The sequence below is a fragment of the Alosa pseudoharengus genome, unplaced genomic scaffold (assembly GCF_046254945.1).
Source record: "Alosa pseudoharengus isolate Yale_2024_CS ecotype anadromous, Long Island Sound unplaced genomic scaffold, YU_APseudo_1.1 YU_APseudo_1.1_scf_10, whole genome shotgun sequence".
Classification (NCBI taxonomy): domain Eukaryota; kingdom Metazoa; phylum Chordata; class Actinopteri; order Clupeiformes; family Clupeidae; genus Alosa; species Alosa pseudoharengus.
Genome location: NW_027468565.1, coordinates 4,896,780 through 4,968,868, shown reverse-complemented (window position 1 = coordinate 4,968,868; position 72,089 = coordinate 4,896,780). Strand labels below are relative to the sequence as shown.

The 72,089-nt window shown below is 41.3% G+C and overlaps 3 protein-coding genes, 2 long non-coding RNA genes and 1 pseudogene across 8 annotated transcripts; 3 read left to right on the top strand and 3 right to left on the bottom strand.

Moving 5' to 3' along the window:
- Positions 1-4,006, bottom strand: part of LOC143109728 (splicing factor 3B subunit 3-like) — a 44,484-nt pseudogene extending 40,478 nt beyond the window's left edge.
- Positions 4,007-20,453: 16,447 nt separating this feature from the next.
- Positions 20,454-29,269, top strand: LOC143139165 (uncharacterized). Of its 2 annotated transcripts, none has more exons than XR_012990345.1 (4): positions 20,454-20,540; positions 28,595-28,739; positions 28,885-29,012; positions 29,199-29,269. It is a non-coding gene; the product is annotated as an uncharacterized LOC143139165 (long non-coding RNA). The 2 variants fall into 2 exon arrangements; XR_012990351.1 differs by lacking the exon at positions 20,454-20,540 and adding an exon at positions 28,395-28,435.
- A 2,286-nt stretch (positions 29,270-31,555) lies between these two features.
- Positions 31,556-46,155, bottom strand: LOC143142620 (NACHT, LRR and PYD domains-containing protein 12-like). 3 transcript variants are annotated; one of them, XM_076303634.1, is made up of 20 exons: positions 46,120-46,155; positions 45,955-46,014; positions 45,385-45,486; positions 44,418-44,558; positions 43,875-44,015; positions 43,340-43,480; positions 41,359-43,125; positions 39,229-39,402; positions 37,899-38,075; positions 37,322-37,489; positions 37,017-37,190; positions 36,660-36,857; positions 35,224-35,397; positions 34,784-34,957; positions 34,319-34,480; positions 34,006-34,173; positions 33,606-33,779; positions 32,928-33,095; positions 32,328-32,501; positions 31,556-32,023 (listed from the first exon to the last, which is right to left on the bottom strand). In XM_076303634.1, the coding sequence occupies exons 3-20, from the start codon at positions 45,426-45,428 to the stop codon at positions 32,017-32,019; spliced, it is 4,326 nt and encodes a 1,441-aa protein (XP_076159749.1). In that variant the 5' UTR covers positions 45,429-45,486; positions 45,955-46,014; positions 46,120-46,155; the 3' UTR covers positions 31,556-32,016. The 3 variants fall into 3 exon arrangements, with proteins under 3 accessions (XP_076159749.1, XP_076159758.1, XP_076159767.1); XM_076303643.1 differs by lacking the exon at positions 46,120-46,155 and having other exon boundaries at positions 36,660-36,833; positions 45,955-46,113; XM_076303652.1 differs by lacking the exons at positions 45,385-45,486; positions 46,120-46,155 and having other exon boundaries at positions 45,955-46,113.
- A 5,156-nt stretch (positions 46,156-51,311) lies between these two features.
- On the top strand, positions 51,312-53,688 carry gcsha (glycine cleavage system protein H (aminomethyl carrier), a). Its single transcript, XM_076299765.1, has 5 exons — positions 51,312-51,465; positions 51,970-52,049; positions 52,197-52,260; positions 52,421-52,552; positions 52,865-53,688. Exons 1-5 carry the CDS (start codon positions 51,315-51,317, stop codon positions 52,960-52,962), a joined length of 525 nt encoding a protein of 174 aa, XP_076155880.1. The 5' UTR covers positions 51,312-51,314; the 3' UTR covers positions 52,963-53,688.
- Positions 53,689-54,323: 635 nt separating this feature from the next.
- On the bottom strand, positions 54,324-66,814 carry LOC143142605 (deoxyribodipyrimidine photo-lyase). The gene is made up of 9 exons (XM_076303615.1): positions 66,446-66,814; positions 65,255-66,125; positions 64,761-64,933; positions 64,156-64,240; positions 63,780-64,012; positions 63,136-63,330; positions 61,507-61,732; positions 60,915-61,068; positions 54,324-54,925 (listed from the first exon to the last, which is right to left on the bottom strand). The coding sequence occupies exons 1-9, from the start codon at positions 66,662-66,664 to the stop codon at positions 54,535-54,537; spliced, it is 2,547 nt and encodes an 848-aa protein (XP_076159730.1). The 5' UTR covers positions 66,665-66,814; the 3' UTR covers positions 54,324-54,534.
- Positions 55,851-57,683, top strand: LOC143142612 (uncharacterized). Its single transcript, XR_012990953.1, has 3 exons — positions 55,851-56,056; positions 56,710-56,822; positions 57,426-57,683. It is a non-coding gene; the product is annotated as an uncharacterized LOC143142612 (long non-coding RNA).
- Positions 66,815-72,089: the final 5,275 nt, after the last annotated feature.

Here is a 72,089-nt window from a genome sequence, read left to right as displayed (position 1 = left end):
GTAATTGTAGGTGACTAATTACTTAATATTAATCTTAGACTGGCGAACTTTAGGAAAACTCAGGAATCAGGTTTATTCTGTTACAAGCTGAGAGGGTACAAAAAAAGGTCTATGGTCTATGTAGGCCTATCCCAGGCCTGAAAGGCCTAGGTTGGCCTGTAGCCAACTCCTCTCTTCCGCTCTACATCCTTAGTCTGACAATCCAAAATCTGATCTGACAAACATTGCAGTTTAGTTACTTTTAAATGTTTTAAACAAAGAACAAAATGGCGCCAAGAACAATCCCACTTGGTTGGCTCTTCACTTGGTATCAGACACACCTACTCACACCCACTTCACACCTATATGAATAGCATGAGGAGAGATATCTTATATATCAGAAATATCACTTATAGAATGTTCCAAACATTCTCACAATCACATCATTACAATCCTTGTAATGAGACTATCAAAATGATACCAGACATGAATACATTTACATTTCATGATACATGGATACATTATATCAAGGAAGCATCCTTTGTCTTGTGTAAGTGATAGGCCTTAAACCAGCACATTAGCATTCCATTGGGGGAGGGGATAGTGTCTTTGTTTAAAACCAAGATGGGTTACATGGCTAACTAAAAGTAGTCTTGAAGTTAAATTATTATCCATTTTAACCATACATTTTATTGCTATCAACAGCCAGGCTCCAAAAACAGCCACAAAACAACTTGGGCAAACCTTGCCCATAAAAACATAACAAACTGTTCTAGCAAATCACTGACGAGATGTAGCGAGCTAGATTTCTGTTTTGTTTGAACTAGAGGTCTACATGGGACTGATTTTTCAGTCCCGCTCCCGCAATATTCTGTCCCGCTCCCGCATTAATGTGTCATTTTTAGTCCCGCTCCCGCCCGCATCTGTAACATGATGTCCAGCTCCCGCCCGCTAAAGCCCGCATGCAGGAGGGATAGCCTATTCAGTTTTTCTTTCTGTCTCACGAAAGGAGCACACACACCTGAGAAAGACTCCAGATGTCAGTTTCTTGGTTCTGAATGTAGGCCAACAACTGAAGTAGGCCTAGTCTGGTGCCCTCTTCCTCAGTCATGCTTTCGATTTTTGAGTTTTGACAATGAGCAGCAGGAACAAATTGAACCCACGTAAACGACAATATAGGCTATAGGCCTGCTATCCGTCAGTTATGCTTAAACCCCGAATTTTTAATGCTGCCTAACAGAACATCCAGCTGAACTATAGTTATGAACAGTACTTTAATCATTTCCATATTTAATTTCACGCACATATTTAATTTTCGGGAGTGCAGTGAATCATTGGTTTTCCCGCACCCGCGAACGCACCTCTCTCATCCCGCCCGCTCCCGCAAAGAGCTTTCAAAAGTTGTCCCGCGCCGCACTCTTTTGCGTCTAGACCCACGGGAGTGCAGACCTCTAGTTTGAACGTCAACAGAAGTGACTTTACCCAGCATCGCTTAGAGCGCCTTTAAACAAGTTCTCTGATGGACAAAACTACAATGAAAGTCCTCAGCACTGATGGACAATAGATCCATACCATACCCAAGATATCACTAATTAGAGGTGTCATGAAGTGATCTTAGCCTACAGATAGGAACAAAATGATTAATATCCCTGGCAAATATAGATTTAATGTTGGTTTTCTATATATGTATATATTCCAATATGTTTGACACTTCCACATGCCAAAAGGTTGTAAGACAATGTGGTAGAAACATGGAATCAGAAAAAGAAGCGTTTTCATTTTCTGCTAAAAAGGTATGGTCTACAATCATTGTGGAGACATGGAGAGGTTTGGTAGGTATTATAAGAACCATTTTGAAAGCTGTGATCATTTTAGACATGCAGTTTTTCATAAAAATTTTAACAAAGATGAAAACGCTTCTTTTTCTTATTTAACTCATTGAGTGCCAAAAACGTAATATTACGTTTTTAGCTTTTTTTTTTAAATTACGAAACTAGATACTCTAACACACCTTATATGTGATTTTGGGAACTCTGTGATGAATGGAAATGAAATATATGACGATCGAAAACTCATGAAAACGCACAATCTGGACATTTTATCTGGACATTTTATCATAACTCGGTTGCCGCTTTGGGTCGAATCAGTGACGCATGCACGTCAGGTAAAAACCAGGCCATTTTCGTGGGTCTATCACTAGGTGGCAGTCTCGCCAGGTCTCGCTGATCACTTCCCGGAAAGTTTACACAAGTAAGTAACAGGCAACACTTCATATTTCATGAAAGACGTTATATCTCCATTTCTAGAAAAAAACAGCGAATTTGGTGAAAAATAGCCACTGTTTAGCTTGGGATATCTCAGGAACAGAGGCGTGTAGAAATACACGGTTTGCACCCACCGAGAGCTTAAAGTCTCTTTTTGACTTTGTATTGAACAAAGTCTGTATTTGTTCATAGCTATAACACAGAATATGCTGTGGCTGTACAAAAATCATCAACAATGGTCTAGATTGCTGGCACTCTAGGACAAAGCTCCCAAAAACAGCTTGGCATTCAATGAGTTAAGAGAAAACCAACATTAAATCAATATTTGCCAGGGGTATGAATCATTTTGTTCCTAACTGTACCTGCCTGCAGTCTCATTTGCAGGGTAGATTGTCTATTAGACTCTGGACATGAATGAACACTCAATGAGTTACAGGTGCTAACCAGACTGACTAAAAAAAGTAATTGGTGTAGTGTACCTTCCACATGTCTGCGTACTGTCCACACAGCATTGGGGTTACCGGGCAGCTCTGATACAGCCATCTCCGACACCCAGAGGTGGGACCAAGTCACAAGTAAGTCCCAAGTCTTAGCAGTCAAGTCCAAGTCAAGTCCCAAGTAAAGACAGAGAAGGGCAAGTCGAGTCCAAGTCCAAGTCACATCAAAGCCAAGTCGAGTCCAAGTCCAAGTCCCAATCTTTTTCAAGTCCTGAACAAGTCATCAGGTACTCTTCACTTAATAATGCCATTATTAGACTATCGATCATAATTTTAGCACTTACATCTAATCCACAGTATTTTTTTTATAAATACAGATTAAAACATGTTCAATGTTTCTGTCTCCTAAATCTTTTACGACATGCGCATACCTGTGTAATATACACATGTGCATACCGGAGTAATCTGTACAAAACGTATAGCTACATGACACTCAGCACAGCTGCAAATATATATATTGTTTTTCCAAATTGCGGAGCCCACTGTAAGGATGAGTAATAATTTGACTGATGGCATTTCACTGCGCTATGCCACAGATTTGCCTGCAAACAATTATTATTATTATTATTATTATTATTATTATATTATTATTATCGGTATTATATTATTATTAGGCTGTCTGCCAGTGGCGACTCATAAGGGAAGCCAAGGTCAACACTTTTATATTATTTAAAAGATAATAATGAAAGTAATTTTGTTTTAAAGTATTAATTTCTTAAGAAATACTACACATTTGATGCTGTTTATCTCATTTGTAAATGGTGCACTGTCACTTTAAGCCCATTGTGCCACTGTCCACACGTTCTCATAATGATCTTTTTTTACCAGCTCCATTCAGCCTATGGCTAGTCCACAAACTCAAACATTGTTTGTGCCACATGTATAGCACAATATTAACAATGATAAGCATGATATTAAGTTGGCACAAACAGCTTTCATTCCTTTGGATGGCTTTCATGGCTTCATGGCTTTGGCAGAATTGGATCAGTGTAGGTTACATGGGTAAAAACTTAAGCGAGTGCAAGATAACTCCACGGATTTTGCAACAACACGCCAACATGCCAACACACACAGGTAGGCTATATGCAGTGGCTCTTCAAAATGACGTAAACAATGATGTGCAATAAGCGGACACTTCGAATAGCCCAGGCTACTTTGGACTGTCTTTAGACTTTGAATAAGCACATGACAATTCAAACTGCAAGGTCCTAAATTGAAACGAGCGATAATGGTCCCGAATCAAAGAACGTCCCAGAATGCCACACATGCAAAGCATAATCAGCGACAAGCAACGAGTGGCAGACAGAGTGTGATGCTATATGAATAGCCCAGGCTACTTTGGACTGTCTTTAGACTTTGAATAAGCAAACAACAGTTCCAACTGCAAGGTCCTAAATTGAAACGAGCGATAATGGTCCCGAATTAAATAACGTCTCAGAATGCCACACATGCAAAGCATAACCAGCGACAAGCAACGAGTGGCAGACAGAGTGTGATGTCACTTATAGGCCACCAGAGACTGTTTTTGAGTCACACCGTTGCAAATTCCATATGATGCATCATTCCACAAAATGGTTTGTTTCCTCTATCATCAAGTTATTCAATAGGCTAAGCATATAGCCTTGACTCAAAACAGCTGTTAGGATTATGTCATTTTGATTTGTAAAAAATGTCACATGCAGCCATGCTTAAATTCTGCTCACTTCACATTTATTATATTATCTGTAGGCCTATTCATTATTGAATGCTTACCTGGAATTATGTTTTTCCCGATCATCCTATTTTTAAAGCAGGCCTACCTGCAGGCATGTAATTGGGCTACAGGAATAGCATGTTTGAACGGGCACTGCACTAGTGTAAATAAATTATAGAATACTTCAAGACTCACCAGTTCCATTACACAAAGGCAAAGACAACTCTTCTTGTCCACTTTCCAAATCACAGCGAGTGCAGCTAGTATGTCATAGTGACCTGGATCTCATAGTTGATAACAGTAGGCTAGTGAGAACCGGATAAATTCGCAATCTCCTCTAATCTCATATTTGTTGCCTTCACGATTTCCTTTTATACGTTTCTTATATTTAAAAGAAAATATCAATTATCATCATCAACAATGACAAGCCAGCTGGAACCTACTCGTTTTCTCTCCCTCTCGTGCGTGCTTAGATGCGTTCTCAATTAAATGCAGTAAGCTAGCATAAGTTCAAGTTGGATCTTCATGGAGAGGTCTCGAAAAGTATCATCTTTATGTAACATTCTGTTGGTGCATTTTAACATTAAACGTTCTCTAACAAGAGTGCAAATCAGTTTGCAGTAAAGCTACTATTTATTGGCTAAATGTTGGTCCTTCCTCGGTCTCTTGGTGCCCTACACACAGTGCGTAACACGTGTGGGGGTAGCGGCAGCACTGAACTGTGCTCTGGCCGCTTGTCTCCGCTATTTTTATTTTTATTTATTTTTTTAGTCGCGGAGGGGAAGCGTCTCTGGGGTGACTGGTCCACGATCAGGAAATTTAGTTTTTGATTCGAGACATGTCAAGTCATCACAAGTCAAAGAGGCAAAGTCCGAGTCAAGTCTCGAGTGAATAGTATTCAAGTCCAAGTCGAGTCGCAAGTCATGCAGAATTTTATCAAGTCAAGTCTGAAGTCATTAAAATCATGACTCGAGTCTGACTCGAGTCCAAGTCATGTGACTCGAGTCCACATGTCTGCCGACACCTATCGAGATAGAACACACGAGAAGACTTCTAGAACACTAGCTTTTTAAAATACAACTTACATGGCCTTTATATTCCATTGCCCTCTTACTCATATCACACACACACACACACACACACACACACACACACTTGATTGCTAGATTGGTTGGTAAGATTAAAAAGAAATCCCTATTATGTAACTTATGCTCACTAAAACATTTCTAAATGGTAAGGTTTCTGTTTATCACCCCCCAAGAACTGAACTACATAAAATTGTATCTAGGAGGGCTAGATTAGTGTTGCAGATTCAATGGGCAGAATTATCATTAACATTTCAGCTATAGTACAATAAAGCTAAAAGTAACTCTGCACATGTTCTTTGAACTTGAAGTCAGTAAATTTTGCACAACTTGCTTTTTTGATTAGCATGGGAGTACATGCTTATACCCCTTCCATCAGAAATCCATGTCTTATCACACTGGCTATGTGTGCTATAGGGCAGTGGTTCTCAAATAGGGGTACGTGAGATTTTAAAACATAAATATATTTAAAAAGTAGAATCCATGCAAAAATACTTTAAAAACAATTATTAAATAAATATTTCAGGATAATATAAGTTCATAAAATGAATTTTATATTCCAGTAGGCTATTCAATTTCATTATCCTAAAAACCCAGAGTCCCCCCCCCATACCAGGATGGTTCGACCCAACCTGTCACATGCCACCCGTCGTCACCTGTCAATCACTGTCAAAACTAAAACGATGGAGTCGTGGTTGAAGCGTAGCGGTAATTATTGTGAAAACACGGAGGGACAAGTGGCAAAGAAGGCCAAACCAGAGCCAGCAAAATTCTGTGCTGTTTTAAGTCTTTTTTTCTCAACTAAAAATGCTTTGCGCTGGTTAGGGGGTACTTGGCTGAAAAAATATTTCACAGGGGGTACATCACTGAAAAAAGGTTGAGAACCACTGCTATAGGGCATTGACAAATAGTCTACTGGAAAGCCAATAGGACAAATATTTTTTGTCAACTGGGGAACTGCTGATCTGCATGATTCACAAGGGTCACATTTTTAGGTTGGAAAATCCAGAATTCAGATTAATCCGGAAGAATCACATCCCTGATTACATCTGTAGAAATGTGAAAAAGGTATGGTACACACACACACACACACACACACACATCTGTGAAAACGTACCTCCAATCCATGTCTCAACACTCTTAATGTTGATCTGGGGCCTCGTCCACAGGCCACGTACAACTGGGGAGTGTCCTCATTAGCCAGATCAGCAATCTACACACAGACACACACACACACACGGAGAAAGGTCAGTGGCAGCATCGACTTGTAGCATGTAGGGTTTACTGTCCAGGGCAAATGGACTCTGAGATCAGAATGAAGTAGCTCTCTCCAGTGCTCAGTTAGAGAAGAGACATGAAAGATTCATCAGCAGAGTAGAAAAGAGTCCATTAAAAGAGGAAATACAAACAGACTCTCGGTCACTGAAGTAGGCATGCAAAAAGTATATAAAAATAATTTGTGTAACTAATAAAATGACCAACTTTTCTGGCCTCTGTATAGTACACGTGTGCGCACACACACACACACACAAAGATACATTAACAAGCATAAAAAAGTGCTAAATCTACTGTGTGACAGCAGCTGGTTTTGTGATGGTGAAGAACTTGAGAGCTACTTAAGAAAGGTTAAAATGAAGGGTGTGGCACCAGTTTGCATGGAGTGTTAATAATAGACAAGATGGTGTGAAGCTTATAAATAGAATGCAGAGGACAAAATACTCAGAAAATTGGAACAAGAACTGGTGGGCTACGCAAAAGGAAACTACCTAATTGTAACCAAAGAATGCCCTTTTTTGGCCAATACCGCAGAATCGAAGCTGAAGCTTGAAAAACAAGGCGCTTCTATATCTGACTGCATGAAAGTCAAATTTATTTTCCTGCTAATCGCAATGATCATAAGTAATGCAACTAACCTGCCCTAAAGAAAAGACAAACAAGAAACTCCATCCTCAGGGCATAATGCAACATTTAAAAAAGCATAAGTGGTGGTGTGTGTGTGTGTATCAAATAAGGAAAAACAGAAAACAAGGCTCTAATGATTATAAACACATTTCACTGCATTAAATATTTAGAGGACAGTTTGCACTACAGTATAAAGGTAGGGGCAGCGTGGCCTACTGGTTGGGGCAACATGGCCTATTGGTTAGGGCATCGGGCCTGTAACTGAAGGGTTGCCGGTTCGATCCCCGACCAGTAGGGGAAAAAGTTAGCCTAGAAATCTAGACGCACCTTAGCGGCTAGTCTAGCAACTCTCCGTTGGCTTGTGAGCTCGAAAAATGAAACTTCTATCAGGCCAATCAAATCGTGTATAGAGTTGTTAGGCGGGCTTAACATAATGATTGATGGCAGAGTTGCAACGGTTTTGCTTGAATTCCCTGCTACTTGAAAACAAATAAGATAATGTTGCTGTTGGCGAACAGTGTGACACAAGTTAACCTTTTATTAAGTTGCCAAAAGTTTGAACTAGCCAACTAGCTCCGCTGGTGGGAAACCATGGGACTCATAGCACTGTCCTATTGCATGCAGAGGAAATTTGAAAGACAACCACACAATCCACATTGTTCTGCCGAACTTATGCTAACAGTTTCGCTAGCTTGTAAACAAATCCATGTACTTTATCGTTACCTTTTTCCACAGTTTGAAATAGCATAATGCACAATTTCTCCAGCAGAGGGGGAAATATAGCTAATCCTGCCAAGTTTCCCTTTAATTGTGGCTTATAGGCCCAATGATGTTATGAGGTTTCTGCATCAGGTACCATCGTTCTGTTCATCATCTCTCCTATACTCTCTACTCCTTCCTCACCCCTCTTTCTTTCCTCTCCTCTCTCGTTCTCTCTCTTCTTTGGCAGGCGGATAAGTTCGACATGTGTGCTGCTGACTGTGTTAAGACCCTGCACTACTTTACCTCAGGTAGGCTACTACTGAAGAATTGGTCAGTCATTGGCAACATAGCTTGTTTGTGAAGTATATAGAATCTTTGATATAGCCTAGTGGGCTAAAGGTAAATTATCACCTTAGTTTTCCTGTAGGCACTTTCTTTGAATTTACACTTATTATGTATTTAATAGGTTTCTACACAATTATGAAATATAACCGTGTTTGGACTGAAAAGGTAATACTATGTCAGATTCAGAGCCGGTTCTAGCCTAGTGTATTAAGGTGCACTGGTCGAAATATTGTGTGGGCAACATAGTAGACATGAAACTGCAGTCAAATTGGATCAAAATTGACATTGATACAGATATGGAGACTCAGGCATATGATGGAGACTCAGGCATATGCGTGTCCCTCATTTAAGTTGACAACAGTCAAGATGATAGAACACTAACCAATGTCATTTAATTACTAATCATGGTCTTACAAATTAGTCCACATCTGTCCTCTTTCTTCAAATCACCCCATGGCTCTGTTATTATAGTGAGTTTGTGCTATGGACATACTGAATAAATGACCAACTATTCCAAGACTAGGACCTAGGACCTGCTCAAGTCATTAACTATTTTTTATTATTATTATTTTCAAAGGGCAAATGGCAGTGTTGTATGGGTTTGTAATGTATATTTGTAGTATGAGCACACGGTAGTAGTGTTGTCACGATACCAAAATTATGACTTCGATACGATACCTGCCATAAATATCACGATGCTCGATACTAAAACGATACTACGGCGAAATCCTAAGATATCTGGAGAAGAAAGGACTCATACCTCCTCCAAGTGTATTGAGTCATTTGTGTTGAATTTGGTGCACTTTTGTAGTGTGTAGGTCAATTCTGGGTTCTAAACTTCCTACATAATTATTATTTTTTTATAGTCAGTAAAATAGTAGGCCTACTTTGTGTGATTAAGTCCTTTATTGTTTGTTATAGTTCATTTACATTGTGTTGTGGCAATAAAGTAGCTTTAAATAGCCAAACTAGGCTAGATCAAGGTCAGTGTTAAAATTACTGCATGCAAATCACTGAATGCTATGCAGAGGGGCCTAATCTTTAGGCCATCTGATGTACAGTATAGGCTACCCTAGGCCTTCCCGTGTTCATGGGATTTCTTTGACAGTTGCAAAGGGGAAAATGTGAGGATAGTCTTCTTTGTGCCCAGTGTACAAGTACGACGTTCCAACCACTCAGGTCTTCGTCAGATAGGCCTACACCATTACCTGTTGCAATATATCTGTGTGCATTCCTACATTACGTCTATTTCTTTGATAACATGATTTGCTACCACATACTGTAACAATAAGCCGCTATTATTATTAGGACTCAACACGCTTTGGTGGTGTTATGCTGTGGGCTTTAATTAGCGCATTTCAGGTAGCCTATCCTACATCTGGGCAATAATTATTGAACAAATTGCAGTCTACATGCCATGACAAATATTACCAGTAGTAGGCTGCTACTGACCGAACATGAAATAGATCGTTTACAAGTTATGGTAATGTTATTCTGGCGTGAACATTGCTTTCATCGCGTTAGCACCCTTGATTACAGCTCGTTATGTCTCGTCAAAATGATTACAGCTCTGTCTCGTCAAAATTCATTGATGAAGGAAGGTTAATCCCAGAGAACCATACTCGTTTCACTTAGGCTAGACTAAAACATAAGAGAAGAACTTGGCACTAACCATGTAGTCGTGTTTTCTATAGCATATTCGTTAACCTGTCGTTCTTTGAACTCTTTAAAAATGTTGGGATATATCTGCGAGGTGTTTAGCCAAGTTCCATGCGTAGCCTACTGCTTTTAAATGACTTTGTGTACCTGATGGCTTGCCTTCACGCGATGTATCCGAAATAGAAATAGCACACCTTTTGTTTTATCCACAAGGCCTAGAACTGTCGGCAAAGAACTATGTTGACGTTGGCTGCGCACTCACTCACTCAGAGCTGCCTGCTTGACACGCCCACTTGACTAGATGCTTGCAAGGAGCAGTGGGAGCAGCAGTTGACACAGACACAGAACGTTATTATTTTAATAAAGTATCGATTCTAAAAACGTCTGAAATCGTATCGTTTTTTGCATGAAGGCATCGCGATACCTTTTTAGTATCGATACACCGTGCAACACTACACGGTAGATAGATAGATAGATAGATAAACTATTTACACCATTGGATTGTTAGCACTGCCAGGCGCAAGTGGCCTACCCAGACGCCAGAAGCAACCCTGCAAGACGCAAAGTTGTAGTGGATAGTGTTGCACGGTGTATCGATACTAAAAAGGTATCACGATGCCTTCACACAAAAAACTATACGATTTCCGACATTTTTAGAATCGATACTTTATTAAAATAATAAGGTTCTGCGTCTGTGTGAACTGCTGCTCTCATTGCTCCTTGCACGCATTTAGGCAAGTGGGCGTGTCAAGCAGGCATCTCTGAGTGAGTGAGTGCGCAGCTAACGTCAACATAGTTCTTTGCCGACAGTACTCTGCCTTGTGGATAAAACAAAAGGTGAAGTGAAATCTGGAACTATATGGGATACATCGGGAATAGTGAAGGCAAGCCATCAGGGGGAATAGTGAAGGCAAGCCATCAGGTACACAGAGGCCCGTTTGTAAAATATGTTTCAAAGTCATTTATAAGCAGTAGCCTAGGCTACGCATGGCTAAACACCTCGCAGACATATCCCAGCATTTTTAGAGAAGGTTAACGAATATGCTATAGAAAACACGACTACCGTATTTTCCGGACTATAAGTCGCACTTTTTTTTCATAGTTTGGCTGGTCCTGCGACTTATAGTCAGGTGCGACTTGTATTTGAAAAAATATATATAATTAAAAATGTTTTTAAATGTTAATTTATATTAACTGACATGAACCCTACATGAAACATTATCGTCTACAGCCTTGAGAGAGCGCTCTCAAATGCACAAGTCGTGAAACACACTTGCATACTTAAATCCTCAAATTACTGCCGGGATTCTATTTATAGCTGGGCCTCAGATTTGGACAAATAAAAGCCAGTATAATTTTGTTTCAATTTAACTCATAAAATAGCTCTTCTTAATAATTTATTAATTTGGTTTAATATTGTTGCCAACGAAGTCATTGTCCTACACCATGAGTCTCCAACACATTGCTCTCAAGCTACCAGTAGCACGCAGCCCCAGGTTAACCTACATTTAAACACAATTGTTGCTGCCAGGCATCAGCCTACGAATTTTATGAAAAAGTAAATCATGCATAATTTAAAAAATAACTACATTTAGGCTATCTTAGACCTCTTTGGCTATACGGAATAAGGTTTCCCTTGCAGCACAGCACACGTTCCATGAATGAATGAATGAATGAAAGAGGATGCCTTATCTCGCAATAAGCGGATGGACATCCCGACACTCTTTCATACATGAAACTTAATAGTGACCCAATGCCATTGATAGCCTACCGGTATGCTGCTCCAAACGAAAAGTATAGGCCTATGTCTCACAGTAAAACGCAAGAAATGAAGGCCTATAGCTGACTCGAATAGGCTACAAGCCATGGTCCAAATAAAGGTGCTGTGCTTTGCCCAGCCATAAATTCAGGATTCACGATAGTCTGTCCCCTAAACATTCCTCACCCGTTATCTGGACATGCATGAAAACATTTGAAAACAAAACTCACTGACATATTCAACATAAACTCACTGAAATATTTGATCGCTGTTTTGCTACTAATTATCTTTCACGTGAATACGCACAGAAAGTGAAAGTAGGCCTACTATGCGCTCCGTGTCTGTAGCTCCTCAAATGGAGAACACATCCATGTTCTCTCGCGTTATATTATAGGCGGTCATGTTTCTGTGTTTGCGGTTCCTGATCGCTAAACGTTTGTTTTCCTTTCCTGTCGATAGCGGTTGATGTAGAAGCACGTAATAGGCTATAATAATTTGACTTTAGCGGTGACAAATCCTGCTGAGAGAGAGAGAGAGCAAAGAGAGAGAGGCACCCCCAAAGTGGTCCTGCGCGCGCGTGTGTGTGTCTCTGCATGGGGTTCAATTGAAGTCAGAGTTGGTCCGCTTTCAGGCCACTCCATTATTAGATTAACGTCAGACAGCGCTGTAAAATGTGTGGGAATTTCTCGCATTATGATGGCTAGCGTTGCGGGACTTTTATTAGTATGCTCAATACTTAGTAATAATTTATGCGCAATCCTGCGCTGAAATTTAGGCCCTGGTTTTAAATGCGCATCTTTTTTTCTCTCGCTCTCTCGGCGAGCATTTGTTCTGCTTCCAGCTTGTGCCAAGACGCTATATCGTCCAAAATGCTTGATTGCATTGCATTCTCCACATTTTTAGCTAAAATTTCATTTTTGTTCAGTGAATCTTTTGTAAATTGCTTTACAATAGCGTCAGGCACTTGTCAGCAGCCTTCGGCTTGCCTCATGCCACTATTCACTTCTTCATCTTCAAGATTCCCTGTAGAATTCTCAATATTTTTGGCCTCAATGTGTTCAGTTACATAGTCTGTCTGTTCTTAGTCTTGGATTTTGTGAAATAAATGTCTAAATATCACCTGCTTGCTGCAGCTTCAGTCTGCACGTCCTTTTAAAACCGCATATTTTTCTCTCTCGAGCATTTAATCTGCTGCCAAAATTTTCATGTATCATATCAGCATTTTTGTTCAGTGAATCTTTTGTAAATTGCTTTACAATTACCGTCGGGCCTATAGGCCTATCGCCTGGCTTGCTTCAGTCACGTCTAAAACTGCATCTTTTTCTCTCTTGTGAGCATTTAATCTGCTGCCAGCCTGTGAGTCCACATCGCCCAAAATGCTTGATTGCATTGTATTCTCCACATTTTAGATACATTTTGGTGTACCACATGGTATTTTCTTTCAGTGAATCTTTTGCTTTGCAATGACCTTCCTGCCCTCCTCTTGGCTGCCTTCACTCCTTCGTCTTCATTAACATTAATCTTTTTGGCCTCAATAATCCAGTTACATAGTCTCTGTTTTTGGTTTTGGATTTTGTGAAATACATTTCTAAATAAATGCGACTTATAGTCCGGTGCAACTTTTGTTTTTTTTCCTGTTCATGAAGCATTTTTTGACTAATGCGACTTATACTCAGGAGCGACTTATAGTCCGGAAAATACGGTACATGGTTAGTGCCAAGTTCTTCTCTTCTGCTTTAGTCTAGCCTAAGTGAAACGAGTATGGTTCTCTGGGATAAAGCGAACCTTCCTTCATCAATGAATTTTGACGAGACATAACGAGGTAATCATTTTGACGAGACATAACGAGCTGTAGCCTTATCATAGGGCATACCTGTCAACATATAGCTTTCCAAAAACGGGAGATTTTTTTTCGGTGGGGGGGGGGGCGGTGGTCAGTGTTTATACCGGATCTGTGTTTGCATATTTAATAGCCTACGTTTCATACACGTGTTTCAACACTGCATTTCGGTCGTTGCTTTTACCTTACCATTACCTTACGCATGCCAGTTATGTATCCACCAGCTGCCTGCCTGCAGCCTACTTCCAAAACTCCAAAGCTGTCAGATTCGGTTCCGAGGGCACAAGTTCAGTGTATCAACAACACTCAATAACAGTTTATGTGATGTGTTAATCAATTAAATTCCCAACACTTTCACAACAGCTAGTTCTGGAGTAGGCCATTCAACTAGCCCGCTTGCTTACGACGAGACTCAGGCTGTGCAGTCGGCACCCGCTTCCTTATTTGGGTTTTGGGTTGACAGGTTTTAGCCTATGACAAAACGGTTGAAATTGAAACTAAGTGATCGTGTATGTGTAGGGTGTATTTCTTACACAATCTAGCAACCTGAATGGATCATTGATTTTAATGAAGTTTGATGGCCATGCAAATTACGGGAGTTTTCCGGGAGAAATAACAAAACGGGAGGGTGCTGGGAAATACGGTCCTTGAAATACGGGAGAAACCCGGGAAAAACGGGAGTGTTGACAGGTATGTCATAGGGTGCTAACGTGATGAAAGCGCAATGTTCACGTCAGAATATCATTACCATAACTTGTAAACAATCTATTTCATGTTCGGTAAGTACTACTGGTAATATTTGTCATGGCATGTAGACTGCAATTTGTTCAATAATTATTGCCCAGATGTTGGATAGGCTACCCGAAATGCGCTAATTAAAGCCCACAGCATATTACCACCAAAGCGTGTTGAGTCCTGATAACAATAGCGGCTTATTGTTACGTGGTAGCAAATCATGTTATCAAAGAAATAGAAGTAATGTAGGAATGCACACAGATATATTGCAACAGGTAATGGTGTAGGCCTATCTGACGAAGACCTGAGTGGTTGGAACGTCGTACTTGTACACTGGGCGCAAAGAAGACTATCCTCCCATTTTTCCCTTTGCAACTGTCAAAGAAATCCCATGAACACGGGAAGGCCTAGGGTAGCCTATACTGTACATCAGATGGCCTAAAGATTAGGCCCCTCTGCATAGCATTCAGTGATTTGCATGCAGTAATTTCAACACTGACCTTGATCTAGCCTATTTTGGCTATTTAAAGCTACTTTATTGCCAAAACACAATGTAAATGAACTATAACGAACAATAAAGGACTTAATCACACAAAGTAGGCCTACTATTTTACTGACTATAAAAAAATAATTATTATGTAGGAAGTTTAGAATTTTAGAACCCAGAATTGACCTGCACACTACAAAAGTGCACTGAATTCAACACAAATGACCCAATACACTTGGAGGAGGTATGAGTCCTTTCTTTTCCAGATATCTTAGGATTTCACCGAAGTATCGTTTCAGTATCGAGCATAGTGATATTTATGGCAGGTATCGTATCGAAGTCATAATTTTGGTATATCGTGACAACACTAGTAGTGGAAGGATGGAAGTCACTCAAACTTGCCCGCCAGATGCAAAACTGGCTGAGTTGTAACCAAAAAAAAAAAATCCTGGCCCCTCTGTGTTTGGAAGGATTAGGACTGTGTCTCTGACTAAATGTGGTTGTAAAGACAACGGTGTGTCAGCCAAAACACAAATGACGAAGAGACAGGATTTTGGAGTTACGTTTCTTTTACCTCCGAATGCAATGTAGTCTGCAACACACAGAAACTAACCAAAAGGCATATTACAATCAGGGTATTCTCAAATACAAAGGCAATACAACATAAATTGGATGCACATTGTATACCAAACATAAAATTGGCATGGCAGACAGCCACTGACTTTACTAAGAGCACCCTCTACTGGTCGCTCAAACACAACCATGAAACAGTGTAATGGCTGCTATATATGCAGGCAGGGGCAAGTACTATCACATGTCTACTTAGAAATGACGGTTAAACTAGCAATTATACAGTTCCAAACTATACAATATATCTCTACAATTTCGCTAACACACTGCAAGAAAACCCGCGGCTTTATGCATTTAATCTCCGTCTGTTAATCACGCATTTCTTCCGAACCTCCGCGATTATAATTAAATTACTGCCTGCACATTTACCTCGCGGTTAATATCATCGATCACAATAGCACTTTAGAACATTCATTACTTACATTATGTCATGCACTAGCACTCGTGGCAACTTCAATATTACGAACAGGAAATGTCTCTGTGTAAAACTCATAGAGTAAAACTGACCACACTAACGTTCCTCTTCTTCTTCTCCACTGTCTGAACTATTTCGCGGGGAATTCTTCTTCTTCTTTTTTATATGGCGGTTGGCAACCAGCTTTTTGGTGCATTACCGCCACCATCTGGACTGGAGTGTGGATCAAATGGTCAACCTACACTTTCCTAAATTCTTTTCAATAACCCAGTTACCTTCAAAAAAGAAAACAAAAAAGAAAAACAAAATTCTCTTTGCAGTATATCATTCAAATGTAATGTCATCTGGATTTCACCAAGTTGTGAGATCAATCTGTCTGGCTTGATGGTACAATACATAATTACATGCTCTATATGGTCTCTTGACTATTGCAATAATTTACACATTCCATCAACATGCTTTTTCATGGTAAACAATGTTCTATTTAATCCTGTATGTCCTAGCCTCATTCTGGACACCACACCTTCTTCTTGCTTACTTATGCATGTATTCCTGCTCCTCCCCACCTTTCCTTGAATACTATGCAGGTGTCTCCCAGACTGTTCATTATCCCATACAAATTGCCATTTTTTTTTATTTTAGCTTTAATTATACTTTTGACTTCAGCTTTGCTGTATTTAATATTCATCTCTATATCAGACTTCCCTGCTGCTTTCTTCACACATTTATCTGCTAATTCATTACCTCCTACACCTATGAGCTGGTACCCATAAATGTAGTACCACTTAAGCAGATTGTTGGCTAATTGCATTATTTCATATACAATGTCCTGTCTAGACTCAGACTGAAAACGTTTAAGGCTTATCAAAGCCAAGCTAGAGTCTGACGCAATCACAGCTTGCTTAGATCTATTGCTCTCTACCCACAATAAAGCTATCCATATTCCTATCATTTCTGCTGTGTATACAGCTAAATCATCATTGATTCTTTTTGCTGATTCCATGTTTAATTGAGGGATAACATAAGCAACTCCCATTTTCTTATCAGTCTGCTTAGATGCATCAGTATATAAAATGATTTGCTCGCTATGTAACTCTGGACCCTGTAATGATCCACTTCAACATCCTTCTTTTCCTCTAATAAGCCCAAGTCTACTGGAACCCCTGACATCAGCCAAGGAGGAACAACAGGATATGCCACTGTAGGGCTTATTTCAAGAGCACTGATTCCTAGTTATTACCTTTTGTCTTATTGTCCAACCAAAACTTTTAATAAGGTAACTCTCTCTCTCTTGACACCGCCATAAAACTGATTGACTCATGTGTTTTTCACTATGACCCCTTAGATTTGTCCAAGAGACAGCTGGTCTCTTCTAAGATAGAGAGGCATCTCTCCCATCTCTACCTGGACTGCTGCCACTGGCATGGTCTTAATTGCCCCACAGTAGTTTCTTAAGTGATGTTTTAGCAGCAGTCCATACACTACACACCCATAATCAAATACAGATCTCATCAGCCCTGTATAAATGGCTTTTAAAGCAGGTCTACTTGCTTCCCATTCAACTCCACGCAGACACCTCATCACATTCAACATTCAACAGCATTTCTCAATAATTTTTTGGATATGCATTGTCCAAGTTAATCGTTTATCAAACCACATTCCCAAATATTTGAAGAATTCCACTCTTTCTAAATCTGCCCCAGATAATTTGATTTTAACATCTAAATGTATTTTCTTCCTAGAGAAGACTTAAGTCTTTGTTTTGTCTATTGAGATCCTAAACCCCCATCTTCTTTTTTCGTCCCCTTAGAATTATAGGGTTCTATCTACGTTCTGAGTAGTTCTGAGATATTGAGCTTCAAAGTCTTTGAATTCCATAGAGTTATACCAGAGACTTTCTAATGTGGAGACACAGCACTCAAAAAATACTCCATAGAAATACATGGGGCTAGTTTGTCACGCCAGCATTCTACGATGTTTCTCTTTATTTCTTTTATTCAGGTATTCGTCCTTCTTCCGACGGAAGGAGATATTTGTCATCCAGTAAGTCATCTTGTTTACTGTGTCTTGTGGAGAGTAGTGCTGTCTCTCCCCCATCCCAACTGTCATTTCTTCATGATGTAACTGACTCCAGTCTAGTACATTGATTATTGATGAGTTTGATCATAGATGTCACTCTCTCTCTATCTGGCTGGATAGAGCAATTAAAATCCTCAGTGTCACTCAGTAGGCCATATCCACAAGACCTCAAATGCCCGTTGGATCACTTTATGAGGTCCTGCCAGTATCTCTATTTATATTTTAAATCCTGTTAACATCTTCTTACATTGTCATTGACCATAAACTGGTGATGTGTTAGATAGACCAGACCTGTATGTGGAGCCTATATTACATATTGACATTCCAGATGTTTTTATTTAATTTAAATTGACCATGTTTGACTTCTTATGTTACCCTATATCTATACACATTTCAGGCTTCTCAGTTATAGAAAGTCTCTCAAGTAAGTGGTGTGTGTTTAGGTCTGTGTGTATTTATGTGTGTAGATTTAGGCCATTTCGTAGATTGATTAGCAGATTGCTGTAGATCCTATCATGTTTTTTTCTCTTTTTTGCATGTATTTATGTGTGTGTGTGTGTGTGTGTTTGTGTGTGTCTGAGAGCATGTTTACTGTAGCCTATAGCTTAAGCCTCATGTTTATTCCTGGTCATCATGAAGAGTGAAGTGTGCTTAGATGACCTCGATTGTTTCCACAGAAACATGATAGCCATTGTATAACCTCATATAGCCCCTCCACACACACACACATGCTCCTCACCCCCACCCCGATTTCTCTCTCAGGCCGGTCACCAAGAAGGGCTTCCTTCAGCACGTGGAGGACTTGTGTGCCAACGACAATGCCAAGTTCCAGGAGGAGTTCTCAGTAAGTGAGGAAGAGCTCTGATTGGCTCTCGGTTCTCCTGGTGTCCTCTGATTGGTCCCTTGTTTTATTGTGTTTTAAATGATGAGTGGTACCTGCTGCTTGTTGCCATCGGATAACAACACTGTTTTGTGCACTGTGATTGGTCAGGAGCTTCCCAAGCTGACTTGGCAACATCAGATGCCAATCTGTCCTGGAACCGTTCCAAGAACCGCTTCACCAATATCAAGCCCTGTATGTAACACACACATACGCATGCACACACACACACACACACACACACACACGTATAAACAACAATAACAGAGTGAAGCTGCTGTCTGAGCCTGGCATTCCTGGATCTGACTACATCAAAGCCAGCTTCATCTCGGTTAGTAGGTGGAAGGAATGAGTGTGTAATCCACAGGATGTGTTTCCTTCTCTGCAGGGCTTAAAGCAATGACGTTGCTGTGCCTGAAGCTATCAGACATTTATGAGGACGTCATATATAGTGTAGTCTAATTGCCTATTTTCAAATCTTAAGCCAATATGGAATGCAAAATATACCTCCACAAATACAAAACTCCGCATCTTCAACTCCAATGTTAAATCAGTTTTATTATATGGGGCAGAAACTTGGAGAACCACAAAAGCATCATCAAACAAGCTACAAACATTCATTAACAGATGCTTACGACACATCCTGAAGATTTACTGGCCTTATACTATCACAAATGAGGAACTCTGGCAAACCACACAACAAGAACAAATTGAAACCCAAATCCAGCTTCTTACTAAGACAAAGTACTGTAATCACATTACTCCTGTTTTAGCCTCACTGCACTGGCTCCCAGTAAGCTTTAGAATTGATTTTAAGATTCTTCTGATTACTTTTAAAGCTCTACATGGCCTGTCTCCCAACTACATATCTGACCTCCTAGTACCTTATACACCTGTGCGTACTTTAAGATCATCTGGTAGTGGTTTCCTAACTATTCCTAAGGTCAATCTCAAAACTAAAGGGGAGAGAGCATTTAGTGTCAGGGCACCTAGGCTCTGGAATGACCTGCCTGATGAAATCAGGTCAGCTAAGTCAGTATGCTCTTTTAAATCCCTCCTTAAAACTCATCTTTACAAGCAAGCCTTCCTTAGTTTTGTTTAAGTAATATACTCCATTTTGTGTTAAGTTTATTAAGTTTTATTTCAGTGTTTCATTTTCCTTTTTCAAATTTATGTTAAGTTCTAATTGAATTAGTATATATTATTTGATTGTTATATTATTATGTCTTATTTGCATTTTCATTTATGTTGATATTGTACAGCACTTTGTAACTTTGTTTTGAAAAGTGCTATATAAATAAAGATTATTATTATATTATTATATAAATCAAATGCAGGAAATGGGGCTGGATCGGGCACACCTTAAGAAAACCATCCTCTAACACGACCAGACAGGCCTTAACCTGGAACCCACAAGGGAAAAGAAAGCCAGGAAGACCAAGAAACAGCTGGAAAAGGACTGTTGAGGCAGAACTCAAGAAAGCAACATCATCTTGGAAGGAAGCAGAGAAGATCGCTCAACACCGAACCACCTGGAGGAAGTTCATGAATGACCTATGCTCCCCAAAGAGCAAAAGGGTTTAAGTCAAGTAAGTCACTTAGGGTTTCCACGGGTACCTGAAATCCTTGAAAGTTTGTGAATCTGAAAAAAGGCCCTGGAAAGTTTTTGAAAATAGATACAGGTCCTTGACAGTGCTTGAATTTATTTTGTGCAAGAAGTTTTTTGGAAAAATGTTTTCCATACGATTCCCTCCACTATGCATCTCCATTATTTCGCCACCACTTTCGTATGCATAGGTTGCCTGATTGACGTTGGTTACGCACGGTGGATTAGTGCGGATTTTTCCAGTACAGATATGTAGTGCGGATTTTTGAAGCGGCGGGGTGCTATTTTAATGACGTCATTGCAAGAAAACTGTCACACTTACACCTCCACATACAATGGTGTGTAAGGCCAAAACCAAATGTTACCAGCTTTCGTGAACGTGAAAATTCAGGAATCCACTCAGTAATTTGGATTATCTTCAAAATGTAATGTCTTCACCCATACTACACTTTTCCACCAAGAGGGGTATTGAACCTGAAAAGTCCTTGAAAGGTCCTTGAATTTGGAGTTACCCAAGGTGTAGGAACCCTGCCCACTGTTATTCAAACAGCTCAGAGACTATATGACAGGGCAACAACACCTAAGATGTACACACACACACACACTTCACTGTCTTTCATCTGTGCTGGGTTTGTTTGTTGCATGTCCACACAGCATGGAGACTACATGGTAGTGCATCACTTTAACTACACCTCGTGGCCTAGAGATGCGCGGATGGGCTATTATTTCAACCGTAACCGCATAGCAAAACGTATCATCCATCCGCCATCCATCCGCACCAACGTTTTTTGACCAATTTTCAAATCCGCACCCGCCCGCCATCCGCTGGTTGTTTTAATGTATATGGGTGATGCGGTGCTGCTGACGTGAGGCTAGAAAGCTCTTGCCTGTTCTAGAAAGACTGATCCAATGCAGCAAATATATTAAAAGGCTAAACTAGTCCTACATTGGCTATGTTGTAGCCTATCCCCAGAATATCAGCAGCAAACTCAGTCTCTGTCTCGCAAGTCTCCAAATAAAACGCAGCCTGTAGCCTACAATTGTATCATTGTAATAAAAAACGCAATTTAGCACATCATTTCAACATGCTGCTATTTAGCCTACTAATTAATGCCTATTGTACTTTATTTTTTGCATTTGTCATTCACATTATAGGCTACTTTACGCACTGTAACCCACCGCACAGCAGTGCAACGTGCATGTTTACATTTTTAGTAACAACTTGCTTGCCTTACACATCTTAGTTTTCCGACTATTTTTCTTAACTTCTTTTTTTCCGCTGTGGATGTTACTGAGCTTGTAGAAGTTTTAGCTCTTACGTTCTGAACATCTCGCACTGCCATTGCCCGATGTCAGTTCTGAGTCATATCACACCATAATCTGTCTCCCTTTTAAATGCCTATTCCCTGAATGGTAGGCTAAAATGACTATGTGTTTTATATATAATATCGAAACAAAATAACCCAGTCAGTCTCATCTACGAGATGTTTAGGCCTCCTCAAATACTGGCAGCTGGGCTCATAGGTTGCAGATTTGCTTAGTGGCCTACCAAGGCTCTGCAACGAGACGCGACATGGGAGATGAATCATCGGTCAACTTGCACTGTAGCCTATTCTACTTTCTTATTGCACACTGGAGAGAAAAACATGCTGGACGAAGCTGAAGTTGGCCGCACATTCAGAATGTGGTTTAGTCAAGTTTCCGTTCCACCTTAAATATTGCAATTTTCTACCGACAGGGGGCAGTGCTGACTGCAAATACGCGATGACACTGGCATTTGCCTAGTAGCAGACGAACATGTAGGCTACTCCTCACAGACGAATAAAAGCCTTTTTTTCTGGTGACTCCATTGTCGACCAATCTTTAAGTAAATGATACAACATGCTTTCTGTCAAATAAATCGGTTCATATTGCACTTGTTTTGGGGGGGCTTTTCTGTTTCTTCTTTACATGAGCTATATTTAATATTTTACAATGTATGCACTAGATTTGATACCCATTGCTCACACATGATTTGCCGTGAGATATTACACCACATCCCGATACTACAGTCTCTGAGCTTTCATTTGACACCATGTATGGCCAATTTCGTCGTGAAAATTCACCCTTTTATTACAATTGAAATTCCATGAGCTGTTTTTCATATTCCACAATGTATGCACTAGACTTGATACCTATTGCCCACACAACATTTGCCGTGAAATATTACACCACATCCCGATACTACCGTCTCACAGCGTTCATATGACACCCAGCATGCCAAACTTCGTCGTGGAAAATGGTCATTTTTCTTACATTTAAATTACATGAACTATATTTCATATTCCACAGTATATGCACTAGATTTGATACCTATGGTCCATACATAATTTGCCGTGAAATATTACACCACATCCCGAGACTACAGTCTCTGTGCTTTCATATGACACCTTGCATGCCAAATTCCATCGTGGAAAATGACCCTTTTTCTTACATTTAAATTACATGAACTATATTTCATATTCCACAGTATATGCACTAGATTTGATACCTATGGTCCATACATAATTTGCCGTGAAATATTACACCACATCCCGAGACTACAGTCTCTGTGCTTTCATATGACACCTTGCATGCCAAATTCCATCGTGGAAAATGACCCTTTTTCATAGATTTAATTTACATGAGCTATATTTCATATTCCACAATTTATGCACTAGATTTGATACCTATGGCCCATACATCATTTGCCGTGAAATATTACACCACATCCTGAAACTACAGTCTCTGAGCTTTCATATGACACCTTGCATGCCAAATTCCATCGTGGAAAATGGCCATTTTCCTTACATTTAAGTTACATGAGCTATATTTCATATTTTACAATTTATGCACTAGATTTGATACCTATTGCCCACACATCATTTGCCGTGAGATATTACACCAGATCCCGATACTACAGTCTCTGAGCTTTCATTTGACACCATGTATGGCCAATTTCGTGGTGGAAATTCACCCTTTTATTACAATTGAAATTACATGAGCTGTTTTTCATATTCCACAAATGTATGCACTAGATTTGATGCCTATTGCCCAAACATCATTTGCCGTAAAATATTACACCACATCCCGATACTACCGTCTCACAGCGTTCATATGACACCAAGCATGCCAAACTTCGTCGTGGAAAATGGCCATTTTTCTTACATTTAAATTACATGAACTATATTTCATATTCCACAGTATATGCACTAGATTTGATACCTATGGTCCATACATCATTTGCCGTGAAATATTACACCACATCCCGAAACTACAGTCTCTGTGCTTTCATATGACACCTTGCATGCCAAATTCCATCGTGGAAAATGACCATATTTTATAGATTTACTTTACATGAGCTATATTTCATATTTTACAATTTATGCACTAGATTTGATACCTATGGTCCATACATCATTTGCCGTGAAATATTACACCACATCCCGAGACTACAGTCTCTGTGCTTTCATATGACACCTTGCATGCCAAATTCCATCGTGGAAAATGGCCATTTTCCTTACATTTAAGTTACATGAGCTATATTTCATATTTTACAATTTATGCACTAGATTTGATACCTATTGCCCACACATCATTTGCCGTGAAATATTACACCACATCCCGATACTACAGTCTCTGAGCTTTCATTTGACACCATGCATGGCCAATTTTGTCGTGGAAATTTACCCTTTTATTACAATTGAAATTACATGAGCTGTTTTTCATATTCCACAATGTATGCACTGGACTTGATACCTATTGCCCACACAACATTTGCCGTAAAATATTACACCACATCCCGATACTACCGTCTCACAGCGTTCATATGACACCCTGCATGCCAAACTTCGTCGTGGAAAATGGCCATTTTTCTTAAATTTTAATTACATGAACTATATTTCATATTCCACAGTATATGCACTAGATTTGATACCTATGGTCCATACATCATTTGCCGTGAAATATTACACAACATCCCGAAACTACAGTCTCTGTGCTTTCATATGACACCTTGCATGCCAAATTCCATCGTGGAAAATGGCCCTTTTTCATAGATTTAATTTACATGAGCTATATTTCATATTTTACAATTTATGCACTAGATTTGATACCTATGGCCCATACATCATTTGCCGTGAAATATTACACCACATCCCGATACTACAGTCTCTGAGCTTTCATTTGACACCATGCATGGCCAATTTCGTCGTGGAAAATGGGCATATTTCATAGATTTAATTTACATGAGCTATATTTCATATTCCACAGTTTATGCACTAGATTTGATACCTATTGCCCACACATCATTTGCCGTGAAATATTACACCACATCCCGATACTACAGTCTCTGAGCTTTCATATGACACCCTGCATGCCAACTTTCGTTGTGGAAAATGGCCATATTTTATAGATTTACTTATTTCATATTTTACCATTTGTGCACTTGATTTGATGCCTATTGCCCAAACATCATTTGCCGTAAAATATTACGCCACATCCCGAAACTACAGTCTCTGAGCTTTCATATGACACCTTGCATGCCAAATTCCATCGTGGAAAATGGCCATTTTCCTTACATTTAAGTTACATGAGCTATATTTCAGAAAAAAAGAATAACTGCACAATGGATGTAATTACACGCTCCTCGTGATCATTGTCAGATTTCAACAGTTATGACTGACAGTAGAAGTGTGAAATAAGAGAGCAATTCTCATTTATGCTATACATGAGCACACATAGAATTTGTGAGATTTTTTAAGTAGTGCAAAGTCTGTTGTATCTGGATGTGCTGTATGTCACGCCAAATAGGGATCAAATCTGCATAAATCGTAAAACATGAAATATAGCTCATAGAATTTCAAATGTAATGAAATGGGGATTTTCCATGACAAAATTGGCCATGCATGGTGGCAAATGAAAGCTGAGAGACTGTAGTATCGGGATATGGTGTAATTGATGTATGGGCAATAGGTATCAAATCTAGTGAATAAATTGTAAAATATGAAATATAGCTCATATAAATTACATGTATGAAAAATGGCCATTTTCCACGATAGAATTTGGCATGCAGGGTGTCATATGAAAGCTCAAAGACTGTATCGGGATGAGGTGTAATATTTCAGGGCAAATGATGTGTGGGCAATAGGTATTAAGTATGGTAAAATATGAAATATAGCTCATGTAAATTAAATCTATGAAATATGTCCATTTTCCACAACGAAATTGGCCATGCATGGTGTCATATAAAAGCTCAGAGACTGCAGTATCGGGATGTGGTGTAATATTTCACGGCAAATTATGTTTGGGCCATAGGTATCAAATCTAGTGCATAAATTGTGGAATATGAAATATAGCTCATGTAAATTAAATCTATGAAAAAGGGCCATTTTCCACGATGGAATTTGGCATGCAGGGTGTCATAGGAACGCTGTGAGACATTTGTATCGGGATAGGGTGTAATGTTTCACGGCAAATGATGTGTGGGCAATAGGCATCAAATCTAGTGCATCATTTGTCAAATATGAAATATAGCTCATGTAACTTAAATGTTAGGAAAATGGCCATTTTCCACGATGGAATTTGGCATGCAAGGTGTCATATGAAAGCTCAGAGACTGTAGTTTCGGGATAGGGTGTAATATTTCACGGCAAATGATGTGTGGGCAATAGGCATCAAATCTAGTGCATAATTTGTCAAATATGAAATATAGCTCATGTAACTTAAATGTAAGGAAAATGGCCATTTTCCACGACGAAATTTGGCATGCAGGGTGTCATAGGAACGATGTGAGATGGTAGTATCGGGATGTGGTGTAATATTTTACGGCAAATGATGTTTGGGCAATAGGCATCAAATCTAGTGCATACATTTGTGGAATATGAAAAACAGCTCGTGTAATTTCAATTGTAATAAAAGGGTGAATTTCCACGACGAAATTGGCCACGCATGGTGTCAAATGAAAGCTCAGAGACTGTAGTTTCGGGATGTGGTGTAATATTTCACGGCAAATTATGTGTGGGCAATAGGTATCAAATCTAGTGCATAAATTGTAAAATATGAAATATAGCTCATTTAACTTAAATGTAAGGAAAATGGCCATTTTCCACGATGGAATTTGGCATGCAAGGTGTCATATGAAAGCTCAGAGACTGTAGTTTCGGGATGTGGTGTAATATTTCACGGCAAATGATGTATGGGCCATAGGTATCAAATGCATATACTGTGGAATGTGAAATATAGTTCATGTAATTAAAATGTAAGGAAAATGGCCATTTTCCACGACGAAATTTGGCATGCAGGGTGTCATATGAACGCTGTGAGACGGTAGTATCGGGATGTGGTGTAATATTTTACGGCAAATGTTGTGTGGGCAATAGGTATCAAGTCCAGTGCATACATTGTGGAATATGAAAAACAGCTCATGTAATTTCAATTGTAATAAAAGGGTGAATTTCCACGACGAAATTGGCCATGCATTGTGTCAAATGAAAGCTCAGAGACTGTAGTTTCGGGATGTGGTGTAATATTTCACGGCAAATGATGTGTGGGCAATAGGCATAAAATCAAGTGCACAAATGGTAATATATGAAATATAGCTCATGTAAAGTAAATCTATAAAATATGGCCATTTTCCACAACGAAATTTGGCATGCAGGGTGTCATATGAAAGCTCAGAGACTGCAGTATCGAGATGTGGTGTAATATTTCACGGCAAATGATGTATGGGCTATAGGTATCAAATCTAGTGCATAAATTGTGGAATATGAAATATAGCTCATGTAAATTAAATCTATGAAATATGCCCATTTTCCACGACGAAATTGGCCATGCATGGTGTCAAATGAAAGCACAGAGACTGTAGTTTCGGGATGTGGTGTAATATTTCACGGCAAATGATGTATGGACCATAGGTATCATATCTAGTGCATATACTGTGGAATATGAAATATAGTAATTTAAATGTAAAAAAATGGGCATTTTCCACGACGAAATTTGGCATGCTGGGTGTCATATGAACGCTGTGAGACGGTAGTATCGGGATGTGGTGTAATATCTCACGGCAAATCATGTGTGAGCAATGGGTATCAAATCTAGTGCATAAATTGTAAAATATGAAATATAGCTCATGTAAAGAAAGAACAAAAAAGCCCCCCCAAAACAAGTGCAATATGAACCGATTTATTTGACAGAAAGCATGTTGTATCATTTACTTAAAGATTGGTCGACAATGGAGTCACCAGAAAAAAGGCTTTTATTCGTCTGTGAGGAGTAGCCTACATGTTCGTCTGCTACTAGGCAAATGCCAGTGTCATCGCGTATTTGCAGTCAGCGCTGCCCCCTGTCGGTAGAAAATTGCAATATTTAAGGTGGAATCGAAACTTAACTACACCGCATTCTGAATGTGCGGCCAACTTCAGCTTCGTCGTGCGTGAGGGGTTGCTCAGTGAAACATCGGAATACACCAATTCCGCAACACCGTCTCTGATAGATAAACAAAGCAGCATGCATAGAAGCAACTATAGGCCAAACTGCCTGATGAAAATTTGACTATTTCAAAGTGTGCTCGTTTTTTTCGGATGTATAGGTAACACAATTTAACAATGTATAGGCTATAGTTTTTTCATTTGATTGGTTCAACCGCCACCCGCCCGAATTTAATTAAAATATTATATTTCTTCACGTCATCCGCCCGATCCGCGGTTTAACCGCGGAGTCCGCGGCTGTAACCGCGAACCGCGCATCTCTATCGTGGCCAGAGCACGGCGTACCAGAGTCCAGCACCACGCTCATCCAGTTTGTCAAGTCTATCCGCTCCAACCGCGGCCATGACAACACCACTATCATAGTGCACTGCAGGTCAGCCACCCATGCATGTGTGATTTTGTGTGTTAATCTTTACCAGTACAGATATGTGTGCATAATGTGTGAATGTTTGATGTACAGGCTATGTGTGTGGGTGTATATTTATGTGCGTGTGTATGTGTATTGATGTACTTGTGTGTGTGTTTCCTCCAGTGCTGGCGTGGGAAGAACTGGTGTGTTTATAGTTCTCGATCACCTGATCCAGCATGCGAGGGACCATGTGGATGTGGACTTTGTGGATATCTATGGCCTGGTGGCAGAGCTGCGCAGTGAGAGGATGTGCATGGTGCAGAACCTGGTGAGGACACACACAGAGCACATGCTTTCATGTTCTATGACTGTCATATACATAATACACACACACACATAAACACAAACATCAAACACACATGATGTGCACATACACAAGCACACTGTCTCACTTTCTTTTTTCTTTTGTGTAGGCCCAGTACATGTTTCTCCACCAGAGCACTTTGGATCTGCTGTCCAGCAAAACCAACAGTCAGTCCATCTGGTTTGTCAACTATTCCGCTCTGGAAAAGATGGACTCGCTGGATGCCATGCATGGAAGGTAAACACACAATGCACACACAGAAAGACTTCATGTAGGCCTACATCTACATTCTATTTTACATGCTGATATTTGATCATGAATGTAATGGTAATATTGATCATGATCAAAATATTCCACCAAACTTGGAATCACTCATTGTGGCCAACAGAACATGACAGTGGTTTAATTTCCTCTTCCTACCAGGTGATGTTGAGCTGAAGTGGGAGGAGACGACTATGTGATTGGCAGATTGGCGAAGAACTGCTTCTGAAGGGCTATCTTAAAGGGGTGGTTCAGGATTTTGGACATAGGACCTAATTTCCAAGTAAGCAAGTGTGATATCAGTGGACACCGTTTTCAACATGTTTCATCCAGTCCTTCTAATTGCAGAGTTTGCAGGTGCTAGGCTAGCGCAAGTCAACGGTATGTGTTAGCCTGCCACTAAAAACAGTCTTACCCACTCCAAAGTTAACCTGGCCGTAGCCAGATGAATGTCGTTCCGCTTAGCTCCGCCTAGCTTCACTCACATCCATCTGGAACTTCTTCCATTGAGAGTGATTTCTCCAACCAACTTTATGGTTTAGCCAATCAGGACGCAGGGCGGGAGTTTCATAGATGTGACATAGCGTAGAAGCGACTGTGAGACTGTTATCAGCGTCACGGGTTGGCTTCGATGTGAGTGGTTGAAGTAGCACGTCAATAGATGACGGACAAGTGGCTTATTCAATCATATGCAAGCATTTTTTGATTATGTCCAGCCTTCTGAAGCAACACTTCAATGGATCGGTTCCAGATGGATGAGTGGAGCTAGGCGGAGCGAAATTCATCTGGCTAGGGCCAGGTTACTCCAAAGTACCCCAGAGGCAAATAAATTATAACGCCAGACTATCGATGTAAATGTCTGTGTTGATAGTTTTATTTCTAACATTATTCTATCCTTCCATTTCAATGATCGCATTACATTTTGAGGGACTAGTTTCTTAGCAGCGGCGGAATTATACTTGCTCCGGTTAGTAGTACTGCGCCGAAAAGTTAACAGTAAAGCGCACTCCAATGGGGATACCTAGTAGTAGCCTTGGTAATATCAGTCCGCCGCTGAGTTGCTCAAATGACTACTACCAACTTCAGGGAACAAAGTATAACTATTGCAACGCGATGCGAGGGTAGTTGTATTTCTTACACTATTCTATCAACACAGACATTAACATCGATTGTCTGGAATTTGCCTCGGGTGTACTTTGGAGTGGGTAAGACTGTTTTTAGTGGCAGGCTAACACATACCGTTGACTTGCGCTAGCCTAACCTGGATGAAAGGACTGGATGAAACGTGTTGAAAACGGTCTCCACTGATAAATATCACACTTGCTTACTTGGAAATGAGGTCCTATGTCCAAAATCCTGAACCACCCCTTTAAAGCTGCAGTTGCCAAGATATTTTTGATCATATTCACTGAAACCAACACTATGCTACGACAGAACAACATAAATCAGCCGATTTTAGAAAAAAAAACCTGCACTTCTACCTCCACCTAAAGCCTGTTATTTGTTTTGCAAAAATCCACAGCTCCCGGTTCTTCTGGTCCAATCAGAGCAGGGCTGTGTGAGATCTGACTGTCAGTCACAGTCTGGTGCGCACTGACGAGCACAAACCCGATGAGAGGGTGCTCGGTGGTAGTGGGAGGGGCATGAGAGTTGCAAACATTCCAAATTTTGGCTAAGTCCCCTCAATCTGTCAGACTTGCCAACTGCAGCTTTAACTTAAATATGCCAGACGCCAAGTAAGTCTAAGGGGCATTCACTAACCAAAGGTAAAAGAGGCAAAGCATGGTCAGAATTAGGCTGGACACCTGAATCTACTGAGTAGACTGGATGTATGAATCAACGTGAGGACTTTCGGACACTGGGGGCAAATACAATGGAAACAAACACACACACACACACACGTACTCATTTAGGTTTGCACAAAGATACTGTCATACAAACAAACCCATACATTGTCTTATGCATGCATGCATGCACACACACACACATAGGTGACTGTTGGCATAAACACTCTGTGTTGCTGAGGTACATGACTGTGGGTGGAAAATTATGTGTGTGCAGTCAAAATAAATACTTCTTTTATGGGACCACCAGACCATTAAAACCAGTGGTGTCGGTGCACACACACACTCACACACACAGATCCTTCACATCATCATTTCTAAGATGGGGAACATGTAAAGATATCTCACGATCTGACTTTATGAATATCTGGACTCTCTCTCTCTCTGATGTCTACTTGTTTTATGTTTTTGTTTTGTAATATAACTTATTAAGCCAAATGACTGCTATATCCCACTGTATGGTGGTATCACAGATGTATTTTCCACTGTGTGTGTACATTTTCAGAAGAATCAGTGTTTGTGTTTTGGAAATTAAATCTGTTGCACTATCCCGTCTCGTGAGGTGATCTACTGGCCCAGTGTGTCGGGGGGAAGCTGATGCACAGCACGTACTATACAGATATGACACCACAAAGAGTGAGACAAGTTTACATTTGTACTAAGGTGCAACTCATAGACAATATAAATTGTTTATTAAAGAGTACATTTGAAGTACATTCTATAGGTTTATTAGTTGGTAATTGAAGGAACAGATATTGGGTTCTGCCCAAAGTCGAGCAACATAAAAATAACGTAAAAGTAACAAGTAACGTAAAAAGTTACTTTCCATAGAGGGTAACTAAGTAAAGTAACGGGTTACTTTTTTAAGAAGTAACGAGTTACGAGCAAACATTACTTTTTAAAAGTAACTTCTTTACAACAACGATGAGGATAGGCACCGTAGTCACATTAAGAAAAAGGCCAAATGATCAGTTGCGTAGAATGACCAGCAGTTTATGTCTGGCATCTTATTTTGTGTATCCTCTCCATGTATCTTCCTTGATGAGATGAGAGGTTGGGGTCTTCTGGAACCCACTTCTGTGGTTTAGTTAGGATGGACCATCTTTCTTCTCATTCCTTAGGGAAAAGATTGCCCTCTAGAGGCTGCCACAGGAGATGCAACACAGAAACAGTGTCATGCTAGTGCATTTAAAGGACTGTCTAGGTCCAGTCCAAGAGTCTAGCAAAAACTGTTGGCATTCGAGCTCACCGATCAATCGAACCAATCAAATTATTCTTAATATTCCTTCCGTTCTCCTTCAGTAATGTATTGATTGGCTGTAATCGTTTACAGTCTAGCCCACTATGTTTGCTTTCCATTTACACAATTAGCTAAATGTGACAAGAAGCATTTTGGTTTATAATCACAAATTACTCCTTTAATACATTTCACCTTTAATACACCCACCTGAGTTTGTCCAATCTACAGTCTGGATCCTGCTGCAGAGAGAGCAACAGCGCCCTGCCCTGGTCACCCAGAGCATTACCAGTCAAGTCCAGCTGCTGTAGGTGTCCAGGGTTTGACCTCAGAGCTGAGGCCAGACAAGCACATCCCTCATGTGTGACGCCACAGCTAGCCAGACTACAGGGAGAGAGGGGAGACTTGTGGAGACTTGTGGAGACTAGGGGACTTGTTCTGGTTTTACATCAGAAAGACTAGAAGAGCGCTTTGTCATGGGTGTCATGGCATTTGTATACAACAACACGTTTCACTAATATGAATGGGTTTGTCAATTTGTTACTTAAAATCGTTACCTTTTACATTGTTGTACACTAAAAACTTTACAGACATTACTGTCATACTGTGTCTACTCAGGTCTATCAGGTTGTGAGTTTGATTCTAATGGCTGCCACCATTGTGCCCCTGCACAAGGTATTTAACCTCATGCAACGGTTCTGGTGCCTTGCACAAGTTTGTATGCTAAAACATTGTCCCTGTATCTCAATGCTCAAAGTGAGATGCACTGGATTAGAGATTGTTAAGGTGATGTTAACTGAGAACGCTCACCTGAGAGCCTCCAGTGTGCAGATGGCATGCTGTAATTCCTCAGACAGAAGCTTCACTCCAGAGTCACCGAGGTTGTTATGACTCAGTGCCAGCTCTTTAAGATGGGAGCCCTTGAGAACAGAGGCCACAGCTGCACAACTGCTCTTCGTCAGGTTACACTCATTCAACCTCATGAGCAAAATAAACAGACAAAGGACAAATAATGAATTTTTGAAACTTGAGTACCGTATTTGCATGTGACTATTTGACTATTTGAAATTAGCATGTATTTGTTAATTTACAGTAGCATCAAATGAGCGTCATCATTTCTCCTGCTTGTCTCATAACAGAGTTAAGTGGAATGACTTCATATTTCATATTGAAAATCAATGATAAGTATGTAATTCTCATACGTATTTTCATATGATCTCATTGATCTCATATGAAAAAGCCTAAGTACGAAGTACCTCTGTGTGTGTGTGTGTGTGTGTGTGTGTGTGTGTGTGTGTGTGCGTGTGTGTGTGTGTGTGTGCGTGAACTCTGATCATAGTGATTTCATGTGACAGCCCCAGGGCCGGATTAACCATTAGGGCAACTGGGCACTTGCCCAGGGGCACAGGACCAGTAAGGGGCCCTGGGCCCGTGGTCACGGTAATCCGGCCATGCACAGCCCGACCTAGTTCTGTGTGTAATTCTCACTTGAGTGTGTGTAGTCGGCAGTGCTGTTCTCTGAGGGCAGAGGCGAGCAGCTCCACACCGTCGTCTCCAGGCTCATTTCCACTCAGGTCCAGCTCCAGCAGGTGCTGAGGATTCTCCCTCAGGGCGGACACCATGGCGACACAGCCAGCACTGCTGATCTTATTATTGTATAACCTGGGCGCACACACACACACACACACACACACACACACACACACACACACACACACACACACACACACACACACACAACCATAATATTAGCATGATGCTATCTTAAAGATTTAATATCCACTGTGGCAAGTCAAATTATCATTCAAATTGTGCATTTCCTTTGTACAGAATAGCAATTACAGATCCAGCATTCTGTTCATACATGGGAGAATTCCTGCTAGGTCACCTGAGGGTCTCCAGTCTGCAGTCAGGCGTCCTCATGGCCTCGGTGATGAGCTCTAGGCCTGAATCGTCCAGCTCCTTATGACTCAGGTCCAGCTCTCGCAGCTCCCCTCCTCTCAGGGCCACGGCCAGAGATCTGATGTCCTTATACTTACGGCTCCCCTCAGATAGCCTGGAGAGAGTACAGAAGATAGAGAATTAGCTTGATGGCTAATATTTGTCATTCCAATTACATACATTTAATGAGTAATTACATTGGATTCAATAGTATTAATTGATTGGTAATTAAATTCAATTAATCATGTATTAATTCTCACAAGAGAGACTTGAGTGTTGATCTGTGGGCTGAGAGGAGACGTACTCCCTCTTGCCGTAGATTGTTTCCGGTCATATCCAGTTTTTTGAGCTGGGACGTTCCAGAGCTCAGTGCTTCAGCCAGTGGAACGCAACCCTCTCCTGTGATACCACACTCCGACATGCTATCAGAAAAGAGCATTATTCTGATACTAAAAACCTTATACACGCTCAGTCATGCTGTTAGAAAAGATTATTGTAACATTGAAAACATCATGCATACTTTATTTTAAACAAATGCCAATTTATAAGAGAACTCAGTGTTACACATTGTTACTTTTCAATGTAGATTTTACTTCAGGAAAAACAATAGCACTTTACAATATTCAAAAACATTTTTTAATCAAGGCCAATAGCCAATCTACTATTATCTAATAACATCCCATAATATCCACTATACACACTGAACTATTAACATTAAAGTTTACCTTAAGCTCTTGAGTTCACACACTGGATTTCTCAGTGCAGTAGACAGAGGATACATGACGGCATCTCCCAGTCGGTTTTTGCTTAGGACCAGAGACCGCAGACGTGAACCATTTGACCCAAGGGCCAAGGCCAGAGATGTACCACCTTCTTCTCCGATCTCACAGCCAACCAGTCTACAACGACAAAAACAAAGATAGTTCTGGCTTAATACATTGTATTTTTGCACCATGGGACAGAAAGAAACAGTATTTCCATACTATGTATGTCCTGTGCATATAGCTGAATTGTCAATAAAGTTGACTTTGAAGATGTCCATATCCAACTTGTTGCTATTTATATATTTCAGTGATTACCATTGTATGAGTAAATATATAACTGTTGTATATGCAGTACTACACGTGTTGAATCATGACCACATTATTGTGTGCAGTGTGCTTACCTGAGCTTCTCCAGATGGCAGTGTGGATGAGCTAAAGCACCAGAGAGCTCTGTGGCTCCTGAATCTCCCAGCGGGTTGCGGCTCAAGTCCAGCTCTCTGAGAGCCGAGGAGTCGGAGGTGAGAGCAGAGGCCAGAGCGGAGCAGCTCTCCTCTGTCAGGTCACAATCTAACAGACTGAGAGACACACAACACAGCAATTAGTCAGAGATTTACTGTATGTAAATATACAATCACACAGGCTGAGAGACACACTAGGACATCTAAAAGTTTGGTATATACTGTAAACAAACACTCATACAGGCAGAGATGGATACAGGAGGAGGTCTCTTCTGTAAGTTTGTAAGCAACACATAAGCTGAGTGACAGAACACATATCATCACTAAGTTATGTATGACTTAAGTTATGAATATCTATATGTAAATATACACCCACACACACAGATGGAGCAACACAGACCATGTCCGTACATATAAATAAATCTACACTCACAGGCTGAGGGACACACACAATATCAAGATGTTATGTGTATATTAATCTGCACTCTATAAGAATACTGTTGGAATGGAATGAATGATCTGAGGTTCTGTGTAGACACAATAGGCATTAATTAACGATTTAATCCTTAAATTCATGGACATGTTTTGGCTTTATTTTTTTGGCAAAAAACGTCACTCTTAACAGCCGCCAGTCTTTGAGAAGACATGAAATATCCACTGGAATTTTGTTTCTTTCTATTACACCTTATTAGCTAGAAATGATGCCACACAAACATTCACATGCGTGAATATTTCTAGGGCAGCCGTGGCCTACTGGTTAGCACTTCGGACCTGTAACCGGAGGGTTGCCGGTTCGAACCCTGACCAGTAGGCACGGCTGAAGTGCCCTTGAGCAAGGCACCTAACCCCTCACTGCTCCCCGAGCGCCGCTGTTGATGCAGGCAGCTCACTGTGCCAGGATTAGTGTGTGCTTCACCTCACTGTGTGTACACTGTGTGCTGTGTGTGTTTCACTAATTCACGGATTGGGATAAATGCAGAGACCAAATTTCCCTCAAGGGATCAAAAGAGTATTTATACTTATACTTATATTACATGTCTACATTCAATGCTATATAAGCCACTTCAAAAGTTTGTTTAGATCCAGTGATTCTGCCGTCATGGAAACGGAACGTCACACTTTGGTACTAGAAAAGTTTAAGTCAAATTATGTCTCAAAAGATTGGCTCTGTATTCTTCAACCTAGGGTCTATTCTTAGATTAATTTTTGTTTGGGACCAAAACAAAGTAAATCAGAGAAGTTTAACTCAGAGTTAAACCAATCTTGCTCAAAACTGCACCTATTGACATCATTTTGGTCTCAAAACAAAAATATAACATACACATATGTACAAAACACATTTATGCCAGCTCCTTTGTAGAAACATAACTCTCTCTCACTTGAGTTTTGCCAGTCTGCATCCTGGCTCCTGTAGGAATAAGGAGAGCTTCTCCAGCCCTGTGTCTCCAGGATCATTATAACTGAGATCAAGGTCTCGCAGGTGACTTGGGTTTGATCTCAGAGCTGAGGCCAGAGCACAGATCCCCACTTCTGTGATGCCACAGTCTGAAAGGCTATGAGGCAGAAACACACTCAAGCTGAAAACATTCGGATGCAATTATTAATTATATTGTAAAATCATACAATATTCATAGAATCTGAGAACAACAAATTATATGTTAATGCTCATTGATTAATTCTGAAATCTATGTTGATGATGAGCAACAAATATAACCTTGTTGAAGTAATTGACTTACCACAGCAAACTCAGTTTGCACTGCAGAGTCATAACAGCAGAACACATCTGCTTTATGCCTGAATCCCCTAAATCGTTGCCCTTTAAGTCCAGCTCTGTCAGGCTACACATCTCTGAGGACAAGGCCATGGCCAGAGCCTCGCAGCTTCTCTCAGTCAGATCACAGTCCCTCAGTCTGACACACAAACAAAATATACAGTTACTCTGTTTATTAGACACATGATGGTGTATATTCTAACGGGTGAACCCCAAAACCCTAAAACAAAACAAAAAACAGACAATTATAAAACTGAGTGAAACTCTCACTTTAATGACTGGAGTTTGCTGTGCTGAAGGGCATCAGAGAGCAGCTTCACACCTGTGTCCTTTGGCTCATTCCGGCTCAGATCAAGCACTTTCAGTCGGGATGTGTCTGATCCCAGAACAGTGGCTAAACACATACAGTCCTTCTCTGTGACCGCACACTTAGCAATCCTGCACACAGAGTGGTGTATGAAGGGACATACATTAGATTTTGACTACTACCTGACAAAGGCTGGTTAGTTGAAATGCATCAGTTTTTAGTATCACTGCAGCCAAGTCTGATCTTTTCTCATATAGACATGTGGAGTCAAAATAAGACAGCAGCCAGCAGTAACAGGGTTAGACTTTAATTCAATGCAATGAAGAGTAGACAGGATCCTATCTGCACACATACCCACAAAAGCACACACCCAGACTAATTAATTCTAAAGAACTGATAATAAATATCAAAAATAAAGCCAAAACCAATGGCATAGCAGTAAAATGACTTACAATATGAGTTAATACTAAGCAGTATCATGATGTGATTAGTAAACTTTACATCACTGTGTGTTTGGTTTTTTTCTGCCCACATACTCACATCAGGATCTCCAGCACACACTGAAGTTCCTCTACCAACACAGAGCACAGCCGCTTGATTCCCGACTCTCCAGACTGATTCTCGCCAAGATCCAGCAGTCTCAGGTGGCAGGGGTTAGTACTCAGGGCCGAGGCCAAAAGAGAAAACGCTTCCTCTGTCAGTCCGCAACTCAACAACCTGCAGGCAGTCAGAGACCAGCCATGTGTTATGTGCATAGCGTGTTAAAAAAATAACACTAATTAATCGCATTTCGTAGTGACCCAATGCAGACAGGCTACAGTGACTGAAGGAGACAGACGAGAAAGCACACCTCTTGACGAATTAGCACACCTCTTGATGATGATAATAACGCTAGCCGACAGCTTTGTCATAGTTAACTTTGCAAAAGTATTGTTTACTTAGCCAACCCTATGACCGACTAACTAACTAACCAACAAACTCCCTTACTAAGTCGACTACATTTGTTGCACACTTGAAACAAAATGTCTTCACAAGTATTTTGGAGGTGGTTCAGATGCAAAAGCCTCTAAATGCCACCTATGTCAAAAATGAGATAAAGATGGTGAGGGGATGCTCTCCACACATAGTATACGCTAATCAAATAATTTAACTTCTAAACCCACTAAATACCACTCTCTTCCTGGTCTGAAATATCGATTTATAGGCAAAACCCTATAGAAGCCTGAATTTAAATGCTCATTTAAAAGAAAATTAGTCAGACGGATTTAGAGGGTTTTGCATCTGAACCCTTCATTTATTTCCATTGCAATAACTTAACACATTACATTTCCATTTGCACTTGTACGCTGCTTTTCTTTTTCTCATTTTTCCTATTGTTTCATCTTTTTCTACTCAACTACTTGAACTGCTCTATTTCTTATCCTGGACTGCCACTTACTGGATAGAAAAGGCAACAACATAGTAATTATGTGAATAAAAATCTACATGTTTGAATGGCCAAAAAAGGACAAATCATAGGGGGTATACCATCCATTACCTTGGTGTTCGGACAAAAAAAAATCTAACAGCAGGCAGGCACTATGCTGATGCCACCAAAGGGAAAATTATAGTTAAAGAGACATTGAACTTTAAAGTCTATAATGTTGGTTTGGCTAAATTAATTGCATGCATCCATTTTTGCTATGAACATATTTTAAAAACAATTTTGGCAGATGAGTGAATCAATGAAGATGAATGTTTTTAAAATTATGTTCATAGCAAAAATGGATGCATGCGATTAATTTAGATGAATTAATCACAGAGTATGTGATTTTTTTTAATCACTTGACAGCTGTAGTATTTAGCCTTGCCAGCAAAGATTAAAGATCACCTCAGTCTCTCCAGTTTACAGTGTGGGTCCTGCAGGCCAGAACAGAGCTGCTCCACTCCCAAGTCGTACAGCTTGTTGCCGCTCAAGTCCAGCCTTCTCAGACAGGAAGTGGTTGAACACAACACAGAGGCCAACGCTGGGCAACACTCTTCAGTCAGGTTGCATTTATTTAACCTGAGAGAAGACATTTATTTAAATTTGCAGTGAGTGGCTTTAGTTTCTGTGACTTAAAGTACATGAAGGCGTTATAAATGCATTGAATTGTACCACACATTATAAATCCTCATCTGTCTACTTTTGCGTCTTTCTTCTCCTTTCTTCTTTCTTCCCATCTCTATCTCTCTACATGGCTGACACCAATCAGATGCCTAGAGGTGTCTTCTATTCCTGCTAAAAGGGATATGGGAGGAGATATAGAAGCCTCAGTGCACGCTCCACCAGACTAGCAAACCAGGCTGTCAGAAAACTGAGACCCCCCCCCCCCAAAAAAAAAAAAAAAAACTCTGGACTCTTGCTTCTGTTTTTTTGTAGCATCTATTTTGCACAAAACTCTGGACTCTGAAGTTGCTGCTGTTTTTTGTATATAGCATTTTCTTGCACTCCGACATCACATCTTTTGCATTATTGCATTTTTGCACATCTTTCTGCTCTACCACAACACATCAACACATCATTGACAGGTCTTTTCTGCAGCTTAACACCTCTAAAACCAAGGAAATGCTCATAGATTTTAGGAGAAAAGCACCTGGTTTTCCTCCACCCACCTATATAAAAGAAATCAGCATAGAGGTGGTAGAGCAGTATAAATATCTGGGTACTGTGATAGACAGTAAACTCAAATTTGACATAAACACAGACATGACTTGGGAGCATTTTATCCAAAACCCAGTACAGGCGCCCCACAGGGGTGTGTCCTTTCCCCCCTGCTCTTCTCCCTCTACACTAATGACTGCACCTCAAAGAGCCCGTCTGTAAAACTCCTGAAGTTTGCAGATGACACCACTGTCATTGGTTTGATCCAGGATGGTGATGAGTCTGCATACAAGCAGGAAGTGGAACTTAATCCTAAGATGACTGTGGAGATGACAGTGGACTTTAGGAGAAGTCCCTCCCCCCTCGCCATTCTGAATGACACAGTGTCCAATGTGGATTCCTTTAGGTTCCTGGGATCAACCATTTCACAGGACCTAAAATGGTTTCTCCACATCGACACTATCCAGAAAAAGGCCCAGCAGAGGTTACACTTCCTGAGACAGCTACACTTCCTGAGACAGAAGTTTAATCTGCCTAAGGAGCATCTGCACCTCCATCACTGTCTGGTTTGGGTGTGCCACCAAACGGGACAGGGCCAGACTGCAACAGACAATTAGGGCTGCATAGAGGATCATTGGAGCTGACCTTCACTCCATCCAGGACCTGTACCGGTCCAGGGTCAGGAAAAGGGCAGCTAAAATCTCTACAGACCCCTCACATCCTGGTCACAAACTGTTCAACCTCCTTCCCTCTGGCAGACGATACAGGGCACTGTTTGCCAAAACCAGCCGACAAAGACAGCTTCTTCCCCCAAGCAGTCACTCTTGTTGGACACTCAGTAACAGCCCCCACCCTTACACTGAACAAGTCAATCAACACTGTTCTGCTCATCTACCTCATGTGTACTTCAACCTTATAGTTACAAAAGTGTTATTAATACATGATCATTGCACTGAACTGCTTTGCACTATATTTATTTATTGCGCTATCCCTTTTTCAACTGTATATTGCATCTTGCTTGTGCCTGTTGAGGGGCCCACGACCATGGCAACCTGGACAACAAGGAAGCGATCATCCTCAACTACATTACCCTATACCATACATAGTGTCTATTTATTTATTTGCATATGTACATACTGTATTTATTCTCATACATAGACATACAGTATTCTACTACCTTCATTCTATTCTTACTGTTCTGTGTTTATTCTTTTTATTCCTTTTATGTTTTTATCCTTATATGTTAAGTGAATGTTGTACTTGCGAGCAAAGATTAACCGGAGTCAAATTCCTTGTTTGTGTACACAAACCTGCCCAATAAAGCTAATAATTCTGATAATAAATTCTGATTCTGATTGTGTTGAAGTGGCTACTTACAGGGACGTTCTGGACGCTTTGACACAGGGCAGCAGGCTGAGCAGACACTTCTCTGACCGAGCGTACTTCTTTAAGTCAAACTCCTTCAGCTCCCCTTCCTCAGAGGTCAGCAGCACAAAAACCAGCGCCGACCACTGTGCGGGCGACAGACACACCCTGGACAAACACCCCGTGCTCAGGTAACTTTGGATCTCCTTCTCCAGTGAGGGATCTTTCAACTCCCTCAGGCAGTGGAAGAGGTTGATGGTCTTCTCTGTGCCTGCATTCTTCCTGATCTTCTGCTTGATGTATCTGACCGTCTGGTCCCCGCTGGCCAGACGGCAGGTGCTTAGCTGGGGGATAAGGCATTGCAGGAGCCCCTGAGTGGCTTCCAGAGAGAGGCCCAGCAGGAAGCGGAGGAACAGATCCAGGTGTCCACTTTCACTCTGCTGAGCCTCGTCCACAATGTGTCTCTCGAGATCAGAAAAGTTCTCCACATCACAGAGATGTCTGACACACTGATCTGCATCGTGTGATCCGCGACTGGCGAAAGAGACAAACAGGAACAAAGCAGCAAGGAACTCTTGAATGCTGAGGTGGACGAAGCAGTAGACCTTGCCATGGTGCAACGGGGCCTCTCTGAAGATTTGTGTACAGACTCCCGAGTACACTGACGCCTCTTCAGCATCAATCCCACAATCTGCCAGGTGTCTTTCATAGAAGATCAGGTTACCTGTCTCCAGCTGTTGAAAGGCCAGTTTGCCTAGTTTGAGAACCATTTCCCTGTCTAGAAGCCCAGAGGCAACTGCATATTTCTCATTTCTGGTGTTTGACTGAGTGATCAGGAAGTGAGTGTACATCTCAGTGAGAGTTTTGGGAATCTCCCTTGCATTTGCATCTGAGAGTATTCGCTGTAGAACAATGGCGGAGATCCAGCAGAAGACTGGAATGTGACACATGATGTAGAGGCTCCGTGACGCCTTCACATGTGAAACCACCTCCCTGCACAAATTTGGCTCAGATATCTTCTTCCTGAAGTACTGCTCCTTCTGAGCATCGCTGAAGCCACGGATCTCCGTCAGGAGGTGCACATACTCAGGGGGGATCTTGTTGGCGGCTCCTGGTCGAGAGGTCACCCAGAGGAGTGCGGAGGGGAGCAGTGCACCCTTCATCAGGCTCGTCAAGAGAGTGTCCACAGAGCAAGCCTCTGTGACATCACACACCGCCGAGTTCTCACAGAATCTCAGGGGAGGTCGACACTCGTCCAGGCCGTCAAAGATAAAGATGATTTTGCATTTGTCAGCGTTGCAGAGCTGCAAGGCGCTTTTTTGTGTGGTGAAGTGTTCTACAAGGTTAACCAGGCTGTGCTTACTCTCCATCAGCAGGTTGAGCTCCCGGAAGGGCAGCGGGAGCAACAGATGGACGTCCTGATTGGCTCGTCCCTCAGCCCAGTCCACGATGAACTTCTGCACGGTGATGGTCTTGCCAATACCAGCGATTCCTCTCGTCAGCACAGTTCTGACATGTGCGTCTGTTTTGGATGTGAGTCTAAAGATGTCGCTGCAGTGGACTGGTGTGTCTGTTAGTGTAGATCTCTTTGACGGCATCTCGATTTGTCTGATCTCATGTTCAGTGTTCACATCTCCACCCATGCCCTCTGTGACGTAGAGCTCGGTATAGATATCACTAAGCAGACATCCTGACTCTGCTTGGCCTTCATTTACATACTCAAACTTCCTCTTCAGGAGCATCTTCAGATCTTCATGATCTTCAAGTTCATGTGTGTTTCTGATTCATACAATTAAAGGCATTTATGAGCATAGCACTGTGACATTGTAAGGCAAAATGGATGTGTGTGGATATGGATGAGATTAAAAGCAGAGACTTTTTTGTAGAAGGTTGGAAAATTTGTCTTCTTATTTCATGCAAATTTAATTGGATGAAATAGCCGAATAAATTAATGATATATTTATGGTATATTTATATATGAGACTACTCTTACATGCTTTGAGCTGAAATCTGTTGTTGTCCACCTGATTGGGGTGCCAGAGAATTTTGCCTGAAGTTGGATGGCAGGTCCATTGAGCGGTCACTCTTGGCAGAAACACAGCTCAGCACAGGTGAATGAGATCTCTCCTGCTCCCTACAAATACAGAGTAAGGTGGCGCACACACAAATAAAAACACAGTATATGAAATGGGTTTGCGTTTGATTATTTATCAGTCTTTTTAATTTATCACCTTTACAGCCAAGCTACACCTGCAGCGCAACTGAAGCGTTCAGTGTGTGGAGTGTAAACTTAGTTTTAGAAGACTGGTCTAATTTCTTTTCAATGTATGCAGTGCTCTCACATCTGGTTTAGCCAGTTTCAGTGGAAGCTAATTGTTACAGCATACTCTCCGTTAACAAACGCTTCGATTGCACGCCTAGTGTAGCTCCGCTGTTAAACTTGTGGAAACTGTCAAACAAATGAATGAATGAACGAATGAATGAACGAATGAATAAAGGCAGTTCATTACTTGCAGTGTTACTCTTACATGTTTTGAGCTGAAGTCTGTTGTTGTCCACCTGATTGGGGTGCCAGAGAATTTTGCTTGAAGTTGGATGGCAGGTCCATTGAGCGGTCACTCTTGGCAGAAACACAGCTCAGCACAGGTGAATGAGATCTCTCCTGCTCCCTACAAATAAAGAGTAAGGTGGCGCACACACAAATAAAAATTCAGTATATGAAATGGGTTTGCGTTTGATTATTTATCAGTCTTTTTAATTCATCACCTTTACAGCCAAGCTACACCTGCAGCGCAACTGAAGCGTTCAGTGTGTGGAGTGTAAACTTAGTTTAAGAAGACTGGTCTAATTTCTTTTCAATGTATGCAGTGCTCTCACATCTGGTTTAGCCAGTTTCAGTGGAAGCTAATTGTTACAGCATACTCTCCATTAACAAACGCTTCAATTGCACGTCTGGTGTTGCTCCGCTGTTACACTTGTGGAAACAGTCAAACAAATGAATGAATGAATGAATGAATGAACGAATGAATAAAGGCAGTTCATTACTTGCAGTGTTTATATATTACTCTTACATGTTTTGAGCTGAAATCTGTTGTTGTCCACCTGATTGGGGTCCCAGAGAATTTTGCCTGAAGTTGGATGGCAGGTCCATTGAGCGGTCACTCTTGGCAGAAACACAGCTCAGCACAGGTGAATGAGATCTCTCCTGCTCCCTACAAATAAGGAGTAAGGTGGCGCACACACAAATAAAAATTCAGTACATGAAATGGGTTTGTGTTTATTTATTTCTAAGTTACTACATATAATTTAGCTGCATATGTTTGTCAGTGTTATTAGTTCATCCTGAGCGCATAGGTTTGATCTCAGCTTTGGTAGGGACACAATAGGCTATTCTCTACATTTTTAGATTCAGGTTTGTAAAATGGAGTATTAGGGCCACATATGAAGAAAAATAAAATTGCCAATATTTTTGCCTTTAAAGTCGACATTAAACTTGACATTTCGACAAATAAAGTTGAAATATTATGTCGACTTTAATCTTTAATCTTTGATGTCCATCAAAACAAGTTTGGTGAGAGAGTAGCTGCCACTTAATCTGGACAGTCAGTATCAGACTCAATCAGTTGGCCGACAACTCAACAAAATGCCTTCTGTAGCCTAGATGATTTGGTGAAATTTTAGTGCAGAATTGGGTTTAGCAATAACTATATAACTAGATTTGAATGTTGAGAATGAAGACAAAAGGTCGATATTAAAGTAGACATGATATTTCAACTTTATTCTCGAAATTTCAAGTTTAATGTCAACATGTTTTTTTCTTCATGTGTGACCCTAATACTCCGTCATAGGTTTGTGTGTGTGGTTGTGTGTGTTTATTTAGAAAAGTAGTACTCTTCATCATGTAACCAAATATGTTTGTCATTGCTAATCTATCCCACGAGAAAATAAATGAATGAATGAATGAATGAAAACACAAACAGATTGCTGTTACTGTGCGAGTTCAGTACTTCTCAACCACTCGTTTGACACTGAGTGTACCTGGCCTCTGTGTCTTGAGAGCTGGATGGCCCAGAGAGACTCATGATGACACGGAATACCGGTACCTCACAGTTGAGGAAAACACATCAGACTCATGCATGCCTGTGTGTGCGGGAAGAGGGGAGTGTGTGTGCGGGAAGAGGGGAGGGGGGGGGGGGGGTAAGGTTCAGGTGGTTTAACATTTTCTTTTCTTACTGAAACACTGGTTAACACTTATTTGGACAGTCCGCCCACAGAGACGCATCACCTGATTCAAGTTTACCGTGTAAAATGTGAAATTATTGAACATCCAAACCTAACCTAAAAACATAAATTGTAGCCTACTTAAGAGTGTCAACAGATATTTTGCTGATAATTCAAGCTTCTGTAGACTATGGGCGGACTGCAGCTTCAGGTAAAAAATATGACCTGTCTTCACGACAACGACAACAAGGCAGGCTATTCTCAGCTGAAAATAATACGATAAGCCCGCCTACCTCCAAATTCAGCCTCTCATTAATCCATATTCTGATGCTAACCTAGGCTATACTGGCAATTAGGTATCCTTTCTGTTTTTAGACTAATGCTTACCGTTTAATCCTTCCCATGTGTCAGGTGTTGGTGCTGGGGCAATGTGCCCAATCCAGATAACTAAACAACAAAGTCATAAACAATCCATCAGATATAGCATAGCCTACTGTGATGCATTCTTCATTCAGTGCAATTGTTTTCTGAGAACAAATCGCCGTGGCTTACAAACTCGTTTCTTTAATGACAAGGGGAGAATCCGCCTCCTTCTCAGATGCTTTCCAAAACTCAGTTTCGTTTTCAGTGAAAGTTGGTGACGTTTGCGCTCAACAGCCAATCAAATTAAAACTCTTTCTGTGCTGCCGTAGGCTCTCATATAACTTGCTCTAGTGAAGATCCTTCAAACTGTTTCGGATATGCAAACACTGCATTTCCATTTCTGCGCATGACCCCACAACCTTAGTAAAGTCAGTTCATCATGAGCAAGTAGGCCTATAACAAGTTTGAAATGAAGATCCTTCAAACAGCTCTGGAGATATTTGATAGGCCCAGGGTGCGATTTGTAGGGGGGGGATGGTGAGGATTTCCCCCCCTCTGGTTTTCCTATCCCTACCTCTGCTAAATTATTTTTATCGTCGGGGGGGACAACATTTATCCCCCTCTGCCCCTCATATTGATTAACGCTACTTCATATAAGTAAAGCGCTGCAACGTGAGAACAGTCTAAGCTAGCCTACATAATAATCTGACATCAGAAACGCACCCTCACCGTCAGCAGAGATATTTGCTGAATGTCACAAAAAGTGTTACAGAAATTGCTTGGCATCGCTTATTCAATGGCTCTCTACCGAAACACCTGTAGTTTGCGGAGGACGAACGAGAAAGCACTCGTTTGATAAATCAGCCAGTAGTAGACAAATAACTTTTAGAAATAATCTGTACTGCAAAAACGAATGTTGGTGGATATTTAACGGGTGTTTTAACAGCTGCAAGAAATAGAAGCTTCATGGTCTTTATGTTCTGGTTCGTAAATTATTTTCATAAAACTTCAAGTTGCCCTATAACTTTACTCTCCAAACTCTTCACTGCACTGTAGGCAATTAACTGACAGTAAGGTAGGCTATTTATGTTCTGTAGGCTACAGTAAACACATTTATTTTTTCAACTTTTGCAATATTACCCACTTGGCTACTGAACGCAAATCAGCAGGAGAGAGAATGCACGTAGCCTACGCAGCGTGTAGCGCAATGTGTAGGCTATTTGGTTACCAACTAACACTGTTAGCCAATTCACTAACTTAAGACTTCAGTGCCATCATATACAACGTTTTTTTACACAACAAATACAGAAAGGATGGCGGCAGCAAAAGTAGAGAAGTAATTTCAGATAGGCCAAGAACAAGGTGAATTTGTATGCTTGTCAAAACGTAGTCCTACCCTGCATTAGAGGAGCTGATCATCATACCAAGCACACTCGCTGTTTAAAGTCATACACCACGGTAAACTAAAACTAAAATGTTACAAAGGTGGCAAAAATAATATAGGGTATTATTAGCCATGACATTACTAGGCTATGAATCTTTCGTTCATTCACAAACGTATTCAAAATCATCCCCCCCTCTGGTTTTTACACAAATCGCACCCTGGAAAGGCCTATCATCATATGCTAACACAATTTGGACCAATATAATGTCATGGTGGTTCATGGAGCTATCGGTCATTTTTTCTGTTAGGCTACAGACTGGTATTGGCACATGCAATTCTCAATCAACATTATGGGCCTATCTTAACCCACATGGAGCGAAGCGTGACGCAAGTCGTTTTCCTAGCCTATCTTACACCATAATTTTAGGCTAGGCCTACTGCCAAGAGTTCAAGTAAGTTCACAAGTTGTCAAATGAACAATGCGCTCCCACAGGCGTGTCAATGAAAAAATGTTCAGGCACATCAACAAAATTTAGAACGCCACAAGAAAAACCTGGTCTGAAACTCATGTAGGCTAATACAGCTATTAGTCCGGCAGCCATGGGGTCAGACCTGGTTTTGTCGTTAAAGTTTTTTTTGCAGAATCTATACTCTCTTTAAGATTTAGGAGGATGCCCAGTGATATCCCTTGGGCAATTTTGTATATTTTCTTGTTCAATGTAGCCGATTGAATACAAGGTGAGACACTACAGGTGAATAGGGTAAAATCAGATATCACTATGAAACTTCCTCAGTTGATTACTTACATTGATATGGAAAAAATGTATTACAAGTTATCTGAAATGTAATGTTTAAATATGCACATTAGGGATAATCTAATTAGCCTAAATATGTGCTGATTTGCATAAACTTAAAAAAAATCTGAACATTGGATGAAGCCTGGTTCAAAATTACTTTTTCATTGTGTTTACATATTAGATGTAAATATGTAAACAATAATATTAATATAGCCTAATATCTGAAGCTCTTTTCCTTTTCTTTGCATCTTCCGTCAAGGGTTTTCGCTGCCTCTTCGCCGGCTCTGCCATACACACGTTTGCAACAATCGCTAGCGTTTCTTTAGCCTGCCTCTGTGCTGTGGATGCAGGATGTAAACTGATCCTGCTTCGGTTGGCGGGTATGATACACATGATAACTTCCAAGCGGGATATTCTTCCTACAGGCAGTAGGGGCGGGCGAGAGAGTCTTCATTCGCCCTGTAATGAGTGATTTAACCATATACCGACTTACGAAGATGAGTAATTAACACGAAAACATTGCCTGGTGTCCCTTTAAGCTATTCTTGCTTGGACAAGAATGGCTTAATATTGAGAATTGCCCAAGGGATATAACCGGGCACCCTTTCTAATCTTATTGAGTTACCCCTTGGCAACAAGAAGCAGCAGCAAAAAAAAAAAAAAAAAAACTTTAACCGAAAAAAACAGATTCACCTAAATTATGGTATTTGGCTGCCGGACTAGGCTATATCATTAAGGGCACACTGTCACGAAATGTAACAGTGTCTGTGCTGCCTTGTTACCAATCTGCAGATCATGGAGTGTGCCCATTGGTGCTGGGAGTAATGGGTGGCCTTATAAACAAGACCTCATGGGTAATCTACTCTATGTGCTCTGACGCTCTGACTCTCTGGCCTGGTCATGGTCACTCCGTGGCTGCTCCGCTGGGGAGAGCCTTAGCCCATCGCTCCTCACACCTTTTTCATTCACTATACTGATCTTTTAATGTTAAAATAAATGTATATTATTGAACATATTGCTACAGTGTGGTCTCCCATTTAATGTCACAGCTACTTTGAGCCAGGTGGTTGTGACACAAGCTTTGGCTAGGCTGCACATCCAGGATGTGACTAGGCTGGTATCCAGGATGTTTCTAGGGGACTGTATCCAGGATGTGGCCAGGATGGTATCAGAATATAAATTGGTGACACCCTTATTGCAGGGCAATTATTAAATTACTATTGACTTTGTAGCCCAACTGTGACATACTAGGCCTATAGAATAACATATGCATGTCTAAAACTGAGAAAATTGTAGTGCAATCACAATTGCAATATGAACCACTGCAATTGTCTAATTGCAAAGGCTACAATATTCCATAGTCAATGTATTCACATATGATTTTTATATTAATGTCATCCTCCTTGACTGTGCCACTTCTGATTTTGAGCATGCGTAGTACTTGAGAAGCACAGCATTTCTGATTGGTGAGCTTCACAGTCAATCTGGGGTTCAATTGCAATCTTTGGATTTAGAACCGTCATTCTTGGATTTGGTTTTTCAGAAACGCTCAATAGCAAACATGGGTGGAAAGTTTAGTAGCCTAATAGGGGAGTAAAGGTAGGCCTACACATATTTGTATCGAACTTTAACAGTAATCAGCAATAGGCTTTTTTGCTTGCAGGCTATGTTCAAATTTGAATTCCCACAGAAACAGATTACATGGCGGACCCTATCCCTATGTCAGTTTAATCAATTAACTCCAAAAAAAACATTTGACACTTTTTAAAATACTGTTCCCATTGCGCATCAGTAATATTGTGAGTGAATTTTAGGTTATGGTTATGGTTATGGTTATGGATTTAGCAGACACCTTTGTCCAAAGCGACACATAAATACAAAACAACATAATAATATTTAAAATTGAACAGGGAACAGATTAGAATGTAGGTCAAATATAGTAAGGAGAATAGTTATAGTACACAATAATATCAATTCAATCAATAGCCTAATAAAAAAGCAATGGAAAAAAAAGGGGAAAGGCAATAATAAACAATAATGTCCATTCAATCAATAATATAAAAACAATGACATGCTAAGACTACATTAAGGAGAATATCAATAATAAACAATAATGTCAAATGAATTAAACAGCCCAATTAAAATAAAACAACATTATACAAACCATAACACATAAGCGCTTAAACAACTAAGTAAATGTTGAATAGGAGTTAGGTTAGGAGTACCTACAAGGTTACTGAATCGAAAATGAACCGTACGGTGACTTCAAAACCGAGGTACACACCGAACTGTGATTTTGTGTACCATTACACCCCAATCTAGTAAATGTGCAGGACTAATTTTTACCATCAATTTAAAGCCTGACGTCATTAACAGTGGACAGTGGTTTTAACGACGGAACTATGTCCGAGCAAACAATGGAACTTCATAGACACGGGTGTTACAAGGTTGCTGTTTGAGCGAAAGTTGCATCATACCATGGTGGTTTAGCAATGACAAAGAAACCTGATGTAGAAACGGACTCCTGGAGCGCTGTGCTTCTCATGTAGCCTACTAGGCATCCTATCCAATCAGAAGTTGCACAATTTCAAGAGAAATGTCTTAAGTCAATAAATTCATTGATATTCAAAAATCATATCGCTTGCATCCAGATATCTCAGAAAAGTCGCAATTAGAAATTTTCCCCAAATCGTGCAGCCCTAGTTGCAGATGATAAAATGACCTTGACTAATACAACCAATTTCTCAATTTTAGTTTTAGCAAATTAATAACAAACCATTTTTATTTGAGATAAAATTTTTTGGTTGCATTTTTGGCCAGAAAAAATTTCCTGACTTTTTACCTGACCATTGCAATATTAACTTGACCCCCAACCTCTCAATTCACCTCAAAAATGGAATCCCAGGATCCCAGAAAACATTTGATAGCAAAACCATAAAAATTGACCCAATAAATGATTTGCCACCGCCTAAATTTAATGTTATCATCCAGAAATGTTGACTAGATGTCCTTAGGATACCAAAAATGCAAAAACCTTTTTTTAAGGGGTTCAGCTGGATTTCCACCTGACTAAATCATGGGACTAAATGGACATGTAAAGAGTGACTGGAATGTCCTGCACTCGGTGCACTGTCACACCCCCATATCATGACACCAAAAGCAAGTGCCGACGACGTCAGTTTTTAAAGACGTAACCGGGAAAGATGGCGGCACGCTTGGCGATGCGGTGTGCCTATGCACAATTGTTTTCAACACTTCCAGGGCTCTCTAAATCTTGTACGTTCTCGCCATATCGTATCGTGTCGCAGGTTTATCTCCAAAGACCACTCTCTGCTTCGTCACGGCTCAGTGCAGGTAAAGATATAATTCCTGTTATTTTGCCCTCTAGGTAATTTAGGACATTGGCAAGCTAACGTTAGGGTGTTAGCCAGAACTGCTTGTTCACTAACATTGGGGAGACAAGTGGACCTCAGTTTTGGAGTTATCTGATTGTGATAAGTTTGTCTAAGTTATATTACACGTCAGTTGCAGCTTACTATAACGTTATACAGCTTACGATAACGCGAACAGTTGGACTCCGTTGATATGTCCTTTAAAGTTAGTTTGTTGCTAGCATTCTATGTTTGCTACTTCAGCTCGTCAATTTACGGTAGCTAAATAACGACGGCCAGTCACATTTAACGTTACTTACAATTTAATATATGTTCAGATTTCTTCATAGTACAAAGTTATATTCACATTTGGATACATTAAGTGTTACTGGAAAAATGTTTAAAGTAAGTCTCGTGTCACTGTTTTTATAGTGGTTGTCGGTGTAGATTATGAATTCACCAGGTTATGTTTTTTCCCCTCACTCAGCACTTAAATATACCGACAAGCATGAATGGGTGCGAGTAGACGATGGTGTTGGAACTGTAGGCATCAGCAACTTTGCCCAGGTCAGTAGAAATGGCTCGCTTAGAACTCGGATTCAATTTGATACCTGTCAGCGCCCATAATATTAATTGTGTAGCCAAAATGAATCAGAAAAACGGTACAGCGAACAAACGCATATATGCACACCGATTTTATCTGTCGATCACCAGGAAGCATTAGGGGATGTGGTGTACTGTGGCCTACCAGATGTTGGAACACAGCTGTCACAATCAGGTGAGCCTCTTGGACCAGGTTACCAGAAATAGCTCTGTATTGTGTTTGTGTCTGTTGGTGAGTTTAATCTTATCAGATAAGTTTGGTGCTCTGGAGAATGCAAAAGCCTTCTGGTCATGCATATTCATTATTTGTGTGACATGCACATGTTTCTGTGCAGATGAGTTTGGTGCCCTGGAGAGTGTGAAGGCAGCCAGTGAGCTGTACTCCCCTCTGACAGGTGAGGTCGTGGAGGTCAACAACGCTTTGGCTGACAAGCCCGGCCTTGTCAACAAATCCTGTTACAAAGATGGTGAGTCTCGCTTTCTTTTTCTCTTTCTCTATCTAATATATTTCACAAGACAAATTGTACAAGTGTAATAATAACCACCACCAAGTAGTGCTATCCTTTGTAGCGGTTATGCAAACATTCAGTTTTATTTACTGATGACAACAAAGCACCTCACTCATGACAACAAAGCACCTCACGTTTTTGTCAAACATTGTGTTGATCAAAGACTTCATTGATTGGGGCTTTAGTGCAAAGTGTACTGAAGCATAAACGTCTGTGTCTATCTCTCTGCCTATCTGTCTGTCTTATCTCTCTGTCTGTCTGTCTGTCTAGGCTGGCTGATGAAGATGACCATTGCAAATCCAGCTGAACTAGACTCCCTCATGGACGAAGCCGCCTACGAAAGATACATCAAATCCATCGAGGACTAGAGACTGTGCAGAGTGCATGTGTTGGTTAATGTCTCAGGCTTGTGTGTGTACATGTATGTGCACCACAATGGACTAATAATGTACTTGAGAAATGGTTAAGTGTTAGCAGAGATAGCAGCAGTTGCTCTTAAAGGATGATCGTGATGGTGGGCATGCACTTCTCAGTATGGACCAGTGGCCAGTGCTTACTCAAATGTTAAAACATGCTCCGAGTTTCACTGAACCAATATACACATCCTGTTGATACCTTGCCCACTACCTCGTGTTTGTAAAATTGCACACGCGCACACACCTACACCCACTATCCCACCCACACACTATCACACAGTCTCTATGCATTAGATCCAGATTTCTGCATTTCCTTACATAAGTGTGAGCACTGGACACTGATTGGCCCATGACCGGCTATAAAGTACTTTGATTCTGTTCTGTTTCAGCAGAGCTTTACAAGTTACTTTTTCATTGTATGCATTTGGCAAACATGTACACTTCCCTGTGATCCTGTTGGCAGCCTTTTGAATCTATTTAAGAGGTGATGAAAATTTGCTTGTAAATGTAATGGTATGGACACAGCTGTAGGTGGGGGAAGGGGCATCTTCCTTGTCTTTGGTCACATGAATGCCTCTGATCATTGGCACTTGAACTGACATCTGACTGAACTGCTGTACAGTATTTGTAGATACTAACACCAATAAAAACTGTCATGGACAAATGGCTATGTTTATATGTTGTTTTATGACTGGAAACAACCAATGTTGAAAATGTAATTAAAAATGTATTATTTATTTTTGTTACAAAATCATTTATCAGGTCTCAATTATCCTTCACAAACACTATGTTAGTGGAGTATGGCCTGGTTGATTTACAAAACCACTGTAGAAATACCGATACCTGACATAATAAATAACCTTTCACACATCATATTTAAAGAAAAAGATCCTAATCACTACAAAATGTATGTAAACATTTCACTTCACGAGAAAGCATGCATTATAGTTCACAAGTTTTAAAAAAGTACAGTTTATTTGGAAGGCAAGAAGTCGAACAATGTTTAAGAGGCGTGCATTTTCTTGCATTATCAGTAAACACAGTGATCCATCTTGGGTATGAGGGCACAGATGTGTTGCCATTTGACCTGAACACCATAATAGGTCTAATGAGTAATATCTATCTCCCACCCCCATTAACAGTTATCCAAGTACACAATGAAAGACCAGCTAGGACAACAGGTCAGGAGAGATGCACCATACTATAGTCAGGTATCAGGTCAGGAGAGACGTACCATACTATAGTCAGGTATCAGGTCAGAAGAGACATACCATACTATAGTCAGGTATCAGGTCACAAGAGATGTACCATACCATAGTCAGGTATCGTGTCATTTATCAGCTCTTGAGCCATGAGGTAGACGTGCAGCTGATTGAGTCCCTGGGCCCAAAAGGACTATACAATTATACTGTAGATCTCCCCAAGCATTAATACTCCCTATTCAGCACACTTGTGACTGTGGTGATGTTGCAGCAGTCTGCTGCATTAGTGGCACCAGTACGCAACCCTCTCCCCCAGTGGGTATCACCTCTGTGGCATGGCCACCCCCCCTGGCACTATGGAGTAGGGGTCTTTGGCGGGGGTGCGTCGGGGGCGCCCGCGGGTAGTGGCGGAGGAAGGGGGCGCAGGGAGCCCCTCCAGGAGGCAGTGGTGGCGCTCGGCCCGCTCGCGCCGCTGGGTGCTCTCGTGCATCACGCTGGCCGTGAAGTCTCGCTCGTTCAGGAAGGCGATGGTCTCGTCGCGCTTGCGGCTCACGTAGCCCTTCAGCACGGCGTTGTAGGGGTTGCCCCGCCCATCAGCTTCGTCCGGATCAGCTGTTTGGTGCTTGAACTCCATGCGAGTAATGACGGGCAGGAGGAAACGAGAGCCGCAACGAAGGACCTCCCCGGTCGAGCCCAGAGCCTCCTCCACCAGCCTAACCAACACACACACACACACACACACAGGTACATTTCCAAACACTCAGATTGTCAGGATCTGGACTGGACTAAGGATTTTGTGCCACCCTGGTGGCCATTTTGTGTAGTGTCCTGTGTTTTGGTCTTGCCTGTTCCCCATGTGCTTTGTGTTTACCTGCCGGTCACCTGTCTTTGTCTCCGCCCCATCTCCTTATTTGGTCTGTGCTTCCTGTCTTGTTAGTTTTCCCTCCGTTTCTGCTTCCTCACCTGTTCCCTGTTATTGTCTCGTTGGTTTCGTCCAGTCCTCTGTCTTTCTGTTAATTAGTATGTGTATTTCTACCCTCCTGTTTCTCTGTTCCTGGTCGGTAGGGATGGGCAGAACGAGGCTTTGTGAAACAACGAAACGTTCGAAGCAATTGCGCCGGAATGTGTCGAGGTTTCGAAACAATCCGACACCCGTAACTCCATGTTAGCAAAACTAGCCACTAGATGTCACCATCACATTTTGACCGTGAAGCACAACTGCTTCAGACGAAGAATATAAATAGCCAACATGGAACGCACGATTTCGTCCACAGCCACGTGGCTGAGTGGTTAACACACTTGCATTCGGCCGGAGCGTCCGGTGTTCGATTCCCTGCTGGTGCCAAGCGGCAACATTCTAATTTGAACAATGAAGCCTACCCGGAAATGCGAAAAATTGCAATACATCGAAAATCCGCTAGGGGCAGGTCCCAAAAGGGAGCAAATGTCCATAGACCCCCATGTTAAAATGTCCGTTTTCACAGCATAAATTCATGCTTTTACAGGTTGGTCCCATGGACTTTTATTGTATTTGTTGGTAGTTCCCGAATGCCTGACAACTGTGAGGGGGGTGAATTTTTTTCTAACTCGTTAGTTTAGATCGCATTTAGATATTAAATGTATGAATAATTAAGGGCGTGGTCAACTTGATTGACGGCTGGTGTCGAGGCAGCAGACGATGTCACTAGCTGAGTGAAGGAAACTCCGAAATTATGTCTTGGCTGTGATCCTACACACCACATCCTTTCTGAAAATGTTTATTCAAATATCTGACATAAAATGGGTTGCTATTAACTGAAGCCTACTAACCGACACTTTAAGAAGACTTCGCTCCAGTTTTTGAGGTAAGTTACATTCCACTACTATTTCACGTAGATGTTAGCATTATAGCATCCATGTTAGTGGGCACTGTAGCAGCTATAGGCTACGTTAGCGTCAAATCATTTCAAATAAGTTTATGTCGAAAATGATGACCGAATGGCTGAAGCACACACATAAATTTAGTTAACTTGAATAAAGTTAACGTTAGTGAAAACCGATTGTGCTCCCGTTGTGAGTTAGCTTAACGTTTGCCATAGCTGCTACTAGCCAGGTGTTTAGTCAATAATCAGACAGCTGTAACGTTAAGCACGTTAACGTTAGTTCACAAACATACTGGGGTAACAAAGCATGTGTTCTCGTCAAAAAACCTTTTGTAAATACTCTGTGTGAATGCTTAGTCCGTTGTCAATTTATATAGTCTTTGGGTTGTCATATTTAAGATAGAAAAGCGTTCGTTCAGATGATAACTTCAGCCGAAGCATTAGCTAGCTAGTGGAGGTAAAATTGTGAACCACTATGAACCATTGACTTTAAGTTGAACATGGAGCTGATAACGAGCGATAACGTTAGCTAGTCACCATAACTGTTGTTAGTTATAACTGACGTCTGAAACTCTTATTGATGCCGTTTATTTGTTAAACACAAATTTGAAACAACACTTCTTGTCTATGCAAAGTTTCCCTGTAGGTGATCCTGACAGGCTGGGTGCTGGAGAGGGCTCTGGACTCCTAACTTCACTTCTCGTCTGTGCAGTCGACTCAGAAGCATCACTTCAGAACTGATTCCGTGGTACTTTGACATTTTTCATACATTTAAATGGAGCAACCTACTGGATTCAATTGGCCTAGCTGTCTATTCCAGACATGGTTAGCATACTGAACAAACATGAATGCATTTCAGACATTTAGAGTGGCCTTTTATTGTGAGCAGTCCGGGGCACATCTGTGCAATAATTATCATGACCTCTTTTGATAAGTCACACATGGAAAGTAGCCTTTAAATCAGCAGGTTTTGGTTGGATACAGATTGGATAATTAAAGAATATGGCATCAGTGACTGGCTATTGTTTGACTGGACCTTGGCCTAACTGTTAATAACTACCTCAATGGGGTGTAGACATGAGCTTACACTGTTCCACTGAAAACATTAAAATACAAGAAATGGTTGTTCTACAGAACTTTGAATACACCAAATTTGGTTTTGCTTATTGCCTGCATAAACAGGACATGTGCAAATAGTTGAATACGCCTGTCCTGTCCCCATTCAGCTAAGTGTTCTGTGAGTTTGTTCATTATACATATTGGGAGTATTTTTTAGCTTAATTTGTGACCACTTGTTCATAGTTTGCAGTAAGTTCAAGGATGTGACATATACCAATATTTCTGTTTTCAGATCTGGAACATTTTGAAATCCTACCAGATGGGGCACAAGTCATTGAGCAGTGGCAGCTTCTGACTTCAAAGACTTTGTTCACCAGCAGACCCCTTGATTACCTTTATTTACAGCATTTGCATCTGTCAGTCTTTAAAGTGATCTAATATGTATTGACTATGTACTAGCTTAGTACATATTAGTTTTTGTTATTTTAGTTTCACAAATTCAGTGGTTACCTGTAATGCTCAAGATATACAAGTAAAAAAAACACCTTTACTTCTGCATCTGGGTCTTCAATTCAACCTACTGACTGAAGCTGACAGATTTGTATAAATGTTTTTGAGAGCACAGGCAAATTGGTTTGATAGATAGATAGATACTTTATTGATCTCCAAGGGGAAATTCAAGGTCTCAGTAGCATACAGACATCACACACAACATGCACTTACAGCAGAAATGGTAAATATAAGTATAAACATATAACAAAACTCCACTGTACAATAGACAGCTGAAGATAAGAAAAACTAACAAAACTAAATACTGGCATTAGTTTTAATGTAATTCACAGTTCAGAAAAGTTCCATAAACATTTCCAAGTTCAGTGCCATCAACAGTAAGTTTGCTTTCTGATTCTGATATTTAAAGAACAAAATTAGGGTTTGGCATAAGTAAAGGGTAGGTGTAACATTCCAACATAACCATCAATAGACATAAAGTGAAATGTACTGTATAGTCTTAATGGGTTCAATATCACCACACCCCAGCCAAACCACTTCACCTGGACCTCTAGTCCCAGGTTAAGAGCCCATGGACCTCCTTGCCGCCTCCTCCCCATGGTGAACTGCCAAAACAGAAAGGTAAACATTTTATTAGTCATAACTACTTACAAGATAATACAATAATGCAAACCAACACCACTTGTTGTAATCAACAAAATTACAGTTGTTGTACAATGCTGTAGTACTATTGTGCGATTTGAAATGGGTCTTCAGTGACAAAGTACACTAATATTGGCATTGTTATGCCAAACACCGGACACTAACTGGATTTAACGTTTTGATAATAGCCTGACAAGGGGAAATAAGGCAAGCTAACCGAACATGAACGCTGGATCGTGAAATGGCCACCGATGAGAAATTTCAATGTCATCTTAGACCAAACTACCACTGACAACTTTAGAGCAATATAGCGATTTCAAAACGTGATATTAAGAGTTAATCGAAAATAATTAATGATGTACAAGTTAACTAATACCCTACGATTTTGTTATCAATTCACACCATACGTTGACAGAATACAGCGAGCTGGCTGATGTTATCGTAAATTAATTAACGTTACAATGATGGCTGCCACTGAGAATATGAGATGGATAACGTTAATTACAAAACAATAAAGGCAAAGATACATTTTTGTCAGTATGAGTTGCTAAACCTGTAAACTGCTAAGTTACTCTACGTGAGTTGGTAAACCTGTAACGCTAGATTACTCTACGTTAGTTGACCGTAACTTCAGCAAGGGAGGGATAGCTAACGTTAGTTTATTTTATCTAGAAGCTAGAATCTGCAAACTCAACTCTTCATTCTCAACTTTTCAACCGTTCACCCGAATATAACCTTTCAGCATACAACATTAAAAAGTGTCTGAACATGGCATTAAGAAACATACATGAACTTCACGTTAGCAGATCAAACTTACCAGCAATGTTACAGCAACGTCTGTGCCAGTCCATCTTGTAGGCTAACGTTAGCTGAGGTTGCTCGGCTGACGACGAGGCGGGTTCACCGGCTTGCTCAGTCTCATACAAAGCCCCGCCCTTTTACCCATATATGGATTGGCTAGGAGGTAGGCGGGGTTAGGATTTCCCAACGTTTTCCAAGATGGCGCCGCCCATACCCCCCATAAACGGCTTCATAACCGTTCTTCAGAAAATCTATGGGTGACGTCACAGACGCTTTGTCCATATTTTTTACAGTCTATGGCTGGTGCTTAGAAATTTCAGACTATATGCCTTTAATAACAAGAATATTTTTATATCTGCCAGTTAGATGTTTTGTTATTTCAGTTTCATAGTACATTATCCTTTGGAATATGCTGGAGAGGAAAATGCTACAATGGTTTTAAAATGTAGGCTATGCTTATGGCCCAGGGTTTTTTTTGGGAACATGTTGTAGGGAAATAAAGGATACATGCGTTAGACTAAACAGGTACAACATGGGAAAAATAAACAACACATTTGTCAACATACATTTTTATTTAGGAATAACAGTTGTTCTGCCGTCTTGGCATTTAATCTGTTTCTTGTTTTTGAATAAACCTCCCCAGCCTTGGAAAAAATTATTTCACAAGGCACACTTGTTGCTGGCATGCACAAATATTTTTTGGCCATCACAGTTAGGTTTGGATAAACCACTCTCCTCTCCTGCCAGTATTTCAAAGGGTCAGCTGTTATTGAAATAAAGGCATCAGTCATATATTTTTTTACTTCTGCTACTATCTAAATATTAACGTCACTAGACTATATCTATCTAAACTATCGCTCACTGTCTGTCTCTAGCCTGTCAACTAATCTATATCACTAACCTATCAATCACAAGAATGCACTATAAATCGCTATATCTCTATATGTCTCTATGTCGCTATATCTCTCAAAATCTCTCTCCTCACAAAAAACCCACAAAGATAGGATGTGTTTGAATGACTTTTAAGCATTCTGGGACTTTGTAATTTAGATCAAACAGGTGTTTACTCGGGTAATTGGCTCGCGCGGTAAGGTCCAAACCAAATTGAAACACCACGAAGCCATGGTCACGTGACATGGGCGTTTTGAACCACACTTCGAAACACTGTTCGAAACACTTGCGTTTCGGAAGCTCGACACTGTTTCGAAACGTCAGCTTCGAGCGTCACATCCCTACTGGTCGGCTTGTCTCTCTGTTTCACCTTGTCTAGCCCAAGTCCTGTTAAGTGTGTCTTGGATAGTTTGTGTTAAGAATTAAATTGTTTGTTGTCTGTAATTCTGCCTGGTGGAGTCTTGCATTTTGGTCCTACTGCACTTCCCTGACACAGATACTGTATACAACAGACTCAGGTGCAGTTTGTATAGAGAATGTAGGCTTGTATTTACCAAGAGTGTGTATTGGTGGATGTTGCAAGATAGATAGATAGATGTGTATATTGTCTGTGAGGACAGTGTGTGTTGGTGGATGCTGTGTGTGGGGAGTGTGCATGTTGGATGCATGTAGAGTGAATAGGGTGGCTCTTTTTCCCAGTTTGTGGAGATTTTTAGTGTTCATACATAGCAACTGTCAGACAATCATATGGTACTAAACTTACACTTCAGATGTTGAGTACCAGAGAGCTTTATATTGGTGGATGGTATGTGTGTGGAGAGTGTGTTGGTGGAGGTTGTATGCATGGAGAATGTGTATTGTGTGTTGGTGGATGCTGTGTATATGGGCAATCTGTATGTTGTGTGTTGTAACAGGCTGTGTGTATGAAGTGTGTTACCTGTCGGGCAGGGGTACCAGGTCACACCCAGAGTGCTGGTCCACGTACTCCTTGAAGCGCTGTCTCACCTCCGCCACGTCCCGCAGCGACTGGGTCCTACGCTCCTCCAGGTCAGTGACCACCCGCTCAGGGTAGGTCTGCCCCAGGACCACACCTACAGCGGGGAGAGGTGGGGGAGGGGGAGGAGGAGGAGGGGAGAGGGGGAGATGGCCGGTGGAGGAAAAGAGAAGGAGGGTAGAGATGAGGGATAGGAAAAGAGACAACAATATGGACTTTGGGTTTTGACTAACACTTCAAAAGGACTTTGGTGTGGGCGCAAACACTACATGAAAGGCTGCTCATATCAGCTGTATCATTGTAATAACCATCAGAGGGGGTGCAATAGCATCATACTGTCTGAGCTCTATAATCATTGTTATCCTGACTGAAACAACATACCCTAGATTCTATTAGCAGCATCATAGCAATATACATTTCAATGGCAGCCACATTATAGCTTTATAATACTGTAACTATCATAAGAAGCCTCATAGCATCATGCTAACATAACTATCATAAGACGCATTATAGCAACACGCTAACTGCCCCTCACCTGCCCTGCGCAGTATGGAGGTGGGGCATTTCCATGGCTTGTGGATGAGCTCATCGGGCAGTGGTGCAAGCTCAGGGCACCAGCGCCTCACATAGGTTCCGTTAGGGTCACAGGTCATTGCCGCGTCAACTGGGTGCATGACAAAGTTCCAGTGGTCCAGACCACTCATCCCCCCATTCTGCCACATCATGGCGTCTATGGCAACGTCAGCATCCACCAGCGTGTCCTGGCACAGGGCATTAATTACAATATTTACAACAGTTTTATAAAGCCTACATTCATTACTTTGGAGGTCACATATTAATTCCCCATGCCTTTGTAGTGGCATTATTCCTGTCCTCACTCCTTGTGGACACTGTGTTCAGTCCTGCTAAGATGTGTCTGCTAAGACAGCATGTCTTCCTCTGGACACTGTGTTCAGTCCTGCTAAGATGTGTCTGCTAAGACAGCATGTCTTCCTCTGGACACTGTGTTCAGTCCTGCTAAGATGTGTCTGCTAAGACAGCATGTCTTCCTCTGGACACTGTGTTCAGTCCTGCTAAGATGTGTCTGCTAAGACAGCATGTCTTCCTCTGGAAACTGTGTTCAGTCCTGCTAAGATGTGTCTGCTAAGACAGCATGTCTTCCTCTGGACACTGTGTTCAGTCCTGCTAAGATGTGTCTGCTAAGACAGCATGTCTTCCTCTGGACACTGTGTTCAGTCCTGCTAAGATGTGTCTGCTAAGACAGCATGTCTTCCTCTGGACACTGTGTTCAGTCCTGCTAAGATGTGTCTGCTAAGACAGCATGTCTTCCTCTGGACACTGTGTTCAGTCCTGCTAAGATGTGTCTGCTAAGACAGCATGTCTTCCTCTGGACACTGTGTTCAGTCCTGCTAAGATGTGTCTGCTAAGACAGCATGTCTTCCTCTGGACACTGTGTTCAGTCCTGCTAAGATGTGTCTGCTAAGACAGCATGTCTTCCTCTGGACACTGTGTTCAGTCCTGCTAAGATGTGTCTGCTAAGACAGCATGTCTTCCTCTGGACACTGTGTTCAGTCCTGCTAAGATGTGTCTGCTAAGACAGCATGTCTTCCTCTGGAAACTGTGTTCAGTCCTGCTAAGATGTGTCTGCTAAGACAGCATGTCTTCCTCTGGACACTGTGTTCAGTCCTGCTAAGATGTGTCTGCTAAGACAGCATGTCTTCCTCTGCTGCTGTCTCCCCATTCAGCCTTCTATCTGATCATCAGTTCTTCATCTCAGTGCTTTTCGGGCTTCTACTTATCATTCTTCTACTTTATCATTCTTCTACTTATCATTCTTCTACTTTATCATTCTACTTTATCAGTCTTCTCCCATGCATTCTATGCTCCTATGCTTCCTCTCAGAAACAAACATGAAAAGTTCCTTAACTGTATATTTCCTGTCATCCTTTCACATTTCAACTAGCTTGTCTCCCTCTCCCTCCTCCTCCTCTCTCCCCCTTTCACATTTCAACTAGCTTGTCTCCCTCTCCCTCCTCCTCTCTCCCCCTTTCACATTTCAACTAGCTTGTCTCCCTCTCCCTCCTCCTCTCTCCCCCTTTCTCTTTCAACTAGCTTGTCTCCCTCTCCCTCCCTCCCCTCTTCCCTCTCGCTGTCCCTGTCTCACCTGGAACCAGCGGTAGCCCTCCTGCCAGGGCAGGTGTAGGTAAGCGACGAGGAAGGAGGCCACCACGTGTCTCATGTAGTTGTTCATCCAGCCCGTCTGCCACAGCTGTCTCATGGCTGCGTCCACCAGAGGGTAGCCGCTCTTGCCCTTCTGCCACACAAGCAGGTGGGCACGCTCAGAGCTCCAGCGCAGGGCCTGCAGTAAAGCCGAGGAGAGAGGGGTTACATGTAGATGCTTTACACACACACATACAAACACACACACACACACACACTCAAATACCTTGTGTAGACTACATGCCAAATATATTTAGCTTACTGTCATATAGGAGTAAGTAACGCAGAAATTATTTATGTTTATTTAGAATTTTGAGGAAGCAATCAAAATAAGCAAATTTTAAAGGAGGTGGCAAATATGAAACACATACACATATGACAAGAAGAGCTGTGAACAGCAAACATTTGTACACACAAGTACACAGACATTTTAAATAGTGTAACATTGACATACTGTAGTAGTGCAAAATAAAATATTGCGAAACTTGATTTGTTTCCACACCCCTAATGACAAGTGAGATGACACACACCAACACAGGCCACTTACATGACCTGTGTGTATGTGGAGGTTTTTCAATGATTCCTGACCTTATATGGTGGGCGCAGGCTCTCCCAGGGCAGGTCTGGGAACAGCGTGAGCTGCCAGTAGGCCAGGTCCCTCCACGCCAGCTTGCGCTGGAACTTGGGTGAGCGGCAGCGGGCAGCGCGGGCATCCCAGAGCAGCCAGCGGGGACTCAGCTGACCCCAGTGCAGGTACGGAGACACACAGCTGGTGTTGGGGGCATCCGCCCGCCCCGACTCCTTCTCATACCGATACACACCTACACACACACACACACACACACACACATACATACATAATGACAGAGAGAGAGCACATGTGTGAATGAGATCTAGTAACACTGAAGTATTATTAACAGATATGGAATGACTGATTAGTGCTTATGTTTGGGAAGAGTCTCACCATCCTGCAGAAAAGCCTCCAAGCGAGCATGAGCTCCCTCCTCAGTGAAATCCCAGTCCCGCCGGATATTCACTGCCCAGTCCACCTGTACATCACACACATACACACAGGGATATTCACTGCCCAGTCCACCTGTACATCACACACACACAGGGATATTCACTGCCCAGTCCACCTGTACATCACACACACACAGGGATATTCACTGCCCAGTCCACCTGTACATCACACACACACAGGGATATTCACTGCCCAGTCCACCTGTACATCACACACACACAGGGATATTCCCTGCCCAGTCCACCTGTACATCACACACACACAGGGATATTCACTGCCCAGTCCACCTGTACATCACACACACACAGGGGTTTTAGGAAACACAATGCTTAAAGATTCTTAAAGACAGAATAGTCTTTACTGCACAGATAGCATTTGGCAGCAGAAAAACATCTGGACTGGTAATGTTATGTGTAAAGGGATGACAATGTTGCATGGAGGACTGTAACAGGAGTAAGCAGTATAGGCCTCATCTGTTCATCAGTTTGACTGGGTTGAGCATGGCAGCAGGGCTGCTAGCCTGTGTAAAGTGTTTAGTCCCTCACCGTGGTGCCATCTTTCCTGCGGGGCATCCGTGCCAAGCCCAGCTGCTCCAGCGGGCATCCAGTAGGCCAGGTGGAGGGCACAGGTAGGGTGGGAGGGGCATCCAGAGGTGTGCCCTGTGCACCTGTAGGGTTCTGCTGGCAGCAACTCATGAAGTGGGACACAGAGCCGATTCCTACAAACACACACGTACAGTATACACACACACACACGCACACACACACACGCGCACACACACACACACACGCGCACACACACACACACGCACACGCACACACGCACATGCACACACACACACACACGCACACACACGCACACACACACAGTACACAGTCTTACAGCTGACACACAACAGCAAGGAATTTGCACATCAAATCTGTGTGCGTGTGTGTGTGTGTGATGGTACAGGGAGTGTCATTGGCACGAGGGGTGATTTGGCAGCTAACTACAGTACCTGTTGTTTCACTGTGTGTGTGCGTGTGTGTAAAAAGCTCACCTCTGAGGCCCACCCCCTGTGTAGTGACTGTGTAGGGGTCTCGTAGGCAGTAGGAGTGGTGGAGTTGCCAGCTGATGCCCTGCTGTTGGAGTGTGTTGGCTACTCCCTCATCTCTCTCCTTCAGCCAGGGCTCATACAGAGCTGTCGCTACAACTGTCCCCGCCCCTGTCTCCTTGACCAATTGCTGCAGGACCTCCGCTGAAGAAGGCTCTGCCTTCACCGTCAACAGATGGCTTCCTATTCGCTCCAGCGCTTGATTGAGACACACCAGCGCCTGATGAAGCCAGTACTTACAGGCCCCGCCTGCTGCCACGGTAACACCTGGCCCTTCCTCTTCCTGGTCATTCCACAGGAAGAGGGGGATGACAGGAGCACCAAGCTCCAGGCAGCCAATCAAAGCAGGGTTGTCTAGGAGACGCAGGTCCCTCCTGAACCACATGAGGATTGGACGGGGGGAGGAAGGGCTCTTCAGAAGCTGTTGCTGGCGCCTCCGCTGGCGACGCCTCCTCGACTTCCTGGACATCTCTGATTGGTCAGCATCTAGCTTTTCCTGACTGTCATTGTCATTGGCCAATGACGAGATTGCCTCAGCTTTTCCCTTATTTTCAGTGGTAGCTGTTTTGTTTGTGACTGATTCTTTTGGTCCGTCTGGAGTCTTTGGGACATTAGGACTCTTCCCTGTCCATCCTGGGGTCTTGTGTGTACCCATGCTTATATTTGTGTCCATGCCCTGTGTGTGTCCTCTCACCGGCGCAGCTGGTGTGGCCGATGCCAACTGGGCATAACTTCTGGGCACAGGCTGTTGAGTGGATGTCTGATTGGTGTCCACCAGGGAGAGGGCCAGTGCCAACTCCAGCTCATCATCTACATCCTGAGGACACCACCAATACAAACACATCGGTGCTGCTTACCAAATACCAACTACTTGCAGTGACAGTACTAGAAAGGACAATATCTATACACCATAACCAGTGTAAAGCCAGTAATAATATAACATTAATAGCAATTGTAATGACACCATTGGTTAACACAATAAGCAAAGAGGCCTTCTTGTTACAAATCATGAGTACATTTAGAACATACTAAAGAAAAAAAATACATTCAGCACACCTTCATCACTTGTTAAAAACAATATTCTCGGCCAAAAAGGTGATTCAGCGAGACAAAGCACAGGCTCCGCGTAGCCCTTACCCTTAAGAAGTACTCCTGATAGATAGAGAGGAGCTGGCTGTGAAGTTGATGGTGAACGTAAGTGATTGGTGAGATTAGCTCCCGGAACCTGACTCGCGTCTCCTGATGTCCCAGAATGGAGACACAAAAACAGAAGAAACTCTCCGGGTCCTCACGGCCCGCCAGCAACTCTCTAAGCAAGTGACGGACCTGAGAGACTCTTGAGTCAACAGCAGGCATGTTTCGATAAATTAGTTCGGCGGCGGCTGCTTCTTTCAAAAGACTATTTTGTTTGGTCGGCACTAGAGCTTGCTACAATCATTACGCACTGCAGTTAACAACACGCAAAACGTATGCAAAGATTTAAAAGACATGTACCAAAATTGACTCCGCACAACTGCTTTGCCAGCTACATAATAACACGAGAACCTCTTACTCAATCAGCTGAACGAGCATGGCTTACACAATGTCCCCGCCCCCAAGTCTTTGGTAACATCATGGAGACCATGTAGAGTTGAGATTTCACCCTGCTTGTCGCACCGACAGATTGTTTGACTGCATGCGTTTTATTGCTCGTTACATATAGGCCTATACAGAAAAAATGTCTTTACTCTTTGGCAAGGGTAAAAAAATGAAAAGAACGGCTAGATCGTACGTACAATTTTAAAAAGCCAACATGCTAGCCCACCCAATTGCCTAGTTCATAATACATTGTTAAAGTAAAATAATTAGAATAAAGTAGGCCTGCAGGTTGCTGAATGAAAATATTCAAAGTATTGAAAGCATTAAAGTCTGGCTGTCATTTCACTATTTGGCTATCTAGACCAGTGTTTCTCAAACTTTTTCATACCAAGGACCACTTAACCAATAAAAAAAAAAATCACGGACCACCTATCTAAAAAAAAAAGTAGTACATACTTCAACAGTATATTACAAGGCCTACTCACTGAACCACTTTGCTTATTGTGCTAATATGATTTAAACTGGCATAGTTTACATAGGCAGTGTTGCAGAACTGTTTGGATTTACATACAAGTTGGTTCAATATAGCATCTATACTATATTTTACCACGTCTGCTCGCGGACCACTTGGGATAGCTTGCGGACCACCAGTGGTCCCCGGACCACACTTTGAGAAACACTGATCTAGACCAGTGGTTCTCAAATGGTGGTACGCGTACCCCTGGGGGTACGTCAAGGCACTCCAGGAGGTACGTGAGATTTTAAAACCCAGAGTCCCCCCATACCAGGATGGTTCGACCCAACCTGTCACATGCCACCCGCCATCACCTGTCAATCACTGTCAAAACTCAAACAATGGAGTCGTGGTTGAAGTTTATGGATGGAGTCGTGGTTCCAAAGTTTACTAAATTAGACACGGATGTCACAGTGCTCTGTTTTAAGTCCTTTTTCCTCAAATAAAAATGCTTTGCGCTTTTAGAACCACTGATCTAGACTATCCACTGATGAAAAATATAAAGGGCTGTATTTTGGGTCACCAGCGCATGGCGTAAAGTTCGTTATTCACCGGCGAAGTTGAATTCGTTATTTTGCACCTTTATTTTTTAAGCATTGCGCCCAGGGGTGTGGCAATTAACAACCTAGGGAGGGACCTGGCGCGTTGTCTTAAAATCGCTATCATACACCACCTAAACCTGGTCAGAAGTCAATGGCGAGTTGTTCATATGCTATTTTAAGAGCGCATGTCAACAGTCATATTGGCAGGTGCACGCACCATCCTTCTATCATTCATGAACGCACACCAGCGCACGTCCATGCAAAGCATTACAAATTGCACGATTACAATGGTAATCATAATTAGAATAAAGATATTACGAAATACTGTACATCTCATGATGAGTAGTTATTCACCATCATTTGCAAATTGGTAATGACTGTTAAAAGTGATTAGAGGAGAGGCGAGAGACACGTATGGAGCACAGCTGAAGACGCACTGTCACGAGATATAAGCAACTCCTCTGCAGGATAAATGTTGTTTTATTCAGTCATTTGAGCAACATTAGGGTAAGTATTGCTTTTTCCAGCCTATGTTTTCGATGGTAACCCATTGTCAGTCAATAGTGAAAGTAACTGCATATAACTGTCTTGTCGTTGACTGACTCCTTGGTGAAGTTAGTTTCACTTTGCCAATGAGTTTAAATAATAGACGAGTGCAAATGCGTGAAGGCTATGCTAGGTTTTAGTAAAGCATGGTTTAAGAATGACTATTCCATAAGGTCTCGCAAGCAGCCTCCTTCAAATGCGCCATTGAATGCCAAAATACCGATGCATTTATTTGACATATCGCGCGTTGCGCCGTTAAAGGGAATGACAGATGTCATTCTCATTGGTTTAAAATGATGTTACGCCCCAAACACACCCATATGACTGATTAAAAGACCTAGGAACACCTTGTTACGCCATGCGCTCCACTTTTGAGAAGGAAACCCCTCCCAATGTGAACTGGACATCCTACTAAATTTGAATAGACTTTTGACGAGTGACGATGCACTTTAGAATGTCATGATAGGGCCCAAAGACTGACTCGGGATCAGTGGCGAGTAAGAGCACGTGTGAGAGAACAACAGCCTGGTCGGATTTTGGCCAATAGTAGCACGGCTAGATATGACGCAGCAGTAGAGACAGCATACAAGGTACGAGATTGCCCACTCCTCGGATCTCTTTATATTCTCGAAACCATTTCCGCATAGAGCATGGATTTCCGGTGGAGCCAGGTGTGTTTAAACCTGCCGCTATTGTTAATGTAATTAGTGTATACATGGACCCGGTTGGGTGTTGCACTAGGGAATCAGCATGTTACAATAAATAATTATTTATGTGTGTGTTAAAATTGTTATTATTGGGCAAACAAGATATTCAGTATCGGAGTGAAGATGTTAAGAGCAGAATGGAGCAGAATATAACAGATGTTGTTACAACACAGTTAACGCTCCACCGGAAATAAATAAGCGTACAGGAAGAGCCTTTGGTGCACATAATGTATTCCATAGATAGAAAGCTAGATACCGCATTGTCCGTCGAATTCTATTAGGTGGCATACGTGAATGCGGCTGCCATATTGCTGGAGGCAAACACCTTTCTGTCTGTGGGCAACACTTGCCGGCAATCAGAGTAAGGTTGCCAACCATCCCAAATTGTCCGGGACATCCCGTATTTTGGGTGATTTTGATTTGTCCTGTCAGGGACAACTCCAGTCCTGAATTTCAATCACAGCTCATCGCCTTGTCAAGTTGTCAATGGCCAAGGCTACTGTAAAAGCACCTGGAACAAAGCGTCCAGTGCCGCTGCTACCACCACACGCATCTCGCACTGTGCGTAGGGCACCACGGGACAGAGGGGGCACCACAAAACTAGAGTAGCTTAAGTGCAAACTGCTTTTCACTCTTCTTAGAGAAAAAATACAATGTCAAAATGCACCAACAGCATCTTACATAAGGATGATACTTTTTGGGTCCTCTCTCAGTCTCCATTATGCAGCAGATCTAACTTGAACGTTATGCTACTCGTTTGAATTGGGAACACGTCTGAGCGTGCACGAGAGGGAGAGAGAGTGGCAGGTTCAAGCTGGGTTGTCATTTTTGATCATTTATTTCTCTTTTTTATTATAAGAAACGTTTAAAAGGAAATCATGAGGACAACAAAAACAACGCTAGAATTGGGGTAATGCACCAATTGAGGTGTAATGCATTTGGATGTTCTATTCACTCTAAATCTAACTGGACATAAATGAAATCCACTTTGAGAGCAAAAAATCATATTTTTACACATATTTTTTTTACCACATTTGCCATGTGCTGTACCTTTCCACATAATGTAAAGAATGACCCCTCTTCCTTGAAATGCTGTCATGTGATTTTTCACGTGAAATTTGTTAAAAGGGGTGGCTCATCTTACCCCTATGCTCATCTTACCCCTACCAGCTTTGTACATTGTTCTGCAGTGTTTACCCCTCTTCATAGAACTTATATGGAACATCTAGGTTGATGGGTAATGCTCCTGCACAGGACCAGGGCTTGACAGGACCAGTCACTCTAGAGTATTGTTTTTACTGTTTTTTAGAGACTTTTGCTTTAGGCCTATAGGGTAGGCATAATTCTGCTACTGGGCAAAATGTTTACTTAGTTTTACAACAGACTATAACAGATTTTCTTTTCTGTAAAATGTATATTTTCTTGTTTCAAGAATACATTTCTGCATTTCCCATCCTATAAATTGAATCATTCTGTCTCTTTAGTCTTCATTTCTTGTTATTTAACATCAATTGAAATAGGCAGCACCTAATTATAATCAATAATGATCAAATAAATGGCACTTCACCTCTGTACTACGAATAATTTGACATCTGAAACTCACTGGGGGTTGAATACTTAAACAATTGGCATATATTTGAAAATTTAAATTAATTTGTGTTAAATTAATATTTTTGCAAGTCACTGTAGGCCCAATCATAATGTTGCCAGCAACATGAAATTAAACAAATCATTTTTATTTTTACAGTAGGCCTACTGCTTTGACTCTTGTGGTTGATGTTATTTTCTCCTTCTTCCTCTTTTTCTCCTTCTCCTTCTTCTTCTTCTTCTTCTTCTCCTTCTTCTTCTTCTTCTTCTTCTTCTCCTTCTTCTTCTTCTTCTTCTTCTTCTCCTTCTTCTTCTTCTTCTTCTTCTTCTCCTTCTTCTTCTTCTTCTCCTTCTTCTTCTCCTCCTTCTCCTTCTTCTTCTTCTTCTTCTTTGTTGCAACAACAACAACAATGATAATACAATATAAAAAAGTGATTTTATAAAATTATTATTATTATTATTATTATTATTATTATTTGTAGTAGCATTGTTATTATTATTGTTGTTGTGGTTGTTATTATAATTCATATGAATGCTATTAATTTGCAGTCATTTTTATAATTTAAAAAACATGTTTTCACCTATGACTGATAGTAAGAAATTAAATGTCATATTCATAGAACTATATCTGTGTAATGATCTTTGTGTATTTCTTTTTCCTGAAAATATAGGTTCATTAACACCTCTCTAGGATGTGTTCTAGCATTCAAAACTAAACTGCTTTTTCGAGAGTGTATTTCCAAGAGGTTCATTTCTCAGGGTCATCCGTCTTCTTTTGTGTGTGTGCCTCCTCAGGGTAATTGGCCGTAGGGTACTTTTCATTATGATGGTGGTGATGACGATGCCTATTGGTTATAATGATGTTGATGCAAATACACTTTCTGTTATTTTTGGGGATAATTAGATTCAGGCTAAATAAATGCACAAAAGTGTGAGATATGGTCTGAACTGACCAATAGGATTAGAAATAAACTATATATTCACTAATGTGTGTCTGTGGATGTGTGTGTGTGTGTGTCCATGGTGTGTCTGTGTGTTTGTGTAAGATAAATTAATGGGAAGGAAATAATCTGTAATCCAGAAAATCTGTTTCCCTCTCTCCCTCTCTCTCTCCCCTTCTCTCTCTCCCTCTCCCTCTATCTGTCTCTCTCTCTCTCTCTCTCTCTCTCTCTCACACACACACACACACACACACACACACACACACACACACACACACACACGGACTGACAGACAAATTGACAGGACATACATGAAGAGCACTCAAAGAGACACTTATTTTCTGATTGCTGTTGACTCTCTCTGAA

Coding starts and splice junctions, on each gene's coding strand:
- LOC143142620 (XM_076303634.1), bottom strand. CDS start 45,428: ATGAGTCTCTCTGGGCCATCCAGCTCTCAAGACACAGAGGCCAG. Junction 44,559..45,384: donor TCTCAAGACACAGAGGCCAG/GTACACTCAGTG, acceptor CCTTATTTGTAG/GGAGCAGGAGAGATCTCATT. Junction 43,481..43,874: donor CAGACTTCAGCTCAAAACAT/GTAAGAGTAACA, acceptor CTGTATTTGTAG/GGAGCAGGAGAGATCTCATT.
- gcsha (XM_076299765.1), top strand. CDS start 51,315: ATGGCGGCACGCTTGGCGATGCGGTGTGCCTATGCACAATTGTTTTCA. Junction 52,261..52,420: donor AACACAGCTGTCACAATCAG/GTGAGCCTCTTG, acceptor GTTTCTGTGCAG/ATGAGTTTGGTGCCCTGGAG. Junction 52,553..52,864: donor CAAATCCTGTTACAAAGATG/GTGAGTCTCGCT, acceptor CTGTCTGTCTAG/GCTGGCTGATGAAGATGACC.
- LOC143142605 (XM_076303615.1), bottom strand. CDS start 66,664: ATGCCTGCTGTTGACTCAAGAGTCTCTCAGGTCCGTCACTTGCTTAGA. Junction 66,126..66,445: donor ATCAGGAGTACTTCTTAAGG/GTAAGGGCTACG, acceptor TGGTGTCCTCAG/GATGTAGATGATGAGCTGGA. Junction 61,069..61,506: donor CTCCATACTGCGCAGGGCAG/GTGAGGGGCAGT, acceptor TCCCCGCTGTAG/GTGTGGTCCTGGGGCAGACC.